Source organism: Cyanistes caeruleus, chromosome 9, assembly GCF_971803275.1.
Source record: "Cyanistes caeruleus chromosome 9, bCyaCae1.hap1.1, whole genome shotgun sequence".
In the NCBI taxonomy this organism is placed as follows: domain Eukaryota; kingdom Metazoa; phylum Chordata; class Aves; order Passeriformes; family Paridae; genus Cyanistes; species Cyanistes caeruleus.
Window position 1 is genome coordinate 22,452,427 of NC_141709.1, and position 65,095 is coordinate 22,517,521.

General features: G+C 39.1%; 1 long non-coding RNA gene across 1 annotated transcript; it reads right to left on the bottom strand.

The window, feature by feature from the left end:
• Positions 1 to 36,853: 36,853 nt before the first annotated feature.
• Positions 36,854 to 48,410, bottom strand: LOC111932926 (uncharacterized). The gene is made up of 3 exons (XR_002866421.2): positions 48,176 to 48,410; positions 38,908 to 38,990; positions 36,854 to 38,829 (listed from the first exon to the last, which is right to left on the bottom strand). It is a non-coding gene; the product is annotated as an uncharacterized LOC111932926 (long non-coding RNA).
• Positions 48,411 to 65,095: the final 16,685 nt, after the last annotated feature.

The window sequence follows — 65,095 nt, forward strand, 5'->3', positions numbered from 1 at the left end:
CTCGGGATCACGTCCAGGGAAGCAGCAGGGTTCTGGGGACCAGCATGGAACACCAAGGAGATGGGCTCCCGTTCATGAAACCATTTATTCAGCATGGGAACAAAGTCAGGGCCAGAGCAGAGAGCCCTGAACAGAGGCACAGCAGGGGCTTTGAGGGACAGAACCCCCTAGGGTCTCCACCTTTGAGGATGGAGTTCAGGGTCAGGGACCAGTAGAAACACACCAAGGGAGAACCCCCCAGGGACTCAAACCCAATCAGAACCCCTGGGCCACCCTTCACAAGGGGTTTGGGGTGGGGGAACTTCATCCAGAGCTCACATGCCCATCCCCCAACACAGGGGGTCAAAATTCACACACATGGCTTACAGCCATGCCTCTCCTTTCACAATGCTTATCTGAAACTAACCCTTTGCCTCCCTGAGGCACCTCACAACAGCTTCTTTTACATGATGGTGGTTTAAATTCTTGACAGGAAGTTCAGAGCCCACACCTCCAATGTGTTTGTGGTCTCATCAAGTATATCTTATCTTTATCAATAATTTTATTTTCTCAAGTCTTCAAGCTTAATGTTTATCTAGAGATTGTTGCAGAAGCTCTATTTTTGAAGTAGCAAGGATGTTCTTAGCCAGAGAGAGCAATCACAGACCCCTGTCTATTGACAAAATATATCTGTGGAGTTGCTTGTTGCTGCTGTCTGACCTTCCACTGTAACAGTCACACCCCTTAGGGCACTCTTGAGAAGTCAATGATCAATATATCCATGCAATTAAAGGAGCAAGTATTGCTTTAGCCATTTCCTCCAGCCAACCTCTATTGCTTCAATCTTGTCTAGGGGATGACTTTCTACCTTGTACTAAAATACACACCAACACCAGTGTTGGACCCTTTGGCCAATTCACCAACACAATTTTCTTGAGAAGCCTTTGATCAAATACCAAGCATTATAGAAACCAGACTGGAAAAACATTCTGGGGGGAGAAGAAAAAAAAAAAAATGCAGGAAAATGCTTTTGTTTCTTTCTTGTTTGGGTTCTTGGTTTGGGTTTGGTTTTTCTATTGGTAGTGCTTACAATTCAGATTTCTGCCATGGAGCTCCAAGCAGTCTTCTCAACAGTGTGATTTGCCACAGAAACCCGTGGACTGAGACAGGGTTTGTGTGCTTGCTGTATAACAGTGATAGCCTCATGGAATCCTCACACTACCCAGATACTGCATTGTTCGATTTAACAAGCAGCTTTTCTTCCTTTTGTTGTCTCTGTGCTGAATGCGCTTGCTTCTTCATGTACTTTATGCTGCTGTTCTAGAAGGTTATGACTTAATTAAATGTCTCTTCCTTTTTTTGTTAAGGTTTTATTTCAGGATTTTTTAAAGAAAAAATAAAATAAATAAAGGCAGTCAACTGCTTGCCTCTGATTCACTTTCATCCCTCTCATTTACAATCTGAGGAAAAATGAGTACACTGGATACCTCCTAGTGAGTGGCTGACAACTAAAGATGAGCAAAAACTAATACTTTGTTATTATCTAGCCTAGAGAAAAGTTTACAGGATAACCAGCTATTGACCTTTTCAAGTAAACATATTTAAGAATTCAGTGGTTGTGGGGAGCTTAGACAAGACACAGCATGAACCCTTCAGAAAAAATGTCCAAATGCTTGTACTTGAAGTTTAAGTGTATCACTGAAACAATTCTTCGTTTTTACAGTTGTCTAACATTTCAGACAAAAGCAATGGAGCTGAGGTTCCATTTTCACATTATATATATTATAAACCAGCTGTACAGTTTGAACATTTCTCAAATGCCAAAGAGTCCACTTTAAACACTACCCTTCACTCCCTAAACTTGCAGAAATGCTGCTGCAGTGCTATCTGAAAGTATACACTAGTGAGGAAATTATGATCTCTTTGAGGTATAATACCAATAGACATCACCAGTCCCCTCCCATTCACTCTGTATTTCTTTCTTTTCTTTCTTTCTCTCTCTAGATCTTCTTTTGCTCTTCTAAATTCTCTTTGCCATCTACTTTTCTTTTTCTTTATCTCCCTTTCTCTTATTTATTCCTTTTCTTAAGGGAAGAGCCTTTCCGAATTAACTCATTTAAATTAAGTTTCCATTAAATTGACTATAGACAGGATTAAAGTAGGGTTGGGGTTTATTACCAAGGGAAAAAGAAAAGAAAAAAAGAAGCATGTATTTATTGATTTCTGCCCATTTGCTATGGTGAATTCTTTTGGCACACGTTGATTTGGAGAGAGCAAGGAATTTTCTGCCATGAGTAATCAGAACAGATGAGATTTTCAAGGTTGCTGCTTCCCTTAACTCTTCAGGAAAAAAAAAAATAAGGTTGAAAATTCACACAAATCTCATTAACTGCAAATATCTTTGTTTTAAATCAACTTCTACCAGTTGCCTTGAATTTTCATAGCCTTCTACTCAAGTTGTAAATGTACATCCAAACTGAGGACATCTACAATTTTTTCTTTCTCTCTAGAACGTTGCACTTTAATTGTTCTCTCGACATCCTGAGGACAATGGCACACAATGAGATGTTCTATGTCTGATTGCATTACTTTACATGTTTTGGTACTCCTTATTCCTACAGGCTGGGGTTTGGTTATTTGGGTGTCTTTTATTTTAAAGATAAACAAGCTACCTTGTTTATTTTTGTGCTAGCTACACTGTAGTGTATCATTCCTAGTTAATGTTTGCAAGCTGAAGCATACATGTGTCACAAATCCTGACAGTAAATAATTGAAGTATTTAAATAAACGTGTGTTTGTATGGTAGTTTTGTGGTTGTACAAATTTGTAGAGCAAGATCTTGTACTGATCTATAATTATAACTGCCACTGACTAGCATGATCCTTACTGAGTCAGATTAATTTACACATTAAGCAGCCATCTGTAGAAATTTTCATAGTACCTTGTTTGCAATGCCAGGGCTCACATGGGGATTTAAAATCCAACTTGGCCTCTAGGGATTTTTTTTAGCACTGCTATTGGATACATTTGCTGTGAACATGTTTTTCTAGGCACTGACACCTTGTACCCTTTGTCACTGTTTTATATCAGCAGAGGCTTTTTAATATTTTGCATATATAATAACATAGAAATTGGTAATGTAAGAACAGTATTTTATATATACATATATGTATATTTATATTTTTTAAAGTCCTTGACTCTGTGTTAAAAATCTTTGCAATACTTCTGAACCAGAACAGATTTGCCATCATCTGTAGTCATAAAAGATAAAAACACAACATATTTTGGCTACAGTACGAAACATATTGCAAGCGTGTTGATGCTAATTCTCTAAAAAAGGGATAACAACTGCAATGTACTGTGTAAATGTCTTCTTATGCATGGGTGTTTTGTAAGTAAGCACAACTTGTGTGCTATAAAGGGGATACAGCAAAACTTATTTTACCTGATACAAAAATAAACTGTAAGAAGTATAAATACAGTTTGTAAACCCAGTTTTCAAAGATGAACACCGCATTTTTCGGGTATATTCAATCAAACGGGTGAATAAAAAAAGAGCTGCTGAGTTAGAGAATCACAGAATCATAGAATATGCTGTGTTGGAAGGATCTCAATGGGGCCATTGTGCCCAACTCCTGGCCTTGCACAGGACAGCCCCAGGAGTCTCACCCTGTGCCTGAGAGCATTGTCCAAACCCAGCCTGACTCAGGCTGGTGCTGCTCCAGTGCCCAGCCACCCTCTGGGTGAAGAAACTTCTGATATCCAACCTAAACCTCCCAACTCAGCTTCAGGCCATTCCCTCAGGTCCTGTCACTGTCACCACAGAGCAGAGATCGGTGCCTGCCGCTCCCCTTCCCCTCCCGAGGAAGTTGTGACTGCAGTGAGCTCTGCCCTCAGTCTCCTCCAGGCTGAACAGACCCAGGGCCCTCAGCCCCTCCTCACACAGCTTCCCCTCAAGGCCCTTCAACATCCTCGTGCCCTCCTCTGGACACTCAAATAGTTTAATGTCTTTCTTACATTATAGCACCCAAACTGCACCCAGCGCTCAAGGTGAGGCTGCCCCAGAGCAGAGCGGGACAATCCCCTCCCTTTCCCAGCTGGGCATGCTGTTCCTGATGTCCCCAGGACACTGCTGTCCCTGCTGGCTGCCAGGGCACTGCTGGCTCAACTTGCCATCAGCCAGGACCCCAGGTTCCTTCCCACAGCTGCTCTCCAGCCTCTCATTCCTATGTCTATACAGGCTTGCTCAGGTGCTGAATCTGGCACTTGTCCTTGTTAAAATTCATATGGTTGGTGATTGCCCCTCTCTAATTTGTTGAGGTGTCTCTGCAGGGGCCTCCCTTCCTTTGAGAGAGTCAACTCCTCTTCCCAATTTAGTGTCATAGGCAAACTTACTTATTATTACTTTGAGTCCTGCATTCAAATCATTAATGAAGCTGCTGCCATGGTTATTCAGCTGTGTACTGGATATTTTGTCCAGAAAGATTCTGTGAAAAATGGTGTCAAAAACTTTTCTGAAGTCCCAAATTACAAAGTCCAAGATTACAACTACTGTAATTTCTATCATTAACATGGCTTGTAATGGTGACCAAGTAAATTCATTGCTCTATTATGCTTTTTCTTTCTCACTTTTGCCTGTTTTACCTGTTTGGATGACCAGTGTTTTCAGACAGTAAAAAGTCTTTCAGTTCTGCTAAAGCATCTACCACCAAGGGGGTTCAACCCACAGGGGGGCTCTGAGCGTTATTGTAGCACTAGTAAAAATAACTGTACTGAAACAGCAAAAGCACAATCATCTGCCAAATTCAGTCACAAAAATGGGCTCTCTAATATGGAGAGAGCATTCTACTATGCAATAAAATATTCATGATACAGAGACCAAGAAAGTCATGGATATTCATGGAATAGATCCAACAATAATAGATTAAGTCATTTTCCATGACTTAGAACAGGGCTTTTAAACAGAGGTAGAATGATTTAGGGTAAACCTGCAATACTTAAGAGGTCTATTCATGGCAAAACTGAATCCAGTATGCCCACTTTCTGACTCAACAGTATATGAAAAATGGTAACAGGAGTCTATCCAAGCTAATTGAATCTGATTTACAAATAAACTGGAACAAATCAGGGCAACTTGTACACACATGCACACACAGGAGAGCTTAATGCCAGTGAATAATCGTCTAGTTTTGTTGGTATTTCCAAAAAATATCAGCTAATCACAGGCCCAAGGATGGTAACAGAGGTCCCAGCTACTACAATGAGTAGGAAGATCAGACCAAAACAGCCAGAGGCATTTTCCCAACCACTGGTGGTCAGATGCAAGATTTTAGGAAAAAGAACTACCCCTCCACTAAGGCTTTCTTCATTGTTATTAATGGGTTTTGGTCTTTCTGAGTCTCCCATCCAACAAGCTTAAGGGAACCAGCAGGGATTGTCCTTAAAATAATTCACATCCCTTTCTGAATTAATTTTAATCTTGCTGTCTCCAACAGCCTGTCTTAGTGAGATTCACAATTACAAGGCATGCAAAAAAGTACTGTCCTTATTGATTTATTTTGTTTGTTCTTATTTAAATAGAGAAATTGAATATTATTTCCTACTCATAGTCTCACCATATATTGTTGTATGGACACCTCAGTCATATTTCACAGGGAAAATTCTAAGACTAATTTTTATAATTTTCTCCTCATACTGAGATCAACCCAGTCCTTCAATAATTCTTTTCTTTACCCAAGCAATCTTCCATTCCACACGTTCTTTATGCACACAGCATGGCCAAAATGGCACACAGTATTTGAGAGGAGTAAGACCTGTAAAAATGCCATGACCGTCTTTTCTGGCTTGTAGCCTTCCAATTCCTAACCTTCCAATAATTCTTAACATAATGGGTTTTTTTTCAGAGTGCTCATGGGTACAGCTTTGAAATTTTTGAAGGACCATCCACAACGCTGTCCACTTCAGGTACTTTTATTCCTACATGAATTCAATGCTTTGCTGGTTGTCAGTTTTCAGTACATTTCCTGAATTATCAGGAAAACATTTTTTGCATCACAATTCATTCAGCTTTCCAGATCATGTAAAAATTTGTTGAATAACTCATGTTCCAGTATCAGTCCCTAGAGGATCCACTTAGAAAACTCTCTCTGTTATTAAAAACACCCCTGCACCTCACTTCCCTGCTTTGAACCAGAATATGAAAACATTCCTTTCCATTCCATAGCACCTTATTTTCTTTGGGAAGCTCTTGTGAGAGAACAGTTGTGAAGAGAATAAGCAGGCCATTCCTTTTCTTACTGATTCTCAATTAATTCTGCCTGGTAACACAAAGCAGGACTTCTTCTATTGGCCATCCTAGACCTACTAACTCTGTGTTATTTGCTTTGGCACAAAAATCAGATATAGCTAACAAATCTGTAGTTGTACAAGTCACACCTGGAACCTGGATACTGACAAGAGCACTGATTTAAGCAGAAAGTTTGGTACCACAGTCTACTGAGCAGTTATTTCATATTTGTAGCCCTTTAAAACTCAGAAAGAACATCTGGAAATGTGCTATCATTTGCTTCAATGGTTTTTTCTTAAAATTCTTCTTCACATGCTTCCCTCCCTCTGAGGCTCAACCTCTCCTAACTTTTCTTTATTACCCCATTTCCTAGGGTTCCATTTTTATTTCAGTCTTGTATAAAGTCTGATACACATTCCATAAAATTTTATTTGTATTAATATTAATCATGACAATATTTAGATTTTGTTACCTATTGCCTTCTTCATCTGGCAGTTGCATTCACTTTTGATTTCTAAGAAATTCTACTATGAAGAAACTCCTTTCCTCTACAGTTTTACCAGGTAAATATTATCAAGATTTGTTTCAATCTTATTTTTTTTTCTTTTTAGTGGTGTGTATTTTACTGTCAGCCCCTTCATGCTGAAAACTATAAAATAAGGTTGGTGAACAAAAAAAGCACCTTGCAATACAGCTTATTTTGAGAATTATGGCCTATTAATGTCATGAAACCTTCAGAACTCTGTTTGATAATTATAAATTGAAACCACTGAAGCACTTTACCAGGGAGCACGGATATTTTGGGCACTGCAGACTCTCTGCCTCCCATAGAGTTCCCTGCAAACCTTAGCATTCTAAGGCTGTTACCAAATTTATTTTTTTTTTCTTGAACTAATCCTACTCAAAAATCACACCAGGATCTTTGAGGAAAATCTCCCTTTTAGATGGAACAGGATATTTTTTTGAATTTTCTTCTCATCAAGACTGATATCAAGGCTTACAGTGGGTGTGCTAGGATCATATAAATTTTTTTTCAATGTTTAATTTATTCCAAGGCATTTGGCTATATTACTCTTTTGTTGGATGAGATGATGGCTGTGCATGTTAAATATGGTGGTACTTTAGAAACAGACTGGGTCTAAGCAAAGAGGCTGCAGTTTCTTTGGGATGCAGGTGTGCATCCCCAAGAATCTAAGGATAAAATATACTAATTATTATAACAAAAATTGATTAGATTATTAGAAAATTAGTATAGTATAGTATAGTATAGTATAGTATAGTATAGTATAGTATATTTTCCTTGAAACCTATTAGAAAATATCTCCTTTGGAAATAAAAGTCTAACATGACAATTTAGCCAGGCCATAGGAAATGGTAAGTAGATAAAAGATAAAAAAATTCAGTGTGAAATTCTGTCCATGGTAACCAGAACAATTGGCTGGCAAAGGAGAGCTTTGTTTCAATTCAAGAAATTTGTGACAAAAGCTCAGAGATTATATAAAAATTCTAATTAAAATCTACTTTTCTGCCCAAGTTCATGAGTTAAGACAGAATATAAGGGAGCACATGCAAGATTATCTTCTCTTCAAGGGAAGGGCTATGAAGCAAGACTACAACAGCCATATGAATAGGGAACATTGGAAACAACATAGTTGTTTCTGACAAGACCACTCACCTCAACAGTCAGTGTGGTATCCCAGTATATGTAATTCTAAATAACTTGGGAAGGTGAAACCCTCTCGTGATATGTGCACAAATAAGTTTAACACACAGAACTGTACTTTGTCATTACAAGTCTGACAATTGCCATCACACTTTGAACATAATTTCCAAAACTTCTACACTAATTCCAGTTACAGTAATAATATCACTGCAGGGTATTCCTACTGTGTGATCACTCTATTCTCCACTGCTGGTCAGCTATCCCCTCTGTGATGATTTCAAAATATTCATATACATGCTCTAGTCATGTATTTCTGCACTTTAACAAGAGAATGTTAATAAAAATGTGCATAGCAACACGAAAACCTTAATAGCTGCCTGGAGAGTTAAGGAACACATTTCCAAATGTACATTACCCTTTGCTTAGGTTGCTTTCCTAAAATACAACTTGTCACACAAGATTCAGAGGAGCCATAATTTCCAAGACTTTCTTCTAGCATATGGAATAACTATCCACACAGTTCCCAGGCCAAAGCTATCAATGGTTTAGTCTCCAATTTCTCAGAAGAAATAGATTGTGGCAGGATCAAGCAATTGACCCAGGAACTAAACAGGATTTAAGCTGGTCTAAAATTACAGCCCCCAAGGCCTTTACTCCAACTCACCTTATCTAAGAAATACCTTCAATTGTACTATGTGCTGTGTGCTGTGTGTGCTTAGGGCATTGCAGCAAAGCCTGCCTTCCAGAGGCAGCTGCTGTGCATCAGGGATGACAGCCAGCTTGGTGCCTCACTGCAAAGGCAGGGTAGACAGCACCTCTGCAGAGGCAGACCTGCAGGGCAAAGCCATAATGTGAGAGAGTTCAAGTGCTGCTTGACGTTCTGCTGAGGTTTTTGCATTTTGCTATTTTGCACCCAGCATCTTGGTTTTGCTGAGTATCCTTTCTTTCAATCTGATCTAAAGCCAGTCTCTGTTCACTGAGATCCTGAAAGACTCAGAGTCAGGTGTGCACAAGTCCGACCTCAAAAAAATAACTTAAATACAGAACAGCAGAATTTATAGTGTTGTATTTAAATTGAGCAGGGCCAAGAGCAAGGAAATATCGCAGATGCAGGTGAGTTATCCTCTATCTCGTGGAAAATTAGCAAGATCAGAAAGGTCACCTCTGGGCTCCTATGCCCAAATATCTTTCATGTGATAATATTTGAAACCATGATTATTAACCACCTCATGTGCCAACAACCATTACTTTTACTGGAAAGCTAAAATATAGAGAATATTTGAAGAGTGAAACTAGAAAAGGTGGTCCTAATCTCGGTCAATTGGGAAAGCAAACTAAAATTTGAAAATCTATGCAATCTGTAAACCAGATGGCTCAGAGGGGGATTTAATTGTAATATATAAAATCTAATATGCTGCAGACATAGTCAATCCAGGTTACTATTTTTCCCCTAAAACAAATATTGCAGTAAGAGGACATACTGTAAATTGAAATTACAGAAAGACTCTAAGACACAGGGAAGCAATTTTTTCCTTAACTAAGTATTCTGCAAGACAAATACACAAAAAAAACTCAACTGCAGACTTCTAGAAATAATCAAATGTTATTATAAGGGAAAGCTGGGTTAGAAAAGTATGCCTAAATTTGTCAGCTGTTTTGCATTAAATCCAAGTTTTTAAGCCATTATATTTTTTCATACTGTGCATGCACGTAAATAGGGAAGTTCAACTGTGTGACAGTTTGGAGATTCTATAAAGAATTGCAATAAAAAGAGAAAATATAAAAGGTTGTGTGAGAGAGATGATATTTATTTATTTTCTGTAATAAAATTTATTTGAGGAACCTAAGAATATGGTTACATGGAAATGCACAGGCAGCCTGTTCTCTAAGCTAGCTGGGAATGTGCCAGATACGGTCCAGCACTGTGTAACCATCCAGTGTGCTTGAGGTAAGAAGTTCTGCTGCAAGATCTGTCTGCATCCATCTTTAAAGATATGCCCTAAGTGAAAAAATAATAAAAAAAATTCAGTTTGCATATACTGTGAAAAATTCCTAGAGCTTGGCAGCTAAACTCTCCAAGGATTCCTCAGCATCAAACAAGTACTATTCTTGGGCTGAGCAGGATTCACTACAATTTTCTCTGCATCTGTAGCAGTAAAATACACCTGTGGGGAGCCTGTGTTCTGCAGCCTGTGCTGGTGAAGGGGCAGCTGGGAGGGTTCCAAACCCAGCACTGTGGGGCACGCAGAGCCCGGCGCTGCGCCGAGTGCGCTCGGTGAGGAGGGAGGAAAGGCCATGGAAACCCCATGGGGAAGATGCTTGGCCAGACTGCCCAGATCCATGGGCCCCAGGTAGCTCATCCCAGACTCTTCAGCATTTCTCTGCCACCAGAAGCAGGCTCTGAAACTTCCCCACACCTGCAGGCTTTCTTCCCCTTGCCCCCAGCTGTGGAATTATCCTGCTCAACATATCTGTTCTTGCTTGGGAATGGACACTACTGCAGGGGATCCTTTCAGCACCTGCCTGGCCTCCCTGGAGCTCCCATGGCCCAGGACCCATCTGAGACCCCTGGGATCATCTGTCCCTGCCCCAGCTGTGCCCCCCAGCCATGGGCCCACACCCCTGGGAGATGCCAGCTGCCCAGGGCTGCAGCTGCCCCTCCTGCCCCGGCTGGGCCATGGGAGCAGCTCAGGGACCCCTGTGAGCACAGCCCCCATGGCTGCTCTGTGCATGAGCAGGGTTTGAGTCTAAACCCCTTGCAGCAGGGACTGAGCAAGGCTTTGCATTGTTACTAAAGGGAGCTGCAGCTTTTCAGCATTTTCTGGTGTTCCTGGTGCACCTTTCCATTGAGGTGTGCACCCAGGTCATCCCTGCTCATGAACTGCCCTGTAAATCCTTCAGCCAGTCCCCAGCAGAGAGCTTGGCTCAGCACAGAGCATCTGACATCACCACCAAGACCACAGGCACTACAGCCCCAGACTTTCACCCAGCCTGCAGCCAGCATTGTAGTGAAGGAGCACAGCCATTGCTGCAGTGTTCAACTTTCTTTCTGCTTACTTTGTATAAAAAACATTAATAGAAAATAAATAATTCATTTTCAAGTATTTTTATCTATTAATGCAATTTCTGAGAATCACAGTCATTACCAGAAAGGAAAGAAAAAAAATACCAAACATTAAAGATTGTAAATCCTTTGTAACATCATCCATCCACTACTGTTTATGAAGATGAGGCTCCATTGAAATAATAAACTTATTTAAAGAAGAAGAGATCAGACAGTTGTTTCTTCTTCAAAACTTTATAGAAAGGAAATGTTTTTTCAACTATTTAAATGATGGCAATTTATTGTTAACAAATGGTAAGTAGAAATTTAGCAGAAGTTTCCATTTAATTATTTGTTTTAAATATCTCATGGGCTGTTGCCTGAGAAACAGCATGCATGGAAAAGCATTCAAGAAGAACCTGGAAGAGATGTGCAAAAAACTAAAATTTTTCTTGTGCTTTAGGCAGAAAGGATTGAGAAACACTGTTTTCAAGTCCATTTGTAGACATCACCAAAAATTTTAAAATTCTATTCAAGAAACAGTCTGCAATAATAACAGTGATACTTTTAAAGAGTCACAAACTGGAACATGGACACATGTGAGGTGTAAAGGGATTCAAACCAATCCTGTCAGACCTATAGTCAAAGTACCTTTTTTCCCAGTCCCACTGAATTTTTTTTAGCTATGGAAAATGTCAAGCACTGTTTGCCATTAGCAGAAAGGGAATTTGACTGAGTCCATGTGCACAGGTGTTTAACTTTTTCCTTAGGTAACCACATGACCACTCTCCTGGCCACCAGTGGGATGAATCTATGGGGATAGGTCTTGGCTGTCCTACAAGTGCAAACACACAGGTGTGATGTGCCACATGGATGTGCACAGCAATCCAAATTTAGCTAGCCTGGATTCCTCTACCTGTGTTCCCTACTAGCTGCTTTGAGGCTTTCAGGGGCACCAAGTGGGAAATATCATATTAAGGAGTCTATGTGGAATCAAACCCATCCAAATCCAGGACAAAGTCTCATCATTACTGTAGAAGTGCAGCTCAGGAAATTCCGTCTAGCTGTTCATTTTATTCAGCTATTTTCATCATTTCTGTGCGCTGTTTCATCCTCCAAATTTCCAATAATGTGTATCAATCACAAAGGCAGCATGGTAAATCACAGCAATGTAGCACAGATCAAACCTTCAAACTCCAGCACATTCATTAGAAATCTGGAGAGTATGTTATGCTGGTAAAGCCAGTAAGGTGGTGCTACTTGCAGCAACGTGGCTAATCAATGCACACACATCTTTTCCTGCAAGTTTGCTCAAAGTGATCAACAACAGTGATACAGGGAGCTAGAAAGCAAAACTGAAAAGTAGTGGGTATCAGCTACCAACCAGTCAAACATAAGGACAGCAGGGTACAGAAAATTCTTGGCTAAAAGACGCTTTCTTCATGGGGGATTTTAGCTGCTCATAAATCTGTTGGGAAACAGATATATCCAAGCATGCTGTGTCAAAGAGAGAATTTCATCATTTGCAAAAAAAGGCAAAACTGCCCTAGATCTAATTCTTACTGTGAGGATGGATTTGCCTGAGGATATGAAAATAAAGGAATGCGCTGGAGCCAAATTCCATAATCTTTTTAAATTAAGTATGGCAAATGATGGATCCATTGTAGAATACAAAGACAAATGGGAAAATTTATATTCAGACATCTAACCTAAGTTCTTGGTCATTTCAAAGTCCATATCAATGTTGTCATTGACTCCAGGGAATCCAGAATTTGATTTCTGATTAATAAAATGCATTGAAGATGCAGATGAGGGATAATTAAATCTCCCTCTTTTCTACAGCTTTTAATCAAAGAATCAACCAATGTGTCTTCATAAGAAAAGAACCTGAAGTTTGGTACAACATAAAAATTCTACTGAAATTAGAAGTTAACTAGATTAGATTACTCTGTAACAACAGAGGAAAAGTTGTAAAATAAAAGTATAATAAAAAATGTTTAGGGACTGTGAGAACAAAAAAAAGATTTAAAGTGTTCCTAAAATTTCTAGTGAGAAAGAAAGTCCTTTCAATAGAAAAGGAAGATTATGTTAATAACAATTCAGAATTGTAACAATATGAACTATTATTTAAAAATATACCCTTAACAATAATAAAAATGAAAAAGAATGGAAGACAGTAAAGATAAATGTGAACAATTAACAAAAAGGGCTTCTTATTAATTGACTTTTACAAAAGAGCAGATAAGAGCAGGTTTCAGATTTGAACACAGCTGAGTCAGCCCTTCTTATTGTCCTCTGATATTAAGAGAGTCTACAAACATGTTTTGTATCATTGACAAATATTTGCTGAAAAGCTACTGGAAGAAAGGAGGAAGTTTGTCTACAAGGAAATTGCAGGAAGCCTAGCAATTACCTTCTATTTAGATTAATCACTGAAGTTCTTGTCCTGGAAGTCGTGACTCAATTTAGTTATTCAGAGGGCCTTCTGAGGGCCAAGCCTACCAAAAAAACCCAAACCAAACCAAACCAATAAAAACAACAAAATTAAACAGTAAAGAAATAAATAAACCTCTTTTCCAGGCACAAACATTTAAGAGAATGACTGGAAAGAGTCAAACTCGCCAGGGCATTTGATGTATTTTAGAATTGCTAGGTATCTCAGTGTGTTAAATTTAGGCTCGAATAGATGATCAGAAGGATTCAGTTGTAAAAAAGAGCAAAAACAGGAAGGAAAGTAGCCAGTTAAACACACTTCAAAAAAAAAAACAGCTGTAATACCACCATTTACACCATAATGGTGTAAATCTGAAATCTCTCTGCTGTCTTTATGTCTGTAAAAAACTTTGGTCCCAGCCTTTTTTGACAGCAACTGCTATCTTTGTTTTCTAACAGCCTCTCTTTTCTTATGACTTTAGGTATTAACAGCCAGGAATCAATTAATCTGCAGAGCAGTGATTTCACTTGATGAACATTAACAATGTATCACCACTTCTTTACCTGGATGAGTTTCTGACACGGGAAATTTAATGACCCCTCACCTGGCTTTCTTATCCACCTTTTGTCTCAGTTTAAAATGTAATGAAAAGTGCACAAAACGTTCTCTCACTTTTACAAAGGAGGAGGTTCCTCAGCTCAGCAGGATCAGATACCCCTGTCACAAGAATGAACAGGAATGGCAGCAGCTCCCAGCCTTTAGGAAAGCCACCACAGGTTCCAAAGGAAGCTCTGTGCTTTCTGTACCCTGCTCAACCTTCTCCCCAAGGCCTTACCAGGAATGTAAGTGTGTGCCATGGGAAGAGACAGGTATTGATGTATTTATTAATATATATTATGGACACCTACCCTCTGTCTCCTGCATTCCTCCAGCCCAGTCTCTTCCACTAATCTCACCTTTGGGAGCACCTGCTACAGTCTCACTGAACACTGAGCAAAAAGAAACACCTTTTCAAGCTGTGCTTTGGAATCCTGAGGTCTGCAAACACAGTGAGCAATTCCGACAAATCCGTAGTCCTCTTCAAAGTTCATGCAATCAAATTGTAATTCCATGTAGCCTGTGCCTGTATTAACTTGGACTGATATTGCAAAATAGGTGCCATAAAAACACAAATGCTCAGTGTGTATGTAGATATGGTGATGCACAGAAAGAATTCTGATAAATAGCACTGGGACATAAGTAGGACTTTTCCAGAAATAATCTACAATATGAGAAAATGAAGGCTACAGAGTCGTTGTGATATTAAATATGAAAGACCTTACAGCATCCAGTATAAGGGATTTATTAGCAGTTCCTAACTTTATGGTAAATGATGCATAAATGATGGCAAAGGTGTACAAGAGAACTGTATAAAGACCCTTGCAGAGTGAGTAAATTGGTTGAGTGCCAGCTTTTCTAAGGGTGAATGGTTCCACTGACTTGTTTAGGGCATATCATGCAATGATGGATGTAAAATTACAACATTTTAGAATGGCAACAGTTCAAGGGAAGATTCCAAATTTATGAGGGACAACACTTTTATTCTAATAAGCCAAACACATGGCCTCAGCCTCTCCCTGAAGGAGAATAATTTTTTGTTCCAAGGCAGGAGAGGTGGAACAAAGCACCTTGTATGCACAGGAACTCGATTTTACTGCATAAGGCTGAATTTATATAAGACAGACTTATTTTCTGGGTTTTTTTTCATAGCTATACCTGTGCATATTTAAGGCAATCATGTCTGCACGTAATAATGTCCTTTTGGAATGAGACCAGCATTCCAGTAAGCTTTCTGCAAAATTCACAGGGTTTTTTTGCACCATAGTCCATTGCCATTTCCACAGGGCTTTTATAATATACATAAGGAAAATGTCAATTCAAATTCAAAGACGGAGAATACCTTTTTTGATGCAGCATCCTGTATATCATGTACTAGCTGGAGGTGTTCTCTGCTGCCTGACAGGGAGCAATGACATGACAAGCAGGGAGAAAAGGAGCTTTTAACCAGTTTAATGTGCAGAGAGTTGGCACTCACTGAAAAGTCATTTGCCTGTTTGCTATTTTTTTTAAGTATGTCTCTTTCCTTTGACTTGTCATTACTCCTGTAATATACAATTTTGTTTTCTGTTTGTAATTTTCTGCTGCGGTGATTTCAAAGGCTCAATAATCTTTTTCTATCTTACTAGGAAAAGGATAAGAAAATATGTATCTTAATAGTTTGCTTATTTCAAAACCTAGATGAGGTCCCATTTAGCATACCTTTCATTGCTAGACTTTTCTTACTGTTGCCTTGTATCACAGTGCTTGTGCTCTAGGCTTTTCATACTTCCTGGAAGTCATTCGGGCAAAAGGCGTTTTTCATAAAAGAAAATAGTCAAGGTTTGTTCTAAATGGTATTTTGTTAAGCACTGTTCTGTGAGAGGAAAAAAAAAAAAAAATAGAAGTCAGAAAGTCATTGCCCTTTTCTTCTGGGAGAGAAAATTAGTCTATTAAATGTGAGGCACCACACAATTCTACTTGGAGCTAAATAACATATTTTGAACTGTTATCAGGCACATTAAATAGCATTAAAGACAAAATTTAAGAATCATTGAGTTTCTACCATGCAGTTTACTTTTCAAGTTAAGCTTTCAAATATTGAAAGTTCACAGTCAGTGCCTTGATCAAAAATGATAAATGAACTACTGAATTAGAAGAAGATGCTGCTATTATTTTAACCAGTAAACTAACTCGGGGTTAATCTGGGTGCTATTTAGCCTATTGAAAAGTGTTTTGAGTGAACATATGGTTTCTATTGTGAAATCAAGGCACAGTTTTAACTATGAATATAGATAATTACCCTTTGGACTTTAAACATTTATATGTGTCACGTTATGTTGGAGCATTTTTCATGGTCAATAGGTTGAAAGGTTACAGAGTCGAAAATGTAAATTGAGTGTGTTTGAGTAAAGCAATCCAGTGCAATGATAGTACAATTCACTACTGCTCTCTCTTGGAAAGAGGCAGCAATAACACTCAGCAAGCAGGAGCGATGTAACAGGCTATTTATTTAAATACAGATTGTTATGGTAAAAGATTTTAATATGAGAATTACAGGAATTCAACCGTAGCATATATTGCTAGAAAATCCCTGGTTACCGAAGCTTAATTTGATATATACACAGGGGATGTTTGGGGGCCTAATTACAATGCCAACAATAAAACTTTTAAATAAACCCTGCGTGCACGTACAAACGCGTGTGAGTGCACACGCCTTGGAGCCAGGGGCATGGCTATAACCCTCTCTTGATTTAGTCATGAAAACATGTTTAGTTTTACTCCCTGAGTGTAGCCCTTGGCAACATCCCCTTCCAAGGAGCCAGATGTTATGTCTGCACTGAGGATGGTGCAGGCTGTGCTGCTCCCCACCTCCAGCACACAGCCCCTTCAGCCCAGCACAGCAATCCAGCAGGGCTCTAACACCTCTGGGTAAATCATTCATAGGGAGGGAAAGTCCAAGTGCTTCTGGTCAGGGCCCAGGGAGGCATTAGATGACAAAGAGTTGCTACAAGGACTTCCGAAAAACTCACAAATAAAATGTTGATTGTTAAGATTTCTCTCATGTAAATGTTAATTTTTTATATATATTTTAAATATAAATTTCTCTGAATTGTATTAGATTTTAAAAAACATTACAGACTTTCTTCTGGCACACTAAAGAAAAATGAAATCCCTTTTTTCCCTGCCCACATATGCTTTATGGGCCATTTATTGAGCCATTTTAATTACAGCACAATTCTATTCCTGCTATTTCCCATTTTCAGAAACACGCACACACAAAGAAACATTTTTTAGTAATTTCTAGAAGCATATATATTCAAAATATCCTTTCCTCACTCTTTACACCATTGCACTGCACCAAAATATTCTTCATCTATTCCTTTTATTGGCAGCCTGTTTTGTAGTACTTTCCAACATTGTTTTCTCACTTCTGAAGAACTACTTCTTTCCTTTCTTCCCTACCATGGTACGTGATCACTCCTTCTCATTTTCTGTGTGGGAAGCAAAAAGTGAGGTTATTGCTACCATGAAATAATGGCTCCTCAGTAATGGCAATTAGCAAAAAATTAATTGCTCTGTGAAAAATCACTAATACCTATATTTTGAGTTGTTATCTTGAAGTAAAATAAAATTTTCATTTTTTATTTTCATAGATTTTGGAAGGTAGGGAATTTTTCTCCATTGGAAAAGACTGGGTTTAAAGTCTGCTCAGTCCTGGGTGGTCCTATAATAGTTGTTGCTTTGGCATCTTACAGACTAGCTGGACTTCAAATAAACCAAAGCTGCTGAGTGACAAATGGATGATGCTATTTAAAAGATGAATTCCCGTGAATCCATGTGCAGGTTATGAAACGCAGTTTCTGAAGTGTTTTGGATCAGTTCAGGTAGCAAGCATTTTTATTTTGGATGAATTGGGATTTAACATGGTATTCTCTTCCAGTTTTCCTGACAGCAAAATTGAGTGTCATTGGCCTAGTTTAACTGTGTCAGTGTCACAGAACTGCCATTTGCTGTTAAAAATGTTAAGGTGAAAAATTATTGAGTAGCTTTCCCAACTATTACCATTACTGCTCTTCACTGTTTGTGCTACAGTAATATAAAGAGGCACAAGCTGAGAGAAAAGCTCTATTTTGCTAGACATTGCAAAAATATATAATAGGAGATCTTTCCCAAGAGAGTTGAGAGTATCTGTAGAGAAGGTAAGATTGAGGATGGGGAGCAGAAGGAATTGAAAGGTGGAGCAGAAAGCGGCAGAGCAAGAAATGGAAAATTTTATTTTATTCTGCTTTATTTTTAAACCTCAGTTTGTTGTTCCCTCAAAATCAGCCTTTTTGCTACTTTTAAAAATGCATTATGTTTATTGTCTGTCTGTGTGTCACTTTGTCTTTTCTGTGTCACTCCTTTTATTCTTTTACTTTCTCCCTTCTCAATTGCATCATATGAAAATGTTTTTTCTAAAACACTTAGTTGTACCATCACATTTAATCTATTCTCCTTAGGTTTTTACATCAATTCTTGGGCCAGTATATATATCTCCCCTCTAAGGAAGTCTGTCTTTGTTGTTCCACTCCTATATAAAGTGTTTAGTTTTACCCGCTGTTTGGATCTTTATTATTTTTGTGCTGATGGGACTTTCAGATTCCTTGATTAGAGATGTGCAAACTCTTGGGGAAAAAGAAAAAAAAGGCCCCTGAAGATTATATAACCTATTGGTAGGGAAAACAAATCACCACACTTTTCTTTTAATGGGGTGTTCTGGTTTTCCCCATCACATGGGGAAAAGAAAGAAAGGAGCTATCAGTGCTCTGCAGAAGCTGTGCCTTCCACTGGCTCTCATTGGAGAAGAGCCTGGAAAGAGATGGCAATTGCATTTTGTCTCTGCACTTTGAATGGATTTCTGGTGAATACTGCAATTATGCAGAAACAACTGCTGCATGGAAATATACTTTCAAATACATAAAGAAAACTTTCTGGTTGTGAATTTTCAAGATGCTGAAATGACCAGTCTATTTTAGATAACATCATAATAGAAAATCTCCCAGAAGCTGGCCCTGGACTGTCTGTCACTGTTTGTGTCTCTGTGTGACACCTTAAGCTGCAGCTGAAAAATACTGAAAATGGGACCACTACAGGTTTTTAATGTCAAACCCCTCTTCCTCCCACTGGAAAGACCTAATTTTTTGCCATGCAAATATTCATTCCTATTTCTCTCCTAATAAGCTTATCTTCCTGATAGTTTGACTAAGCTCATGTTGTATTCAAAACTCAAAGTTTCCTAATTAAAGTCCAATTCCAGTATTCCTCCTTAGATATTCAGTGCTTCTGCATACTGTGAAGAAAGATATTTTTAGAAAATATGGGCCACTTAATTCCCGTTAAGTTTTCTGTAACAGATGGTATAGTTATTTGATTTATGCATTCACCTTCACGTGGCCCTGCTGACTGCCAGGTTTTTTTAAACCTCTGAAATTCTTTTTTGTTATGCGCTGAAACTTCACCCTTTCCCCTGCATGAAATATTAGTTTTACTTAGAAAATCTAACTGCGTGCAATTTTCATGTTACTGAAATTGTGCACGGTCTGGTGATTAATTGTATTGTCTTGATCACAGCCTCAGCCTGATGTTCAGGGCTCATTACAGCAGGAGGAATTCAGCAGAACACGAATCTTAACCAGGTGTGGCTTATTAAAGTGGCAGTGCCCAATTTAAAGACCATAAAGGATTTGTATCAAAATTGATGCTTTTAGCTACATTCCCCTCTCAGGATCCTGGAGCTGTAATACAAAAAAAGGACACTGTAGCTTGCTTATGAAAATCACTCACATCCATCATGTGAAAAGGCAGCTCAGATCTGTTCCTCCCTTGAGTGGGAAGAGTTGCACTATACTTTTAGGACAGCACACTCATACCAAACACCTTCAAAACTTTCCCTTAGTTAGAGTTCCAAATGTACAGTTTGCGTTATGTAGTGAATTGTGCATTTCTCATCTGTCAGAAAAACATTTTCCTTTCCTCTGAAGAAGACCTTAAAGCATCAAGACAAGCGCTGAGGGGAGGTAAACCTTGTAGGAAGTGACCAACAGCATTTATCTGGAATTCAACCCACACTTCATCATTTTATTCTGTATTTTAGGCAGTCTAGACTGCTGTGGAGAAAAAGAATGAGGGGATGGGGCAAGGGAGAGGGAGAGGAGAAAACTTTATTATTGGGTGAGCAAATCTTCAACCCAAGTGTGGGTGCTGGTCCCTCACAGTTGACATGAGCAAGCTGGTGATAAGCTGCCAGGTGGCCAGCAAGGCTCATTACCTACCAGAGAAATCAGACAGCTTGCTGTTTTTTCATATCTTGGGAAGCTTTCAGGACAGAGATTTAAGTGGGGTTGCTATCCCTCTCATGAGCGTTGGATGAGCTATGTGAATTGGGTGTGCTGTAGCTGCTACTGTTTGTGAGCCTGACACTCCCTCAGAAATGTGAGTTAAACTTTACTCTTCTACACAGATAAAAAAAAATCTGCATAAATTTGAAATTTTAGTTTGTTGCTGTTTCCTTGTGCTCTGTTGATGTCAGGTGAAAGTATCAAATGCAGCCATGCATTCATCAGTTGTAGTGTTCAGAGCAGCTGCTCCTCCCAGGGCCATGCTGCTTTCTGCTTCCTTAAACCTAACAGGTATTTTCCTACCAAAAAGAATGGGTCTGGGCCTGTTGCAAGTGTTGCAAAAGAAAAAGACTTCTGGGACACTGTTTGTGACTATAAAGTACTTCAGCTGGTGACTTCATATGCATCTTCTGATAATAAATGCCTCTGAAGTGCTTGTGAGCAGAACACAGTCTGGAACCTGCAAAACTTTAGTGTATATATTCTGTGTTTAAAGACACTGACTAAAAAAATTATTCCTTTCCTTCTTACTAGGGAACGCCAAGTGTGCTGGTTTAGAATGGGACAGAGTTAACTTTCTCCATAACATCTAGTGTGGGGCTCTGTTTGAGATTTATGTTGGAAACAGTGTTGATAACACAACACTGCATTATGTTAGGGATGTTTCAGTAATAGCTGAGCAGGGCTTGCACTTGTCAAGGCCTTTTGTTCTCCTCACCACCCACCAGTGAATGGGCTGGGGGTGCACAAGGAACTGGAGAAGATACAACCAGGACCCCAACTGACAACAAGGATATTCATAATTATTCCGATATATTCAGCATATAAAGGTGGGGGAAATAGGAGGAAGGGGCTGGCACATTCAGACTGATGGTATTTTTGTGTTTTCAAGTAACCACGCATGATGAGGCCCTGCTTTCTTGGGGATGGAAGAACCCCTGCCTCTATGGGAAGTGCTGACTGAATAACTTTTTTTGTTTTGCTAATGCAAGTGGCTTTTGCTTTCCCTATTAAATTGTTTTCATATCATCCCACAAGTTTTCTCTTTTACCCTTCTGATTCTCCCTCCATCTCAGCAAGGGGCAGGGGGTGGTGTGCAAGGTGCTCTGTGGTGCTTAGTCACCAGCTGAGGTTAAACCATGACATAAGGAAAGAAGCAAAACCTCTTTGAAATGTGATTGAGGCTTAATCCTCAACAAATCCAGAACTTTACACAAGGTGATGCATTCCCTTTTTTGTATTCTGTGTGCTTTAGCACTAGACCTAAATGAGCTGCAGACCAGCAAAGAGGACCACGGTGTTCCATGGCCATGAGAAGAGCAATGTGATATGCATTCACTAGTCAGTGAAAGGAAGATGATGATGATGATGAGAAGGAACTAGTTACATAAAAGCTATTGCAAATGTAGGTTATCACCTCAATGTTGCTTTACTTTCAGAAGGATTGCACTGGAATTCTCCTTAATACTTAAAAGTTATGGGTGCATTTTTTTTGAAGGTGGTTCATTCCTCAGGTCACATATGAGACAAATGCTTTGATCCATTAATTACATGTGTCTGACCAAGAATTTTGGCAGCAGATGCTGCTGCTCTGAAAAGGAGTAAGCTGTTCTGCAGAAAATCAGCCTTGCCAATAGTTGTTGTCAAGGAAAGCTCAAATAAGGAAGAGGGAGAAGGACAACGCCTGTTGAGAACAGTGAGATTCTGACGTGGGCTGGTGAGAAAGGGAATTCCCAGACAGCAAACACTGAAACAAAGGGAAGGTGCATGTCCTGGCAGGCTTTAAATACAGGAGAGTACAATTGAAAGCTCAAACAGCTTCAGTGGAAGCGGGGCCTAAGGAATTAGTCAGCCAGTCCAAAGCAGATCCCAGAGGAAAAGCAGCACTGTTTCAAAGTGTAAGAGCATTATCTCAGTGGGCAAGAAGGGAAGTGCTGGCAAGATTGTATGGTGAGCTGCCCTAAGGTGCAGCAATGCCCTGCACACATGCATTACACTGCTGAGCTCCCATATGGAGTTGGTAACAGTACAGTAAGATTACCCATCTTGCTCTCAAGCCTATAATTCCAAAATTTTGTATGGGATGTTCCTTTTACTGCCTCCTAGTGAGTGTGGAAATCTAGACTATGGCTGGTGTTGTAGTATATGTTTCTTTAAGGAGGTGCTCTATAGAGATATCTTAGAATTAGCATGAGCATTGTGAGACATAGAGGTTGCCATGGTAAGTACACATTTTTTAATTGAATAGCAGACTAATAGGCACATAAAACCTCCATAACTTCTTGGCACATAAATTACCTCTCCTGGGGCTGTAGGCAATTAAACATACCTCTTTGCTGAAATTCTTTCCAAGCCTTTTTCTCTGTTTTTGTTTAGATCGAAGCCTCTCATTTCTTTCCCTGTTTCCCTCAACAATGCTTCTTGTTTTTCTTTTGTCCTTTTTAGATTACTCTATCTGTCTCTCTCTCCAGCCTTCTCTTGAATGTCATATGCTTCATGGAGCAGGGAAATAAAGAGGATATTGAGCTATAAAAGTGGGCTGGTTGGTTGAATTTTTTTAATTATTCTTATTTTTAAAAGCATAATTTGGTATATTTCATATTTTTTGAATTCTCTGAGTTCTTTGCAGTGTGAGGCTTACACAATATTACTCATTTGGACAAATATCTAGAAGTGTCCATTAAATACCAAAAGGTATGTTCAAGTCAAAGAAATGCATTAATATGTTACAATATGTTTTAATAATCTTTATGAAGCTCTTCTAAAGGCACACGCTCTCCTCAGAACACAAGTTTTGGACATTTTGAAACTTCAGAAAACTGTAAATCTTGTTTGGGTTTTTTTTTTTGTATTATTTGAACTGTTCTGACTTGGACTTGCTAGCCCAGGGATCTTTTGATGTTATTCTCTTTTCTGACAATAATTTCCTCTTTGGGCATGGTTTATTTGGCTCTTACAGTGCTGTAATAAATACATCATTTGCCTATGTGCATTGTTTCAAAAGTAGGCACAGTCTCTAATCTCTTTAGTGATACAGTAACTCACGAGCTGAGCCACTGCCTTCTCACTCCAGTTTTTAAAGATTTTTTTTTCCTTTTTTCCGGTTACACAGTTGTTATAGAGCAGCAGATAGAGAGAAGGCTATTTGTACTTGCTCATACCTCAGTTATTTTTGGAACCCATATTGACAAATTTTCAAGTGGCATTGTATTTCATAAAGAGCACTGCCCTGGAACCGCTGTGGCTTGAACAATAAGAAAATCCAGGACTCCGGGAGGCCAACGCAACAGGATATCCATAAGCAACAACGCCTACTTATCAACAAGGGGTGAGCTTAACAGACTTGTTCCTGGCTGTGACAAACAGTGAGCAGAATTCCTAGTGAGCCAGAGAGCAGCAAATAAATGCACAAGATAACTCCAAAGAAATATTGGGCGCGGCTGACTTGGTCTGTTCCTTTGCACAAATCAAGAGCAGTTTAAAACAATAATGACTGATGGTTTTCCACAAACATTCTGACTTTTATCCTATTGCAGTACAGAGTTCATCCACCTTTGTTTTTTTGCTTTCATTTTGGTGTTCATTTTTTATGATGTTCATTTTTTATGATGAAAGTGGTCTTGTCTTGAAGGAATAGATGAGTAGTCTTTGGTTTTTTTTGGTTGGTTTTTTTGTCTGTCTTTCCCCTGAGCAGTTCAAAGATACCTCTAACAGCTTGGAACAAAAGGAAATTACTGTACAGATCAAGGGATTACAGAGCAATGTTTTTACAGATTTAAAATAAAATATAAACAGATGTTGGGAGATGAATGGCACAGAGACAGTTGTTGCCAATTCATTAATAATACCAACACAAATACACTCTGTTTATTATGTTTTTAACCCATATTTGTCAATAGGGAAAACATTCATAGTATGAACTTGTAAAAATAATGAATGTATACCAGACAAGCTCAGTGTGGAGACTTGAGAATACCAGCATGACTAGTATTTGCCATCTGTGTATGTGTAATCAATATTTTCTTACACTGTAATGAGAAATAGCTCATTTATATCCTTGCTCCTTTGGCCCAGACAATTAGTCACTCTTTGTGGCCACGTAGGTTTGCCTGCAATTGCAAGGGAGCAGGGAATATCTCAGTCACATGTCCAAGTGCAGCCTGCCTCTAGCTGGAAGGAATTTGCACAAAGTCTGTTTCCTCAGATGTGACAGAAACACAGACATCACTGGCCCTCCCAGGGCATGGGAAGCTTTGAGGCACAGCCCAGACACTCTGCTCTTCAAACTATTAGCTCAGCTCTTCTCCTTGCTACTTTCACTTCCAGTAGTTTACAGGGTGCCCAAGTGTCCCTCCCCACCACCATTCCACCCTGACAGCCTCAGTGGCCTGAGCAGCCCAGTGCTCCGCGCTCCCTGTGGCTGCAGCGGCCAGAGAAGCGCTCCTCTGGAGTCTGAAGGAGCTTGAACAGTCTTGTCAGCGGCACCACAGCTGTGCCATTCAATGGGAAGTTGGGCAGCTTCTACTAAAATTTAACCATAGCAGAATTTCTTTGATGTAGTCTATCCACCACATGACAATTTTTTATTTTTTTTGGGGGGGGGGGGGGTTGGGGGGGTTTTTTGTTGGTTTTTTTTTTTAATGAAAGCATGGCAGTGTGGTCCAGCTTGAGTTCTTTGAGGTTCTAAGAGCAAAGAGAAGGGACCTGAGTCACAGAGGAATTGCTTTCTCATCCCTTCCTAAGGGCATTGTCATTGTGTAATAACTTGTAGCTAAACAAGTTCCTGTAGGACTCTGAATATAGAACAGAGATTTTGTAATGGAATGATAAATTACATCAGACCCTAATCTCACAGCTCTGTAACAGCTCTCTCACATGGAAAACACTTAATTTGTATGTTTATAGCAGTTTATAGTTTATTTGCAGGCTATAAACTGCAGGAATTATGTTCTCAGATAGATGAGAATTTGATTTTTTTTGGCCATGAAGGTCTTTCTATTGCTCTGTATTTGTAAGGTATGTAACAAAAAGATAAACTACAATCTCAGAGTGATAAGTACAGTAGATATCAATCCACACTGCAGAGTTTTTTCTCTTTGAAAAATAGCTTTCTATAATTGAATAGACTTATATGAAGCTGTCTGTAAAATTTCTAAATTGTCCTGTCTGTATGCTAGAGAATTATAGCTTTTAGTTTTGGACAATCAGTTCTGAAGATTTTTCTCAGATTTCATTGGCTAAAGTTGAAATTGTACAAGTCTTAAGTTTTTCGTAAGCAAAGGTTTGGGCTGATGTTAATTGTCTGCTGTTCTTTTCCTGGAATGCTATTAAATCAGTTCACATACTTTCTAAGTAATATCCCAAGTGTCAGTGTTCTTGTTTCTTGAAGGGACATTTACCATGATATTTAAGGTTTCCAGCAATATGTGAAACTTTCATAGGATACACTGAGGTTTTTGCTTGTTTTGAACATTTTGTTAATATTAAGACCATCTTCCTGAGGAAGCCTTGATGGGCTTTAAATACTTGTCACTGGCTATCAGATCCCTCCATTGTTGGCAGCAACCAGCACAAGAGTGGTACATGCTATTCATGCAGGTTTCCTTGGTGGAGAGTAGCAATGAAAATTTAATATATTCAGATCGAGCTGACTTGTTCAGAACTGCTGATAGGGTGGTGTGTACTTATGTATGATGCACATCCACAAGGCATGCAGTGCAGATTATCATCAAGGAAACTGATGTCCATGCTGAGCTTCCCAAAGGGATGTAAAAAGGAACATTAGCAGCTTAAATATGAACGAAATCTTACTGCACCAATTAAGAACCAAGATATTTGCATCCACCAAAGGAAGCAATATCTAGAAACCAAAGTACAATGGTCATCTCTGTTTAGAATGAGATAATACAGATGGGAAGTGTAGAAAGAAGTAGTTAATTCTTGGCAAGCTGGATGATGCATTTATTTTATTTATTTACAAAGTATTCCAGGTTTTATACTGCTACTACTCATGCTCTTAACAGTTCCTTTTCTCTAAGTAATTCTCTTGTCCCCAGTGCAAGAGAGGACAGTAAACAGAGCTTGAGCACTTCATCAAAATTCCCTTTCTATCACCGCTCAGCACTTCACTTAAATAAGCCACATTAATGTGCCATGGGAGACTTAAAAAGCAGTTTTCTCCCCTTGCCCCCAGGTGTTTCTTCTGCTATAAAATAATTTAGCCATGTTTTATCAGCAACATTAATAGTAAATGCTTACTCAGTAATCCTTCCTGGGAGCATATATTTAGTATATCTGCCAGCATGCAATTATGACTCTGATGGAAGGGATTCTTACCCTGATAAGATATCTGAGAAAATCAAAGTGTTCTTCTTTCTCTTACAGTGGCCTAAATCCCTCCATATCTATTAAAATGGATAAACTTAAAGTAAATATGTTCATGGACATATGTGCATGGGATAACCTCTTCCATTTACAGTACTCATCCAAGTGCCTTGGTTTTGCAATGTTTATCTAAGATTTATTAAATGGAGCTGATTGATGGAAAATACAGAACATAACCAGAAACCTACATCCCCCATAAATGATTTATCTTGGATACCAATACAGTCCCTTCAGACTTCTCTTCTGGAAGCCTAAGCTGCTCAGAGTTTAATGAATGCTGCTTAGACCAAAGTTGTGTGACTGCTTCTTCTGCTGTGCCTGCAGTGAAAGTTGTAACCAATTTTCTTACCTGGCAAGTACCTGAAGAACACATCTGAACTGCATGAATACATCTAGTTTTCCATTATAATCTAAGAAAAATAGTTTGCAAAGACAGTTTCATTTGGCTGCTATCTATATGTTTTTCTACCTCCTCTAGTGAACTTTTGCTTCAGATACTGGAGCATAAGCACTTAAACAACGACAACAAATATAATATATATATCTCCTCTCAGTTTTCTGGGTGTTTTCTCATATTCAGTACTTAAATGTTGGTTTGTATGCTGGATTTCTCTAGGCAGTTTTTGGAAGTTTATCTCTTTAGAATAATTGATTGTGAAGTGTCTCTGTTGCATAACCACACCAAAGGACGTGTTTGTGCCATCTCCTGCCTTTGCCACTGATTCGTTCTGAAGTGTGTGAATAGAAGTTGCTGCTCAGGAGTGTGGCAGTTCCTAACACTGGATATAAGATGATGTATGAAAATTTGGGGGATTTTCCCCTAGTGACTGTACCCTACATGTGATCTCTTCTGAAACCAGACCTGCTGCTGTGCCAAAAGAGGCAATTAGTATTTCTCCATGGTGGAAAACTGGTGGCAATTATCCTTCCCAAAGAACCTCTTGTACCAAGTCTAGGTTGTGAATGTCTTGCAGGCAGCAGAACAATCCTCTTGGGCCTTGTGCACTGAGGTTGTGCCAGGCTGGCTTTTGGGCAGCTATTTACCAGTTGCCCTAACAGCTACAGACCTCTTTTATTCCCCTCATAGCATGTATTTCCAGGCACTTTAAACCTCTTTAAACTCATCTCACTCCCACTATTTGTCAAATTATCTAGGGAAAGTAATGGGGGTGGATTTGGTTTCACTTTTCTGACCCTCTAGATGCTTTGGGTTTTTAAGAAGTCTGAAAATATCATGTTCACCACCATCATAACCAGTGTCTTTATGTAATATGACTTCTAGTCTGTCAGTTTCTCATAAAGTGACAAATATGACAAATACTTGCTCTAAGTATTTTAATATAATTAATTTAAGCACAGTAAGATAATGCAGTTTCATAACAAATTATGTTTATTGATAGAGCATGAAAATTTGTAGCATTTAATGCAAAATGACAAGCCTTGTCACATAGTCACTGATTAATATTTTTAACGAGGTTTATTTTTTCTGAAATATTCACTGCTCAAATAGAACACACAATCTTCTGATGCTGATAGTTGGTCTATTTTAAAGCAACTTTTATTCCAAATAAACACATAGATTTTTGATGTATTTTACAGAGCTGGGTCCTGCTCTCTAATGCACTCTTTGCCATCATTTTTAAGAGCTCAGTGCACTGAACTCTGGCAGTGCGCTATAGTGGCCATATTTCCTCTCAGGGGCATAGGTTTTGTGTTGTCCTTGTCCTTTCTCTGCATATACAGATAACACCTAATACAAGAAAAGTACTAACATGGGCCTCAGGGGAATGCAAAATGCAACATATATACCAAGGGCAGCTGTAAGGCTGCTCAGAGGAAGGTGTGGGTGGCAGCCACACATGTTGAGGCGATCCCAGGTGCCCACTCCAAAAAAAGAAAATAACTCACCATCTTCTCTCCCCTGAAGGATTACATTATATCTCTGCTACATTATAAGAGAAAGTAATTAACTTCCAGTACCTGTGAGGGTACCTTTCTCGAGGCTACTTAACCAATTTGACTGTTCTGATTCTGTGTTATCCAAGCAAATTTAAGACCCACTACGCAACACCAAGCACATGATGTGCTCACACAGTGCCACAGTCTGAGAAGGGTGAGGCTGGCTACAAATTGTGACATGTAAGACAACTTAAATTGCACAAATTAGTCAACAGCTGCTCTAAGGAGTCTTGATTGTACACCTGGGTCTGTGTATTTGCACTTCTCCACAACTTCCAGGATTAAGACAGATCCTCACTCTGCAATGACACCTTTAATGGCATAGTTATAGGCGATGTCTCTGACTGTGGTCCTTGTGAATTTGGTGCATGAGCCCCTCAGGCTCCAGTCCCTCTTAAGCACAAGATAATCCTTTTCCTTGTGACAGGTTTCTCATTTCAGTTGCTTTCAGCATAACAACCCAGAGTTTCTTCCTTGCCATCTTCTGGATCAATAACTTTAAAATAATATTGCTCTTCCCATCTGAACACCAGTTTGAAACTGTGATTCAGTTTCAAATGCAGGATGAATACTGAGGACAAAGAAGGGGTACAGAGAGGCCTAATTTTCATCAGATTAATTCACTGAAATTGTAACCTGGACTTCTCTTGCTATAACTTAAAAATGCAGCCAAATGTATGGTGTGACCTTTAATGTACATCTTGTACATCTTGATATTTAAAAAGGCAAAGAAGAAGGAAAACTTTTTCTCTGAAAATTTATAGAAGCCTATTTTTTGATCTCCCACTCAGCCTTCTCTTTTTGGAGTGATTTCCTCATTCTGGGACATTTTAGAGATTCACTTAAAAATAAATTTAAAAAAAAATAATCCAGAAAGATTGTCTAACCTCCTAGCCAGTTTTTACCACCATGCACACAAGATGCTGTGCACTTTAAAATGGAAAACTGATCTTCTGACACTCAGAAGCACTTTCAGAGGTGACATTCTTGTGGCAAAGGTCATCTGCTGTTTTGCAAAACAGGTTAGTACATGGGGAATTTTTTGTGAGATTGTAAAACAGAGCACATCAGCAAAGCTCTCTAAAACACATCAAGGAATATTAACTTTTCAGTCAAGCAAGAAGGATAACAGGTTTCCATGTTCTGGCACAGCTGATGAGAGTCAGTGTCCATCAGCAGTGATGCTGTGCATAAACATTTGCCCTACACAACCAAAAGCTTTCCCTAGGGAATTTTCCCCAAAATAGCACCGTATTTCACAATTTGTTTGATTTCATACTCTGTCCAAGACAAAACATGTTACTGCAGTGAGTTATAACTTCAGTACCTACATTTTTATCATGAGCTATGGATTACTTTTAGTGGGATCTGGAGAGTAGTAAACTAAATGTGGGTCAAATGCACTTATCTGTGATAATGCACCACTTGTGTTTATAATGTGTGTATATATATTTTATACAGTATATATATATATGTTGTTTCCTGTTGTCTACAGAAGAATCCTATGGACTGGTTGCAGCCCCTTAGCAATCAACTCCTTCCCAGTCAGGCAGAATCAAAGAGGGATGAGGAGTGACAGTAGAAGGCTCCTTTGGAATTATGTTCTACTAAGCACCTCTCAGCCTTAAAGATGAAATTCAGTAACACTCAATCTTTTTTCTTGCTCAAAAAGTCAATGTAATCCCACTTTTTATTTTACCGGTTTACAGGTCTCCGTTATGATTTTTCTCTGTCATGGTAATTTTAATTTTCCCACTAGTCTTTTTCCATTTTTGCAATCCATGCAAATTCTACTGTTATAAAAATGCCATCACAGGTTAATGCATGCCTCATGTCAACATTGACCATGAGGTCTGTGGTATTTGGAATGTAGTGGTAAGTACAGCCATATAGAAGAATGTTTTGGAGGAGAGAATGTTTTAATTAAAACAAAACTACATTTCCTTTTTTAAAAGTTTTAGGACGGGAAAGAAAAATCTTTACTTCCCAGCCTCAAAAATGCTTTCATTTATTGAGCATTTTGTTGCATTCTCTTGGGGTTTACCCTTCAAGTTTTAATTTAGAAACTATTTTAAGCAATAAAAATAAGATTTTGAAAGGAATATTTCGAATAAACATACTTGTAAAGAGTGTCCTCCTGAAAAAAATTGTCCAGTCCATGTGCAATTCATTCTCCAAGCCCCATCCAATTGGCCTTGAGTGCTTCCAAGGATGGAGCACCCACACCTTCTATGGGCAACCCTTTCCAGTGCCTCACCACCCTCACATTGAAGAATTGCTTCCTAAGATCTAATCTAAACCAAATCTCAATTTGAAGCCATTCCCCTTTGTCCTGTCACTACAAGCTCTTGTGAAAAGTCCCTCTCCAGCTTTCTTACAGGCCCAGTTTAGGTGTCCCCAGAGCCTTCTCAAAACTGAACAATCCCAACTATCTCAACCTCTCCTTGGAGGAATCCCTTTAATCATCTTCATGGTCTCCTCTGGACTCTTTCCAACAGGTCCATGTCCTTCCTGCTCTGGCAACCCCAGAGTGGGATGTAGCATTCCTGGGGTGGCCTCAGGAGAGGGGAGCAGAGGGAGTGGAGCTTGGTTACATCAGCTGAGCCACTGGCCCTTGTCCTGAACCCATAAGGTTTAGCTGTGATCTTTGCAGGGCTCTCCTCTGATAGATCTATTGATGAGAGACTGAGACAGACAGCGTGGTAAAAGCTGTGTTATGTGGCCGTGTCTTTATTGAGACATCTGGCAGAAAGCTGTCCAGAGATGAGAGATGGAGTTAGCCACAGTGATGCATCAAAATGTGTTGAATCATGGTGTCTAACCCTCACGTCTTCAATGTCTGTGTCCTGCACTGCCCTATCTGACAGCTCTCTGCTCCTGTTACAGGGATGAGGTGTAAAGCTGAACCCACCAAACCTCTGCAAGTGACTAGAATCCAGCCAAAAAATCAGCTGGTGGGGCTGTCATTCAGTGTGGAAAAAACACCCAAATTATTTTGTACAGTCCAATGAATGACAGATAAAGTATGATTCCTTCTGGGGTATTCCATGTCTTTTTAACACACAGGCTAGGAAAAGCTGGTTCTGTTGGCGGTGCCTGGGGAAGCAGGGCTGTGCCCACCACTGCTGTGCCCATCACTGCTGTGCCCATCACTGCTGCACTGCCTGTCCCTGAGGCTGCTCAGGGCTGGCTGCTTGGGAGGGTAGCTGACAAGAGCCAAAATGCAGGAATGTTTCAGATGCATCTTTACTCTTGCAGTGACTCTGTATAAGATGTACCTGCGGGCAGAAGGGTGGCATGCAGCCAGGTATGTCAGCATTAATCCCATTAGGGATTTCTCTGTATCAAAGTTCCTCAGGTGTGACAGGTTTACATGTACTCTGCATCACCAAAGAGATCAGTATCTGTCCTAAAAAGCCCATTGCTGTTAGAAAAGCCAAATAGTTACTGCAAAGTGATGTTGCATTAATTAAAAGAATATAATTGCCTGTTCCTAAAATGTATCTTTCGGTTTTAGCTTATTTCAGATTAACTGGTTTAGCTCAATACTCTTCAGACCATTAGAGGAAAGAAGCAAATTACAGCAACAGAGTGTAACCAAATATAATTCTCCAAATTACTCTTATTACATGCAGTTGGGCCACAGGTTAGTGGAGAGAGAGAGGGATGAGTTTACAATTGGCAAAGTTTATAGAAATGTGGAATCCCTCATGTGCACAAGGAAAAAAAAAAAAAAATGAAACATATGGTTTTAATTACAAGTCTTCCAGATAGTAAATTATAGTAAGATGTGACATTCAGGGGAAAATTCTGACTGCTAATACAGCTGAAATGCAGGCCATGCCAGTGCACCGCATCTTGTTACAGGAGATATAACTTGATATATCTGTAGCCCAGAATCCTGTAACTGATTTTATTTGGTCCTGTTTTCTCATAAATGAAGGGGGTCAAGATTAGTGATGGTTGAACCTCCAATAGTTTAGGAGTTTGAATCAGCAAAGCTTAATCCTAAAATTTCTTACTGCTTACTTGAACCCTTTGATGTATTTTTCCTTCTTTCCATTTCTGTGCAGTGCCCTCCACAAAGCTGAGGCTTTGTCCTTTCTTTCTACTCATCCAGACTAATCCTCCCATCAACCAATTTTATTGTTTCCAGGTTCTTACAGAAAGCATTATATGCCCACCTGCATTCCCAAATCAGGGTGTGTGCCCCATTCGCTTCTCCAGCTTATACCACTTTTCTTTCTTTTTGTCTGTTGTATGGTGGCTTCAAGCACTCTGGTCTGGACTTCCCAGCTGTATTCCTGGCAATTCCTGAGCAAAGAAAGGGCTAAAGTTGATCAAGAGTATGGTGCATGGAAAGGAACTACCTCTATAAACCATTATTTTGGGTGGAAAACATTGGTCGAAAGGATAAAGTTGGAAAACTGAAGAGGAAACTCAGATAAGAGACATAAAGTAATGGATGTGTAAGGGAATGAGAAAGGGAAATGTCTGAGGTACAGACAGTGAAATGGCAGCCAAGAAAAGAGGATTTTATTATATGAACTAGAAAGTGATCAATTATCCTGTGTATCATGCAGATCATGTTGAACAAACACCTTTGTGAGTTTGATTCAAAAATACTAATAAATATTAGCAGCTCTGGTAAAAAAAAAAGCAATTTGCATTGTAGACCCTGCAGGAAAAATTGTATTTTGTCAGAGCATAGAGTATAAATCTGAGATTCTCAAACTACAAGATTCCTAATTTACACTGTGACCACAATTCTGTACACAAAGTGCAGATGGTATATTATTAGTTTAATAGTATATAAAGTTTACCTTAGCTGTTGCCCAGGACAAAGGCTGTCTGTCTGTAATGCTGACACAACTGCATTAGGTCATCTCTACCACAATGTGGTACAACCACACATTTTGGGAAGGGTTCATCAGAGCTTGAGAGCTTTGCTTGCTTGCTTGCCTTTCCTTTTGCTGTTACACCAGAGAAGCTGAGACTTTGACCAGTGTGGTATGACAAGTATTTGTTATCACGTTTCATTGCCCTGCAATGATAGTTCAAATAAAACCCAGATTTTGCATGCTCAGCCCATCCAGGCTGAACATTTCCATCTGTGACGTCCTTCCACCACAGTCAGTGTGGTGCATTAGGAGAGAGTTCATGTCCATAAGAGTCAGACTTTTGCAAGGGAGTCTTATATTTTGAGTTAAGGGTGTCTGTCATTCCCCAAATGAATAACCTAGTCTAAAATCACACCACAGCAACCCACTGCTCAAAGCTAACCCAAACATGAGCAAACTTCATTCAGTCCAAACATTTGAGACAGGAACCCAAGTTCTTTCGTTTTTATTTTTATTTTCTCATCACAAACAAGGAATGATTGCTACATGACAGGTAGTCCCAATAGCAGACACACAATAAGAAATATTAAAGAAAAGTTTTGATTGTCTGTCAGTACGTCCCCTTAGGAAAAACTGACACAAAATAGCTGACACTGGTCCTGGCTCCACACACTTATGCCATTTGATTTGATGTGAAGGGTGTGAAGCACAGCAAGTTGCAGCTGGCAGATGTTATTGCAATATTGAAATATTTCACAGAGTAAAGGCACATACAGTCATGCTCTTCCTAAGAGTTTCTGTGTGCTTTCAGTTCAGCCTCATGGCTGTGAATACAGATACTGAAGTGCTCTCTGCATTTAATTGACAAGACCTGTGAAGTGATACAGCATGTTATTTTCCTTAACACTGCTCAGGTAAGCTGACAGTGGAAGTATAATAAGTATAAACTAGTTTTAGACCATATAGGCCACACCTGCAGATGTATGCATCTAAATTTCATGAGAGAATGTTTGTGGAAGTTTTTGGAGCAGGCTGTGGGGGGGTTTCTGCATGCAGACAGTTGTTCAGTATTTCGTTTTTGGATATAAACAGAAACAATGAAGCCAAATAGCGCTGAAGTTAAACAAACCCTGAGATGATTTAACCAGTGGTTCTTAGAATATCTTACTTGAACTTAAATCACTTTTGTCACTCAGAGCCAGCTGCGTCATGGCCTAGCTACAGAGAATTTATCTGAAGATAAGTCAAGCATTGTGGCCTTCAAAGGTCAGCCTTTTAATGGAGATTATTCTGTTCTGCTGTTTAAAAATAGAAATTAAATAGGGTTACAATTAACATCCAGACGTTAATCAAATGCAGTTCTCTTAGCATTCATGCAGTGTTTGTTTTGGTAAGCTACTTGCCAAATCTGAAAGCCAGAAAACCTGTGAGAGAAAAGAGAGGAACAAAGAATCTAGAGACTTTGTCCCATAAAAAGGTAACTTATATTTTTTATTTTAAGAGCCTATGGGACAGGAAGACTGTTGGTGCTTGTGGATAAGTGTATGAGGAGGAATTAGAAGGAAGCTACCTATTTGCAACATTCTGAAGTCTCAAAGTTTTGAATTTTTCCCAAACTTGGGGTATGTGAAGTAACAGAATAGCTGAAGTGGGTTTTTCTGGCTTAGGCAGGATCAAGAAAATATCCAAGCATCAGAGTGTGCACTCACACATACACACAGTGCCCCCTGATTTGGTATAAAGGTGTAGCTGGAAACCCTGGAGAAGGGGTGAGAGCTGCTGGGCTGCAGAGGAAACTCTCTGTTGGCCCCCAGCAGATTGCAGCAGCACCAGGAGGCCCCAAGGCAGGGGGCAATGGTCCTTCCACACCAGCTGCTGCTACAATAAAAAGTTTTCTTTCACCCTCGGAAAGGAGGAATGTTGAAATTTTAATGTTTAGGTTCCTTACAAAACTTCAAGAAATAAAAATTTGAAACACTTGCTATCAACTCTTGTTACATTAAAACAAGTGGAAATACTAGCTCAGCAAGTTGTCTCAATCATGATCCATCTGGAATTTACAAGAAATCGATGTACAGCTGTGAATAGTTTCAAATGTATCAAATTATCATTTTCTGGTGGAAAAACTGTTTCACTGGAAAAACTTCTGTAAGCTTCAGTACAGAAATCCCTGGACAATTATACAGTCCAATAGCTCAGCAAGAGTATCTCTCCTGCCATTTTATATTCTTTTGATGAAAGCTTCTACCTCCTATGGTTTTTGCAATGCACTCTTCTACTTTTTCAGTGTATCCAGTCAATAGAAGTCTTCTTTCCAAACACAAGAGAATACTCCAAAATAAGAAACCTATGGGTATCTGTTTCAGTTGTGCATGAAGTTGCTTTGGGCTAATGCCTTTCTTTGCATTATCCCATGGGAAGGCAAGATTTAAGGCCAAATGTTTATGTATTGCATGGGAAGGCGCTTGTAGGGAGAGTGCAGATTCACTCCCTGCCTCACTGCACAGAACAGACTCCCCTCACACAGCTGAGTGACCACAAATAACCAGTGCCACTGAGATTCAATATACATTATCATATTTTTGAGTCATTTGCTATTAGACTGTAAAAAGGGGGAAAATAACTTGAATAAATCAAAGGTAACAGACTGTCTTAGAATGTAGGAGGGGAGAAAAACCCACTCAATTGAATGGGTAAATAGATCATTATGAAATACTACCTAGCATTTGGAGTTTTCATGCATGTGAAGTGTTTATTGATGCTTAGGTTTTACAGTGAATTAATACCTTAATCACAATGTTACTTGTAGATGTTTGTCTATTGGTTTGCCAAGCTCCTTTCTTGGTAGCACTTGCTGCCTTTCTCATGAAAATGATTCTTTTACTGTCAGTAAGAAACAAAAAGTAGTTAATTATTTTAATATTTAATTGTTCTGCTGACTTTTCTGTATGTCTGTAGAGGAATGGTAGGTTTTTAAATGTAACAGTTTTGTTGGATTTTCTCCTCCAAATAGTCTTTAAATGTGTATTAATTTATATGATTTTTTTTTTTTTTTAGAAAAAGTGGCTGTTCTGCTGAACATGAAAATTTATTTTAGAAATGGCTCCTTCTGGGAAAAAAAAACCCAAAAAAAACAAAACTGGCAGAAATAGAGAAAAGTTCAAATATCGGAAGCTCCTTTCATGGGCTGACAGAAAAAAGCACCATCAAAGAGGGTACATTTATCCTGTGGACATCATAAGCTCTTATGTTTAGGACTGCATAATTCTGGAGAGGGGCTTTAATTACATTCTTTACCTTCATTCTTCTTTTTTTTTTTTTGTTACAGGTCAGTTTCTGTAGATAAGTAGCTGAAATTCAGGGAGACTTTCTGCAGCCCCTCTGTGATGTGGAAGACCTTGCTCCAAGCAATTGCGTGCAGGAGAGATTCGTACGGAGTAGAGCTCCCTCCCTGCAAGGAAGGAGGCTCACTTGCAAGGTCCAGCTTCTTTAGGAGAGGTCAAGGGTCAGGTTCAAAAAATCAGATCTGCTGATCTGGAAAGCCAGGGAGCCTCAGGATGATTATTCTGACCTGAGAGGAACAGGCAACCTGGGCACCATTTCATAGTCTCAGAGAACTGGGAGCAACTGCAAAGCTCTGGGACCCGTGGGCAGTATAACTCTCACCAACCTCTGAGGAGGCTGAAAAGAGAAGACTCAAATCCCTACCAGTAAATAAAGACCTGCTGAAGAGGAGATCAGTCTGGCTTTGGGTTATGGGGTATACTGCAGGGAAGTAGAGACAGCATGGATTTCTCAGGGGCTTCCTCTTAGCTGTAATGTAGGATGGAAGAAGCTATTCAGTGTATATCACTTGACAGTTTGTCAGGACCATTTTTCATGTAATAGTGCTATTTATCAAGAGGAAAGATGGCAAGTGCTTTGGGACTGGGGGTGAATTCAGGGGGGTGATGTGTCTAAGATGCCAAGTCCTGTGAAGGTACAGATCAGCAGTTAGACCAGAACCAAAAACCTCAAGGCTGTTACTGCAAGTAGGGGAAAGCATAAAACAATTGGCTTGAAGGGTAAGTACCAGTCCCAAATTAAGCTACAGGGCAAAGTCTTTCAAATGGTAGCAACTGCAGAGAAATACCTCCTGGAGGTCAGGCACTGTATGTGAGAGGAGTCTGATATCCCCAGAGGTAAGAAGCCTCGATGTGGTTGAAGAGGGAACTACATTTCCTCAAATTAATTGCCTTTTCAAAGATGGGTCAGCTTCTTATTGTCTGCTCAGAAGGCATGAAAAGGTTTCAACAGGCATGAGAAATTTAAAATGTTGTCTTCATTCTTCACAAAAGCGTGTACATTTGGTTCCCCAGCACTCAGATGAATAAAGCACTTGCTACATACACGTGCTGTGATTTGCTATTTTGTCTGATAACCTTCACTCTGAACACTTTTATGCCAGTCTTGACATGCTACTAGACATCAGAAAATTATAAGGACCATATAAGTTTAGTACACTTGAAGTGAAAAATGTAGTGAATAATGCAATATGTGTTATCTTACCTTTGCAGTGGAGAATTACAACAAAAACCTAATTTTTATGCTTGGATTCATGGCATCTGTACATATATGCACTGTTGGTTCCACAAATACTAACCTGGCTTGTGCTTCAAGATGTAAAACAGACACTACAGTTTCATTGACAGTCATGCAAGACATGCTGGAGAATGAGTTAAAGAAGAAGCCATCGCAGCTGATTCCACATTCCCACTTCCCATTCCTCTATCTTTCCCAGATGCCACCTAATTGGTTTTGAATTGTCCTATTTAACCTTAACAAGCTGCCAGTGTTGATTGTGCAGGTTCACTGCACTGCTTGGTGCTTCTCAGTTCAGGAGGGTGCAGATAGGGTAGGAGTGGGGGGCAGAGAAAAGATTAAAAAAAACAAATGAAAAACCCAAATTAAAAGACCTCTGCCATATGAAGTGAGCATTTGTGTTCTTGTAAAGTGTTCTTTAGAAAATAGTTATAACAAACTCTGAGAGAAATAAATCTTCCTGATAAGAGAAACCACTATGACTTGATATTAACACCCAGTACATGTGTAATAGGCTACTAGGAATTTATTTATATTTCCAGTCATTTAAGCTGGGTTATCCTGTGGGTTTCAGTTCAGTTTCTTTTGGATTTGCTCTTGCAATAATGTCTTGCAACAGAAATCTGTGTTTGAAGCACCAGGAAGGCTCCTTCTGTGTCTCCTGTCTTGGAGACTGTGTGCTTGGATTGGTTCTCCAGATGATCTGTGGAGTAGATATTTCTGTCAGCTCACCTCCTATATCTAGTGAAAAGATCATGAGTAGAGAGAAATAGTTTCTGACCTTATCATTTTCACACCACTGTCTGACCATTAATCTTCACCTCCAAGTTACTTATGGTATGCTATTCCTCCACACGTGCTGACCTGTGGACAGAGGAAGCCAAACTCTACTTTAAAATCAGAAAGTCAAGACCATATGCTAAATAGAATATTAAGCACAAGTCAGGATGAATCTGCCATTCCAACACCTTTATGTTTTCGCTCCCAGTGGACATCTCTCTCCTGGATTTATGCATTGCAATAATTCTTTTGAGGTGTTTTGAGTGATCTCTGGATGGCTCAGCTGTCCCTCCTCTCCTTTCCAAAACACCTTGTCAAACTACCTTGTTTTTGTTACAGCTGTGGCTGGAGAAATCTTCTCCAGAACATTTCATGTTGTCTAATTTTCACTTCTGGAAAATCATCTCTGGGTTAGCTAACCATACTCCACTTGAAACTAAAAAGAATAAATTAGTATTTCTAAGATAAAAATTATCTTCTCTTGAGGGTAAGTTAGGTCAGATTTAAGACAGTTATTGAACTGCTAATTTCTGTGCTTTGACTATAATGAGCTCTCAGTAAGCATTTCAGACATAGAAAGTTATGTTTTATAGTGAGATAACATTTAGCCATTCTACTAATTTTTATCTGTCAGGGATAAATAAATCTTCTATCAGATCCCTTGTATAGACAAAGTTTACAGTCTTACAAGCCCTGCAAAAAGCTCAGCCTCTTCTCATCTGGTTTATCTCCTGCAGTTTTTCTGTTAGCCACCTCTTTTTCACCTTTTTTTTTTTTTTTGCTTTTGAACATATTCATGTTTTATAAGTGTCAGCAATGAAAAAAAAAAAAATTAAAAAGTGTGTGTGTGAAATAAAATGGTCTAGAGGAAAGTCAAGAGGGAAGTATTTGTAAATAGACAGTGACCTGGCAGCTCTGGAGTCAAGAGGTTCAGTCTGAAAGACAAGAAAGGGCATGTCCATAAGTACAGAAAGTAGGGACCTGAAAGGGAAAAGAGGGGCATCTTCTTGACAGCAAATAAAAGAACAAAGTGATAGAGCTACTTTAATTTTTTTTTTTGCCTTATACATTTACAAGGCTTGGGTTGAGCTAAGAAATGCAATTTCTTCCTTAGCATTTCTGTCCTTCATTCAGCAAATATTTTCTCTGGCTGCCTTGTGTTTGCTTCTCTCTTGAGCAATCAGAAACTCTGCCATCAGTTCTGGAAACAGTATCAGACACTTTCCTAACCCATCAGCTGAGATTTAGGTCAGAAGTTTTGAGGATCTCAGATTCAGAGGGTGGTTAACATTCAGTCCACTCTGACTTTACCACTACTTTTGTAGGTAATCATTTGTAATTTGCCTTTGTGCAGAGGAGAGGGGCTTTCATTATGAAAACAACTGATGAAAACGTGTCCATTTAACCTGAGCAATCTGACACCGTTACACGTCAGCTGGGCTCTGTTGAGGGTGTGATATTGATGTCTGTAACACAGCAAGAAAAAACATCATCAGAGTGACTTGATGGGTTTGGTTGTTGAAATAGATACACTTGATTTATGATATGGTTGTCTAAATCTCATGTGATGCTGCTGCCAAGCTCAAATCCCTCTTGGAAACTCATCTGCTATGAAAGTGAGAATACTCTGAGCAACCTGAGGGTCACACACCAGGGCTCACTCTTCAGAGCCCACACACACCTGTAAGCACTGGTGCATTCTCTGTGCAGGGAGCCGACTGAGAAACCTTCTCTAGGAAAGAGATGCAAAATGTCACCAAATGTTTAAAGAAATGTAAGAGTGATCCCAGGAAAAGCAGCATCTCAAATGTAAATCCAGTGTGTAGGTGTGAAACTAGTATCACCTAACAGTTTTGCCTCCACATCATTCAGCTTTGGGACTGAATGACACAGTTTTTGTCCTAGCATGTCACAGCAAATACATTCAGAGGCAGAAAGGAGAATTGGGACTGAAGTGCAGTGAATGCAAAGAAGTCACCAGGGATTTTTTTAATTTAAATTGTTTTCTTCTGTAATTCAGGGGAACTGCATTTCTCTGAGTAAAAAGGGATTCTACAGATTTATTTTTTTTTATTAGTAAGAAAATTAATGCATTGTTTAAAACTAATTAGTCCAATAGATCAAAACTGAGGGGAAAAAAAATGACAAAAACCCAGTAACATTTGGTTTTCATCAAGCTGACACAGCTGTCAGTTTGAGCTACCACACTATCTTACATAAATTAAATTGCAATATTTTAATGTTACCATTTTTTGTATATTGGTTTTTGGTGTGTCATCCTGAAAAAGGAAAATGGAATAATAAGCCATTTGTGTGCTAATGATGTACACAGCACTGCAATGACACAGATTCATACTGAAACAACCCCGTTTTGCTTAGCTTAATTGATTCTTAGCATTTTGATGCTGGAATGTGATATTTGGTTTCTTGGGGAAAAAAAAACAAAAACCCAAAAACATTATTTCCAAATTTCTGGTTTCTGTTTTAAACATAAATAGGCTGTAAGAAGGAAAACAACTTCTCATCCTGATTCAGGGAGAAAAGTCAGAAATTTCCCATGAGCCTGAAATTCTGATCTTTATTAATATTTGTCTTTGAGCAGCATGAGTTAAGATCCTCTTCTTTCCAGATAATACAGTGGGTAAATATTGGCATTGCTTTTACTTAGAGGAGTCCGTGTTAAGTGATTGGAGTTTCTGCTGTTTGGTTTTTCTCAGTGTTGCGTGGTGGGGACGGTACTCTGGCATAAACGAGGATACTTGACATTTCTAACCCTTTTAACTGTGAAGGACTGAATCACATTGTAAAGGGTTATTACTCTGGAGGAGATAAGATTGTAGTATGCCTTTTTATTGGCTACCTAGACTCTATGTCCTGTAGACTGTACATTGTAGAATATACTTCTTATCCCACTACCTCTAAGCTGCTGCTAAATCCAGCCTGAAACCTTTTATACTGTTAAAAAAAAAAAAGCCAGGAAGTCTGAAGAAGAGGAACTGATAACCATCTCAAATATTGCTAAAAGTGAACATATATTAATATTTTAAATAATTGAATATATTTCAAGTTCTGAAGAATTAAAATTAGTTTTAAAGGTTTTATAGATCAAATTAATTTCTTGACTAGAACTAGAAATGTCCCTTTCAGGATAAGAAGCCACTGGAAAATCTCCTTGATACTTTTCTAATTCTCCTGAATACTTTTCTTATTCTTCTCTTTTACTAAAAAAGATTTATCTCTTATTTAAAATCACTACACACATTTCATATAGAAAACCAACTTCAAAAGTGTGGAGCTTTCTTCTTACCAGCAGTTATTAAAGCTCTCCAAATGTTTAGTCTTCTGCAAAACTGCAAAGAACTTCTTAGGTTTTTGACAGATTCAGGGATCTTATTTAACCAAGAAATTCACCTTCAGCCTCAAAAGACCTACCTGCTCATGGCAAGGTGGATTTTGGTTTAACTGTCTGCCTTCCCTGAGGCAGGAATATAATCCCTTTATATTTGTGTGTAAACTAGGAATCTTTTAAGGTTCTGTAAATATCTAAATGAGGACCATTAACTTATTTCCCTGAAATTATGTCATAACAGAAAGCTCTTACAAATGGAAAATGTAAGGATTTCCCTAATGATCATTAAAGAGCAAAGGATGTAGGATTTGCTGCCCTCATTGCAGCCAGATCCAAGAGCAGCTGGCACTCACTGCTCACCCACAGACAGCCTGGGCAAACACTGGGGAATAAATACAGGTGGCTTTGAGAGACGTGGGCTTGTAGCCCTGCTGCAGACACAGCACCTCTGAAAATCAGTTCAGGCTTGTGCTGTCTTCTGTTCTCTCTCTTTCTGAGATTTATTTCAGCTGAATGGCTGCCAGTGCTCTCAATATTACTGGCTCTTGGAGCCTGAGTTTCTTTAGCAAACCAACTCTGTCTGACTCTGTCTTCAGTATGTTTTGAAGTTGTTTTGGCTGAGGGAGGAGCTGGTGATGGCAGAAAAAGCCCCTTTTTCTCCAAACCATTGCTAGGCTTTACATTTTCTAATGCTGGAAACAGATCAGAAAAGAGGAGGGGAGGCAAGCTCTCCAAAGCTTTTCAGTAAGACTGCTCTGCTCCCACCCTCAGGACAGGCTATCTGTGAAGATCCCACATCTGAGATGCAGCAGCTTCTCAACACGTGCCAGCAGAATCTGCAGAGTCCTGGCAGAAGCATGCTAATGTCTTTGGGGTAGTTACTTTATGTTCATTTAAAATGCAATTAAACAGAACAAATACTGTGAGGAAATGGACAAGATTTTACATTTACATACAAAAATTAGGGGGAAGATCTTTTCATCACATTATAAATTTTATATAAACATTTTGGAAGGGAAATAATATGTGGCAATAATATAGACCGATATAATGAAATAACTAAAATGACAGTATTGTTGTCCATGGGGTCAAAAATTGTTCCCAGGAAAGATTTAATAATTTATGGAAGTGTTTGTCCCTGTAATTAAATGTTGGAATTGGGAGCCACATCCTGCCTGGTTGTTTTAAGTTCTGCAAAAAATTAATGCTAATCACTAGAAATAGAAACTTGTATGAAAAAGATAACTTTAGAAGGTTATTTTATTTTTGCCTAAAAACGCTCCTTTGCTCTGATTTATAAGAGGGTGAGCCCTATTCTCAGACAAAATGCAGGATGCAGGCAAGGGGAACCATGGGATTTGTCTTGGAAAGGGAGTTGGAAATGAGCAGCCAGTCTATGATTTTGTACATGTAATGCAGTTGTACTATATGGTAATAAGATATTTCAACATATTTCTTAACAAGTTTATGGTCTGTATTGCTAGACACTGTCAGCTGGAGCACACCTGCTCACCCATTGATAAACATGACAAAGTTCCTGCTTAGGTGCTCTTGAGCTTGAACAAGGAATTTTCTGTATAAGGTCACAGAACTAAAATTCTAATAAAGCAGTTATGTTGAATACTACTTTTCTACAAGCATCTTCTGAGCCAGTGTGGCTTGTACAGCTCTTTGAATACACCAGGAGTTCAATTCTAATCCAGAGTAAAGGGATGAATTCCCATTTCAATGAATGCAAAAGTGGAAGTTTAGCTTTTGGCAGGCTACCTCCTGTATTTTTTCTGACTAACGTTAATGAGTTTGATATTATCATAATGTAACCATAGCATTTCATTTTTAATCTGAATAATTAAAAAAAAAATAAAAAGCTGGAGGCAGGGGGAAAATGGGGGAAGGGGAAAATTACTTGAAATGCAATCTGCCCTGTTTTCAACTCATAGGCAATACTAATATTTCTTGGCAAGGAGAATGAACTGAATTTATTTGTGCTGCTGAATGTAAGTGGGAGAGAGCACAGGTAAGTGGGAGAAAAACACGAATTCCCAGTTGCCCTTGAACAACTGGCCAGGACGTTCAGCCCTATCATTCCTTATGCCCCATAAATCCACACAAACATAGGCACAGGGGAAGGCTCTTTCTCTAAATAGCCAAGAAATATTTCTAGCAAGAGAGGCTGGAAACACTGTGTGCCTGTGGGAGCAATGAGGCAATGCTAGAGGACCAGATCCCTCCTGCTGCCCCTGGCTCTGGAAGGCCATGAGGTTGAATGTGACACTGTGGGGGTCACACTTCCCCAGATAATATCTGCCCAGACCCCCGACACGCTCGCGCCCCCAGCGAGCCTGGAAAAAGTCCCATCCTTCCTCATTACCACCACAGAAACACACCATTACAAGTGCCACAACTGGGCACTATTAAAACGTTCCTTTTTGTCCAGTGATGCAGCTGTGGGGTCATCATACAAAAGCAATCCATTATTTTGATTAGTGTAACACTTAAAGGCCGGCTCGCACATTAACTATTTTAATTGTCAACTACAACAGCACTGTGGTGTAACATTAAAGGTGCTCTGAAGTTTGCTGCTTGCTGACAGTGCATGACAGTTCTGCAGACCATAACACTTTCCCAAATGCTCTGAGGCAGGCAATATATATTTTATTTTTTAGCCTGTGTAGTCTGAATTAACATGAGTTTGTCTGAGAGAAGTCCAGATGGCTAGATTGTTATTAGTCACCCACACACACTGTTCTCTTGTAGAATAAAAAGTTCTGAAAAAATAAGGATGAGGTTCTTTTGTGTTCAAGTCTTTTATTGGTTTGTTTTTAAAATCAAATTACATCAATTTCTTGATAAATATGTTATCTTTCTTTAATTTGAATGAGATATCAGGGAAGCTACTCTAGATTTATTCAGTAGAGGACCTTTCCCCTTCCTCATAAATGGTCATATGTCTGCTCTCCTCAGCTGTCTTTAGATGTTTTTTGAATAAGATCTATATTTGATATTCCCTTAACCCTTAAAGGTTAAAGTGAATTTGCCAAGGAGACTCTTGTTTGTTTTCCTGCCCTCAGGCAATGGTCTGCCTCTGACACCTTGATCATCTTCCTGCATCACCACCAGGGACAACATGAAGTGGCCTTGTTTTCTTAAAGCATGGAATAAATACCAATGGTGGATTTTTCTCTCTGAATCCCACCAGTGTCCTCTGAGACAGCCTTCTTCCCTCAGGTCTACTTCATCCTTTTTTTTTTTTTTTCTTTTTAAGTCTATAGTCAGATTTTTTTTTGGTTTTTTTTGGTTTTTTTTTTAGTTTTAAACATCATTATGAGGTCAAACAGGCCAGAGCTGCTGGCTGCCCCTGCAGTCAAATCTTCTGCCATCACATATCCTATAAACTCTTTTTCCTTTGATGCCAGTATTTGAATTCAGAGTTTATTTTGTAGTTTTTTTAGTGTTGATGAGATTATGGAAGAGATTTTTCAAAGGCATAAACAAGACTTATATACTCAAGTCCCTTTGTCTTTCAGCAGGACTAGCTGGTGCCAGAAGCATTTTGTGCCCTTGACAATCTTCCCGTTTCTCAAACAAAGATGGCACAAATAAAAGGTTCCTTCATTTTAAAGGCATTTGTAGAGATCATAAACTGAGGCTTAGATAGATAAACAATTTAAATCGTGTCTGCTGTGTGGTGCAGCTCTGCCCCAGAGTGCAGTGTGTACAGACCCAGAGCACGGCGGATGGGGCAGCAGCCGGGTTTAACAGAGCTGCCAGAGCCACAGGGAGGGGAACTGGGCTGGGACTGGGGGAACCAGTGAGGGACTGGGAGGAGGGAGGTGCCCAGTGTGAGGAAATGGAATATTTATGGAGAAACCAGATGGAGTAAGGATCTCTATCCCTACCTTGCCTCTCTCCTAATTTGGGGAGTTCTCTCGCTGCAATGCCGCATGACACAAAATCTGGCATTTGTGGTGACTGCTGAAGGAGGAAACTGCTAATAATATCAGGCTTCCAGGAGATGAAAAAGCAATTGGATATGAGCTGCTTTCTCCACCTCTCACCTCCACAGATCCAACTACTTAACTGTATACTATTCGTTAAGTAAAATCCCACTGCTGAATTCTGTTTACCTGGTAAAGAGACTTTTTTGTCACTGCTCCAATTAATCAGTGTTTCCTGTGCACATGGAAAGAATCTCTAGGATCTGATTCATCTAGTGAGTCCCCTGCTGTTGCAGATAATAGCAGGGTGTGGGTGGGCATGGTTGAATAATACGCCTTTAAATTCCTTGTAGGTTATAAGCTCTTGAGGCATAATGACTTTCTGGGCACTCTGTCATATGTCACAATGTCACATCATATAATATAAATATGACTCATGTAATCCAGTTTGATACATTGCCATTAGAATATCCTGAAGGGCTTTGTATGCAGTGAAATTATCCACTCAAAGTGTTTTCCCCCAGCATTTCACTGTTTCAGGCAGTAATATTTGCAGGAATGCGACCGATCCTTCCCATTTACCCTCAGACAGGGGAATCTCAAGGGCCTTTTCAGTCTCTTGACATGGCAGAGCATGGCACACTCACAAAACCTACTGAAAATGGTGTAAAATGGCAAGTTTTGACCCTCAGGAAGAGAAAAATATGGATATTTTAAGAGAGAGAACCTCTTAAATCCCTCTGGTAAACAGCAGGAGATGCAGTCTGTCAGTGTCTCAAAATCTCTGAAATCTGCTGAACCATTTGGCACTGCCTTATAGTTGAAAATGTTTTTTCCTCATATGATAATAGGAAAAGGAGAGATTTTGTGGGGTTTCTTTGGTTTTGTTTTGTGTTTGCTTTTATTTATTTTGTATGTAACATCAAGGAGATGCCTCAGCGCAGTAAAGAACTGTCCCAAACAGATATTTTTTTTTCTACATTTGCTTGCCAGGTAGTCACAGCAGTGATTTGGCATTCTAGCTAACAGGAGGTAAACACAGAAATAAGGAAGCACTTCAGCAAGCAGGCCACTGCTATCTCTTAAAAGAAGTGTCTAAAATAAATTAAAAAAAAAATAAATATTCTGTAAACCTCTGGAACAATAGATCATTATTTTCTCTCCCGCTTTGGTGGGGGTGGAGTTGCTGAGATGGAGCCGATTACCCCAGCTGCAGGGCAGTGTGGCACTGCACAAACAGCAGAGCACAGGCTGTGCTTTCCAAGGAGAGCCTTTGGATTGTTTGGAGTCCACCAGGAAGTCAACTCTGCCCTGGTTTCCGATGCGATTCAATAGGTTATTTTCCAAAGATGTCTGGAGCCAGAATAAAACCCGTCTAACAGAGCCATCAAGAATATTCCCATGATTATAAAACCACAGGGGGACAACTTGTTTTGGGAGGTGTACTGACAACGAACAACAAAACACTGTATGCATTATCAAGCAGATATTGTGTTCTTGAATAAAAGACTGATAATGCCTGGGCACACAGGGCTGCTTTCTGCTCACAGCTATAAACAGACTGCTCCTACTGACTTCTGACAGCTGCGTGCAACTTGGAAGAGAAACTCAAAGTTTTTCCTCTGAGGTGTATTTTATTTATTATTAATTCTCTCTGGGTCCTCCACATTTCAAAACTCACTTCTGCAGTGCACTCACTTCTTTGATCTGGGCTGTAGCCTCATGCACCTCCAAGAAGGAGGGTAGAGCATGAAGAGCTTTGGCTTCTGAACTGTTAATTGAGCTAGTCACAGGAGAGACAATGCTACTTGTCCTTTTGGCACTGGTTTTCCTCTTCCTACACACTCCCCCTAAAATGGTGACTCAAGCTAGTGAGGCACCACTGCCCTCTGCCCTGCCCCTTCTCACAGATGCCTTTGGCACACAAGGCAGTCACAGCCTCCCTTCCCACTTGCTCTGCTGCCCTGTAAATTCATACTAACCTCAGAATATCCGGGATGCATGTGACCATGCTTTTCTTCTTTCCCCTGTTGTTTACTTCTTTTGCCTGTGATGCTTCCAGGTATGTGTTATTGCAGTCTAAAGGGCCATGCAGATACATGTTCGTACATGCAGCCCTTGTCTGGAGTGAACTTTTGCTACAGTCATTGTCACAGAGGCACTTGGATGTGCACAGATCCATCTGACTCAAGTGTCACAGTCAGAGTCCCTTTTACTTTGTTCCCCTACTTAGCACCAAGAGATGCTTGTTAAGGGCTCCTCCTTTGGGCTGAGGCTGAGTCCAAGTATGTAACACATTTCCTTTGTGGAGGTATTAATGTATCCTGAAATCCTACTCCTTTCCCTTTGGGCACAAAAGGACTTAACAACTGCAGATTCTTCTGTGCTTGATGGCTGAGAGACAGAGTGATACAGGAACACTTAAGAACAGTATTCAGTGTCATTTTGTAATGATGCTGAATGGGCAGAACAAGGGTGTTCAATTCATCTAGTCATTTGGAGACAGTCTTCCTTGCAGTGGGATGGACCAGGATTGCTTAAGTAGCTGGAATATTAATTAGTGTCCATGAAATAACTTGAGAAAATATTGGTAACAACTGAAACTATTCGAAATTTCAAGTCTTGTCAAGGACATGTGCACAACTCTCACTCTGAGTGGTGGTTATGGAAAAAAAAAATCAAGAGCACTCATGTCCTTTATTGTGTATGATGCTGAGCATAGAGCAAAGTAAAAATCCTGCACCAGCTAAGGCAAATTATGTAATTCTGATAGACTTGCTGGAGATACTGTACTCACTGTTTAATATTTTCCCATCTAATATCCTTTTTTACCAAATACCTTCGCAGCAAGATGTTAGACTGTCAGTTTTTAATTGGGAGAATGGGTTCTGCACTAGTATCAGTTCCAAGAAGCACAGATAGGAGTTTAAGAACTTGTCTGCTGCTTCTGCCAAGTACTTCTTTCAGAGAGGAGAAAGATGTTTCGTCTCTCACTGAAAGCAGTAGGAATCAGAGCAGCTCTCCTGAAATCACCTTCCTGTCTGATGCAATGATCAGCAGAAGAGCAAGAGTGGCTTTTGAAAAGACTGCTGGCATATGGGCAACACAAATGAAGCTGCACATTGTGACACCCCTAAAGAAAGAGGCAAGAGGTTCAATGGTTGCTTTATGAATCTCACAGCTGGATCACTAAGGTAGGAAACATAAGCAGGCTATCATGTCACTCTTACAGGAGTGGAGAAAAGATGCTCCTCTCACAAGCTGAGATGCTGCAGTACTTTTCCTAATCAATGCAGGTCATATACAGTATTTCTGAGCTCCAGCTTTAAAAAATGAAACCACAAAAATGCAGTGTGCTGCAGTATGTGTGAGTTTGTGTTTGGATTACAAAAGAATTTTGGATGAGTTTTTTTCTGCTAGCATACTACCTTGCTGCTGTGCAGCTAGACTGACTTGGAAGAGTTTAAAGGGGAAAAGAAAAAAAATGAAAAAAATTTAAAAAAATTTAAAAAAAAATAAAAATAAGAGTTTAAAGATTAATAAGCATGGCAAAACCTTCCATAACTAGACAACAGTTTCAGGCCTTGGTTCTCACATGTCTTTTCCGATTCTTTTCTCTAATCCTATTTCACTGCAGATGGATGTGGGGTGGAACAACAGTGTGTGACGTGAGGACAGAGACTATCAGTAGAAATTAGTTAAACTTTCAGTGTTCTCACAGAGCAACCCTTTCCATTATCCAACAGAAGACTCCCTTGCTGTTTTTTCCCATGGCAGGATGATGAGCATTACCAGCTGCACTGTTCTAAGTGATAGAGATACACAGCTCTAGAAGAGAAATATTACTATATTCTTTCAGGAGATTTCAGACTAAGCAGTGTTTTCCAAGTAATATCTCTCAGTAAAGCCTTTGGATTTCGTGTTACTTGAGAACAGAAAAGACTCCTCTTTCCCTTTATGACTGGTATGTATGGGCTTGCACACAAACACGCTTCTCTCTCTTACACTTGTCAAGCAGTAATATACTCCACAATTAAAATGCTTCACTCTCAAATTACTGAATGACACTTCAATAGTCTTCCAATATCTCTATTTTCATTCAGAAGAGCAGTGATGCCTTATGAACTTGCAAAGAAATAAAGGAAAAAGTTAGCATTTTTGATTTTTTATTATGAAGGAGAGAGTGGTTTACTAAAATTCAGATGTGCTTTTTTTCCCCCCATGAAAATACAAAACTTGTAAAATGGAAAAAATATTTTAAACATTGTCTTAAACTATTCCTTGTGACATGTCATTCAGAGTTTTGTATTTGAGAGCTTTGCTTTTATTAAAAAAATATTAAAAGCCCCATTGAAGAGTCATAATACTAGTACTCAGCTTTTGTCTCTGAATGCTAAAATCAAGTCTTTTCAGGATTTAGCAAACATCCACCTTCAAAGAAATCAGTCTCTTTGAATTCAATTTAGACTACAGTAAATGCACAGGGCTAATGCATATGGAAGGCTGTGCTTCTCCACATCTAAAATTGTATAATATGTAAAGGCCCAGAGGCTTTTATGTTGGCCAATATTTTTGAAATATTCAATTGCCAATCAAAAATGTCAAAGAAATCATGTCCTAAAGAGATGTAAATCTTTGTAGTCAGTTAAACTCAAGATACTGAGTGGGAGGCAGAATTTCTGGACCTGGGCAGAGTTTAGGTATATATCCATGTTGGAAATAGGTACACTCAAGTGCTCAAACAGAGAAATAAGAATAAAAATACAGTTCAAATGTTAAATAAAAGGCAATGGTGTTAACTTCTCTGACTGACCTTAAAATTCCGTGAGAAGAATATATAAAGTCTCCTAATGCAGGGAATGGTTGCACAGGGAGATGAGAGGGAGATTAATGATGATGTGGAAGGGTGAATGAGTTCAACAAATGCCAAACAGTGATTTTTAGTTGTATTTATTATTCTACAGAACATGCTTTCTAGAATTCCTGAGGATTAATGAATTTGCCACATTGATGCAAACTGAGTCTGTTCTACCAGAATACTATTACTTGGGTAGCTTTTGTTGGGCTTTTTGTTGTTTGGGTTTCTTTTATTCAGGGTGGTTTAGCCAGACCCTAAGATGGACTCATTCAGAGGAGTTCTGGGTGGATTGGTAGAAAAATACGTTTGACTATATATTATGATGACATTTTTTGTGTTGGGCAATATATGCAGCATATGTTATGGCATATGCACTGAAATGCTCGTGCAGGAGAGAGAAAAGAGAGATGATTTCCTGAGGAAGGCGGGGATGAAAGTTATGTTTTCTGCAGAAGTTGTGGAAACAAATCTTACTTGGGAATGGTGCCCAGGAGAAGGTGGGATAGGGAGCAGGGTTGCAGGATGTTCAATTTCCCAAAGGCCCCATGGCAGTGCAAGGGGATTCCTGAGCAGCCTGGGCAATATTTGCAACCTCTTTCATAAGCTGCCCATTTAACAAAAGATTGTTTTACATAGGGATTTTTACCAGCTCTTTTCATGCAACTTATATACACCTATTAGATTAGGTTCAAGTTTCACTTGCATTCATGCTGTATCCAGACAACATGGATAAACTCTCCAGGCCTACATGCTGCTCTGCACATTAATTAAGATCCATGGAGGCCTAACACAGCATGCTGCTTGCCTGGCTCCTGCTTCCTTTCTCAGCATCACCATGGAGCCATAAAGGAAAGCACAACTGTTAGAAGGTACCTTTTGCTAATTGAGGGTGAGGTGTCCCAGCCACAAAGGAAGGATGCTACAGTGTAGAGGCTCTGTCTCCAGAGCTAGATTATTGAGTAGAGCATTAGTCCCTGGGTTGTTATCTTTTCTTAAACTTTGAAATCCCTCACTCATTCAAGAAACTCAAAGTGTAAGGAACATGCTCCATGTTTCAGCAAATGTACAAGAGGTTCAGGGAACTGGCTAGCACATTAAACAGTTACCCTGTGGCCTGCACTGTAAATGAAGAGGAATAACAGCGGTTATTGAAAGTTGTTCTGCTTTGTCACAGAGCTACTGGAGCTGCCTGAGCAGCATTGCTAGCTTTTTGGAAACCCTAGAGGAGAATATGACCTAGGAAAAATCATACCTTTGTAGTCTAATTGTTCCCATGCTTTAACAAAAAAAAAAAAAAAAAAAAAAAAAAGGGAAAAAGTGATCAGGGTAGCAATATTGTACAATGTGGCTATGTTTTAAAGTTACTCAGAAAGTCCATATATTGTTACATTGCTTTCAGACACAATAAAAGGCCAGTTATTAATCCTGGCAATTATCCAGCCTTATCACTGCTATCCACACAGGCTGACTGAGGCTGGACTTCTAGATGATATTGTTTTCATTACAGTGACCAAAGTGAAATTTAATTAGAGATGCATCTCTCAAATGGACGATTGAAAAATTTAAGGATTAGGAAATTAATCCTAACACTTAATTACAATAAGATATATTGCCATTCTGGATGGGAGATTTTTGATAGTCTGTGTAGCTCTTCTGTCAATTCACTCTTTAGTGGCTGTAAAGCATGATTATGGGGATGGGGGGAAATGCTGCTCATGACATTATAAAGCATATCCTTCCTGTCAGCTCCGAGCATGGAACAGGAATATCTAATCAAAAGGGTTTGCACTGGATCATATCAGTTCCTGACTGCAAACTCTAAATCCACATTGTAGGAGCAAGACAAAATGATCTACAGGTAACAGAAATGGAAAAAATGAATTGATAGGGAGATCAGACTGTGACTAAATGGAAGCAGGGAGGCTGAAAGGCAGCATTTTAATAAGGAAGGCTTTTGTACGGTTTTCAGGTACAATTGGGCAGATTTGTATGAAGCAAAATTTCATCCTGGAGACCATTTAAATTTCATTGATAAGAATGTACTTCATTGCTTCATTTAGAAACTTCCACTGTGTCTTTTTCCCCCTTATTACTTTGTGTAAAAATAAGAACCATCTGTAGGAAAAAAAAAAATAAAAACCCACAGAACTTGTTTGTGTGACTGCTTTGCTGTTGTTGTTTAGATTTCTAGGAAACAGATGCATGTTTCTCATTTGAGGAAAGCATACATCTGTTCTGCCAAATTCTCTCCAGAAATTCTTAATTTTCCAGTTAGAGCTCATTCAACTACATTTGAAAATAAGAAACTTTCCCTCCATTATCTGTGTACATGCAAATATGTTACAAGGAAAGATGATCATTTTGACACAGTAAGGAATTGTTTTCTCAGCAAATCCATAAGTGTTTGCAAAATGCTACATAATAATTTAGGAGAAAAGAAAAAAGAGAAGGTAGCAACAAATTTACTTCTGTAATATATGAAAGAGTATTTGCACAGTTGGGGTTCTTACAGTCTCATATTGAAGAGTGGCATACAATTTAAGAAGGCTGAAACCAATAAGATTGTGTAGAAATTCATGTGCAAGGTCTAATAAAAATGTAATTCTGTCTACAAATTACTTAAACCATTGAGTGGAATTCTATAGTAGGAGTATTATTCTCTTTCATGATTTAAATATTTTGTAAGGAGGTTATCATTCTCTTACATTTACAAGTCTTCTCCAGAAGGAGAGCAGGGGAAATAATTTCAAGTGTTCTAAATGTAGTTCTACTTTTGGATCTACTACAAAATATTACATTGTATATTTTTCCGTTGTTTTTTTCATTATATATTTTTCATTGTTTTGAAAAGAAACAAGAACTACAACATAACTAGTAATAACACATGACTCATGTTCATATGTGCCCATTTCAGAGTTTGGATTAAAATATCTTGCATTAAGGTATCTTCCTCTGCCTAGGGGATTTGTATCTTCAGCTTAGAAATAGAAGATGAAAAAATGCATAATCAGAAGTCAAATCCCAGTGCAGAAGGAATCTATGAGTACATCAAGTAGAGCAAACCTATTAACTTGTTCACCTTCAGGGAGAAGATCCTACAGTAGGTGATGCATTTTGGAAATAAACTCGAAGCAGGTGGACAGAGCAGCAGGAGGGCAGTATCAGGCTAATACAGCAGGAGGGCAACACCAGCCAGTTAGAAAAAAGGGAATCATATGGACTGTGGGGAGCTGAATATTAGAATTGCCAAACTGACTCTTTCCTACTGCAGGTCTTAAATAAATTAGACCTGCACAGAAATATGGGCAATGATATCTCCCCACATGGCACAAATAACAATGGAAATGAAAGCTGCCTACGTGTGCTCCAGTAAAGCTCTGGTGGGATGTTGCTTCAGTCCTCTTTAAGCTTGTCACTGTAAGTGAAGCCTGTGGCCAGATGTAAATGGGCCCACAGGTATTTCTTAATGTAGCTGGTACTGTCTACATAGCAGTGAATTTTTTTCAGTGCAGCAAATACGGCTCCTTCTGCTTTATATTCCTCTCTAAACCCAGTACTGATGCCATCAGGTGGTGGTGTGGGACCGGTAGGAGATGAGAGCTCAGCAGGGAGGTCACGGCTTCCTGAAGGAATGACAGGAAGGGAGAGACATCTCTGAATTTACTAAAGAGTGAGAAAGCTGTGCTAAGCTCCTGCTGCAGCCTGTCCAGTTGAGGCACCCTGCAGCCTCCAGACATCCTTTCCCAGGACACAACAGGGACTCTGTTTTCCTTTGAGCAGTGGATATAAACAGCTGCCTCGAGTTAAAAGTGAGTCTCCAAGTGGCAACGCAGGGATGGAGAATTCTGTGTAGTGCCAGCCTAACCACTAACACTTCAGAAAGGGGTAGAAGGGGTGCCTTTGTTCAGACACTCTGCTAATGGACTTAAAATGGGCTTTGAGTGTAGTACCTGGGATACTGCTCGAAGCAGGGCTGATGCACTCATCCTCAACCTTTATCTGTCCAGAGCAGTCCCTGACCCCCTTGATTTGCCACACTAGCTAATGTGTGGCTGCTTGCACTGAAGTGCATCAGTTTGTTCATGTATCCACACCTCTGCTGCTCTGCTTCTGGAGGTCTGGGCTGTTGGCTGGTGTTCCTTGGGCAGGAGTTGGCAGTGGCTCTGCCTGGATGTTGCCCACCTGCTCGTCTGTCCAGAGATGGCTGATATTCTGCCTGCTGTCACTCTGGCTGTATCTTCTTTTTTGTCTGTGGCAGCTGGCCTGGTCGTGGGTTGATTTGTTGCATGCAGTGTTTTTTCTCCCCTGACTGCACACCTTAGGCTACAAATTATACTCTGAATTTTCCATCCCACAAGGGTGCAATGGAAAGCCAGTTGTGAATGCAGAAGAAATCTCCCGCTGACTTCAATGGGACACTAATCATATCCCAAATCACTGATGCTACAGGGTTCATCATGAAATTTAGCTCATTGCTCAAAATACTGCACGTCTGAGAATAGTTTCCAGAAAATTATATTCTTTTGGAAATGCCCCTGCTCTGTTATTGAGGCTTCATAGCATTTGTGCTTCTAGGCCTCACCTCTTCTTAAGAGCCACTCGAGAATATATCTTTAGCAATTTCAGTCTGAAGAAAATTCCTCCTCCTAAAGTGTCCTGGTCTGCATTTCATTCCATTTAACTAGTGGAAATGGTTTCTCACTGCTGAAGAAATTGTTCTTTCAAGGCAGACATCTTCCCTTTAGTCTCCTGAGAATGGAGCTGAATTTCTGAAAGAGCAAACTTCTCTGCTGTACCTTTTGTGTGTCACTGGAGTTTCCCTGGAGTTCCTCTCTGCCCTCCCAGTAGATTACTCAAATTAGTGAAACATTCAGCATTTATAACTCCATCCTCTTTCTTTCACTACTTCACAGAGAAGCTTGAGATAGTGGGAGAGCCTGCCCACGGCTGAGTCCCCACAAGCTGAGGTCCCGTAAGAGTATTTCATAGTTACAGGATTTGATTATGCAATGTTGTGCCATGGGTACCTTTGCAATGACCTTCTTGTGAAATTCCTTCCACTCTAATTAGTGGAGCATCAATATTTGTCTTCTAACCATGGATTTAACAGAGGTTTAACAGCTATAAATCATCATCTGAAAACTGACAAGCATTTTAGCGCAGAAACATGTTTCTAGAACTTAGGTGTGATGAGTTTGTCGGGATTAAGTTAGAGCAGGATGGCAATAGAGACATCAAACAGATTTAGGTAGGGTTTTTTTTCTATTTTGGTAAGGAAAAGAACTTATGAGCAAAGTTAATTTGTAATACTAACCTGAGAGCTTTTGGGATGTGTTCTGCTGAGGCAGAAATGACATGCCAGAATGGAGCCTCAGGACGGGTGTGTGTGTGTCCAGCCAAATAGGTTGGGTAGAACAGATTGTGATGCTGGTGTCATGTGCAGACCCCAGCTATTCCCACCTTGCAGCACCACAGACCACTCAGAAAGCAAAAACCCTTGCAAAAATGAGGTTATGATGTCATACTCTCAATTGTGAGGACATCACTTTCCATCAGTCTCTACTTTTAGACCACCTAAGGAATAAAATAACTTCCCTAACTAAAAAAGGAAGATCTCCTTTGCAAATTGTAATGAGGTTTAAGACTTTCAGCTGTTACAAGTAAAAAAATATATGGCAATTGAACATAACAAAGGTGATCTATGTTTAATCAATTTAATATTCATAAAAGCCATTCATGGATGCTCATTTTTAATCTTCCAGCAAAAAAATGACATGGGATTTTGGCTTCTGCTCCATGATCTGCTTTATTTCTTGGGGTACATACTGTATCTCAAGTTCATGAGTTTTGAAAGTTATCAAGGGGGTTGTGCTGATTGTCCTTCACGAGGTCTGGTTGCCAAAATGTACTGACTGTCTCAACATTAGTTTATTTCCTATCATGCTAAGGTTTAGTTTGGTTTTTTGGTTTTGGGTTTTTTTTGCTTGAGAGCTGGGGTTGCAGTTTTTTTGCACTGCAAAGTTTTGCTGGCATATTTATTAATTAAAAAGATGTGAAATGTGGTAGTGACTATAGTGTCTGGTAAAAGTCCCAAATTACATCCATTTTGGAAGGTAGGAATCACACTAAGAATTAAGCTTTTACAATTGGTCTATTGTGTAGCTGATCTGGAGAGTAAAGTTACCTAGAGAACTGACCTACAGTTGTCAATAATTACTGGGGGCTCTGCAGAGTATGTGACTGCTGTGGCACTCACACAGCTTGAAAATGTTACCTCAGGAGAAAAGGGTCAGCTCTGCCAGTTCTGAGACAATTTGCTGAGAATCCTGTGAGCAAAAGATCTGGTTCATCCATACCAGTCATGAGAAAATCTGGTGGTACATTCTTCAGATTAGACTAAGGAAATAGGATGAAGAAAAAGAAGTTAAAAACAGAATTTACTGAGTTAAGAAAACCAAAATAACACAACAGTTTAAGTTGAACCTATTCCTTTTCATAGAACTCCTAAAATGTAATGGGGACTGAGGGATAGAAAATCAAAGTCCCTTTCTTCAGCAACTGGTTGACTTTATCACTTGAAAAATATGCAAAGTTCAGTGTAATCAGGGTCAGGTTTAAAATAGTTAATGTGGGTGTGCTAGTAGAAAATCAAACTTTGTGAAATCGTTCTTTTTTAAAAGCAAACTGCCCCTGAAATATTGATTCAACACTTAGGGGAAAATATGGAATTCTGGAAAGCTGAACAAGTTCAAAGGCTGCTTTAACCAATGGAGTTAGGTATTCCCCTTGTTTTCTAGATATTCCCACAATGAAGAGTAAAAAAGAGAGGTGCACTACAACCACTGGTGAATGAGGAGGAAAATCAAAAGCAGGGCAAAAAGTCTCATACACAATTGATAAAAAATTTACCTGCTTCACCTGACACTTCACCATTGACTTCATATAATGTGGAAAACAATCATAACAGAAATAGTAATGTACACTTATCGGTAACAGAAAGCAGCACAAATGGAGTGCAAACAACATGAAAAGAGAAAGTCACCAGTCCAGTTAGTCAATAAAGATCCCAATTTTCAAGGACCATACTCAAATCCCTGTTATTCATCAGGCTCCCAATTTACAACAGATGATATTGTGCAGCTGGTGATTGATAATCCTTCCAGGCATAATGTTGGTTCTTCCTTGAACCATGAAGACTCGGCTTGTATGTGTTTGAGAACTCATAGATTGGCAAGCTCCACAGTTCACCGGCTGCCCAAATTACTTTCTATTGAAAAAAAATGCTTTTATTTGGAGGGAGGGGAGGAAGGAATTCATAATATTTCTCTGTTCTTTTATTTTCTTTTTTTCTTTTTTTTGTATTTTTAGACATGGAGGTAAATTTGCAACACGTTGAACATAAAAGTGAAAGCTATTAGAATCAATAATGTTGCTAGAACACAAACATCTGTCAGTCATGCAGACATCATCCTGTAAACCCATTTAACTATATCTAGTTTCCTTTCTGATTGTATTGGGGTAGCTTGTGGTATGACAAATGTGGTGATTTGAGTGACAGACATTCAACCTGAACAGAGCTATGCACATTTAGATTTGTTTACAGGGCCTCATCACTCCTGAAAGATGCAAATTTTAAAATTTTCTTTTATTGAGAAAAGAAATTCTGAGGAAAATGTTGTTACCTTGGAACACAGAATCAAAGTCATTGTAGGGCTCTGGCTTTCATAAAAATTTTACCAAGTTTTTAAATTGTCTAATAAAAAAAAAAACAAAAACCCATGAATAATTTAGATGGAGACTGCATTTTCTATATTAGAACCATACTATACCAATACAACAGAAGAGACAACACTTGAGACAGCTTAACTTAATCCTCTTCCTCACAGACTTTGATTACAATCTTCAAAACTACATAGAACCTCTATATTAAAGGCAGATTTTCCCCTATCTTCCTATTAAATTATTGTTAGGTTATTGGAATGCAACCTTAATAAGTTTAATCAATGAGATTTTAATTTTTGTATGTGGCACTAGCAATATAATGAAAATTGGATAATTATTTAAACTTTTAGATATAGACCACTGGTGACTTCTGCATTCCAAGATATTAAACCCTTTCTATGCTATTTTTTGTAATTTTGTTTTTTCATCAACTACAACAAATTAATTCCCAATTCTGACAGGTCTGTGAAAAACCAGGCAGTTTTGTTTGTGGTGGGGATATGACAATCCAAACAGTTACACCTTTAGTCCTGTTTGACCATATCTGTACTTTGTTTCCAGTGTACCAGATGTAACAGGTCACATATCCCTACAAACAAGGCTTTCTGCCCAGAGATCTGCAACACAGGTGAAATAGAGTCCTCTGCCAATAAAACCTGCTCTCTCTTTAATGATACCAATCTGTAAGTTGGCATTTTGCATTACGTGCTTATTTGTCAAGCAGTAAATTGATTTGTCCAAGAGAGAAGGAGAATAATGTGCAGCCTAATAATCCTGAACTACTGTAGTATATGACAGAAGGGCTTAGGTGCTTATTTTCCAAAGGCCACACTCTCATTTTAAATCGGCGCTCTTTGACCTGGAATAAAAAAGAAAGGGAAAGAAAGGTAATTTCTGCCTGATCAGTGTTTCCCTATCCTGGGCCCTCTAATCTGGTGTCCATCAGGTAGTCAGCCTGATCAGGTAACTTCTTTCAAAACTGCATCAATTTTCTCTTTCTTGCTTGTGGAGTTTTCCAGAGGCAGCCTGTGAAGAGCAGAGAGAGGAAGGCGAAGTGCAGGTGAATATCTTGGGAAGGATCCCTTGATGGAGTTTTTTACAAGGCAGGAGAGAAAGCTGTCTCCAATTAAAATGACTAGGAAAAAAAATTAACTAAATGAAAGCAATGTTTAATCAATTTTAACTGTTACTCTTAAATTAGAGATGCAATCTTTATATAGTGAGCCAAATTATGTCATCTTAAATATTTTCCCAGGATAGTGGACCAACAAATATTCATAACTACAGCTGGCTATACTTTCTGTGAGAATCACTGATTCTGTAATAACAATGCTTGTTTTCACAGAAACGAGAAAGCAAAGCACAGAAAAGCTTCTGTCTTGAACAGTTTGTTGTTTATTTTTTTTATTTTGAAGCCTATGTTACCTTAAATCAGGTACTAAATGACTAGTGTCTGATTTTCCCACAGTAATAATAAAGCAACCTCCCCCAGTGGCTTCCTTCTCCCCAGACCTCACTGATTTATGGCCAGTTCTGGAGCACCAGTTTCTGTCATGTCTATTGCTTGTTTTATTTCTTTTAAATTATTGTTGCAGTTGTGATAGAGCACAGAGTATCTTGTTGCAAACCCTATGGGCACTGGTTAAAAAAATAGAAGACTTCCCTTTCTTTATCAAGTTTAAAATTACTCCATCTGAAGGTAGGAATTGTGTGAGAAAAACTAAAGCTATTGCAAGAAATAACAGCATAATAGTGACAAAATTATGCTTCCCATCAGAGAGGTGGTCCAAAATGTGAAAATGTCATCAAGTATCTTGGGAAAGAGATTTTTTGAAATTACAGCCAGATCTACACTTCAGCCAACAGAACAGGCAAAATGAGATGTACTCTGACTCTTTATACAGAGAAAAATGGAGGTCTCTTAAATATTTGCTAGTCTAAGGTAGAAATTTGAAACTGCAGAATTAAACTGTTCCCATTCCTAATTTTATTACAGGCTTTGTTGGAGGAATGGCTAAATGTCTGCTCATTAGTCCTGATCTCAATCTTTATCTCTGGAGACTTTTATCATAATTAGTGTTAATTCTGTTAAATTAATTGAGAGGTTGTTATTTTCATCTCTGAATGGTGTGCATTTTTGATTGACTAGTCAGTGACAAGTCTCTTTTCATTTTCCACTATAAGAAGGCTATGAAAAAGAAAAGAAGTGGAATAGTTGGCCAATTAAGTTATACAATAATGACAAGGTCAGGGCAAAGAAAGTACATTGTGGTAGTTTACAAATTACTAAGGCATTTGAGTTTTTCATCTTCCTTACAGAAATTGTAATGAAAATAAAAAGTGACACATGAATCCATTAACATGACAGCACAATAAAAGGGAGGAGAAATAGTTTTAAGCACACAAGTATACATCAAAATAGTTTGAAGGGATCAGAGACAAACCCACAAGAGAATTCTGACTCTTTCCAAAATAAGACAATACACCACAGAATATATACATTCCCCATTCCCTCCTAAACCCATGTCTTTCCCAGTTGGTTTCCTGTATTTCAGGAATGTTTTTCCTTGCTTTATCTCTTCGATCTGCCCTACCTCTAAGACCTCTGAGTCATGCAAAGATGGTTCTATTCATTGAAGTCTTGATGTTGGTGTAATGAATGTGTTGCTTTGCCAAGAAAAGAGCAGCTCTCATAAAAAATGTGTGAAGCTGTGCCAGTAAAAAGTGACACATTTATAAATATGGAACAATGTAGTCGTATTAAACCTATGCCTGCAAACATCCTGCATATTACATCACTCTGGTTGAATTGCTTTACCCAATAGTCTTATGGAATTCATTTGCTGAAAAAGAAAGCTGGGCTCCTGTCTTAAAGTTCAGCAGAGATAAAAAACTTTGGAGGCTGAAAGTTTTACCACTAGCCATCTGCAGGATTTTTTGTGGCTAAGGTGTAAGTACACTGTGTTACAAAACATTCATGGAGGATTTGTTCTGTTTTACCTTTATAAAATACCTTTACAAAAATATTACTTCATCTGAACATGTCATCATATGATGTAAATGACCTCTTCAAACATCTGCAGTACTCTAGGCTTTCTGACAATAAAATTAGTATTGTCCATCATTTATCTTGCACAGTACCTGCTCAGGAAGCTCATGTGAATGGATGACAAAAATCTCCGTAATGTATTAAGTGCATGGTCAAAAAAGATAAAAGGTGGGCTTCATGCTGACTTTCCCTGAGAACTTTGCTTCGAGTGAAGGTGATCCCTAAGATACATAGGGAAGTTAAAAACTCTTTTAAAGTCTGCTGAATGGGAGAGATCCTTCTGAGTCTGCTGTGCTCTACCTGCACAGCTCACTCTGCACCTGGCCAGAACCTTCCTTTTAGACCCACCCTGCAATGTTCCCAGTGACTGTGGGTGGCACAGCACTGCCTACATCAAAGAAATCTCCAGCCATCCTGCTAAAATAGCTCTTCATTCTCTTGGCACTTGTGGCAGAGTACAAAGGAGACAGTCAGGGTCAAACTTCAATACTTCATTGCAGAATATCCTCCCACTGATGCTCAGTTTAGGCAGGTACAGCAGCTTTATCCAGGGACCTTAGACTATTTTGCAAATGTGGAGCGAAACAAACTGTCCTATTTGCAGATCGTGACTCCATCTGATACAAAGAGGGGCTGCCCGAGGCCAGGCCCCCAAAGGGATCTTATGTCTGCTTTTGCCAGGGAACCCCCATGGTCCTGCACAGAGCATTGTGAGCGCTCCAAACAGCTTCAGCAATACTCTAGACTAACAAAACCACTTTCCCAGCACCGCTACTCTCTTTGGATGCCTTATGTAAATGTAACAAATTAGCCTTGCTGCTACTGTTGCAATGTTTTAAAATAACAGAATGCACAGCTTTCTGCAGGCTGAGTCTGTAACACATCCCATCCAAGTTGACACATTAGGGTGTCAGGTTTCAGACTGTTCAGTTATCTCTTGTTCTTGTGATAGCAAATTTTGTGGGATTTTGACACCTTGTCTTTCAGTCTCTCTCTTACTCATCCTTTTGCCTTTTGGGAATGAAGAAGAAATTTTCCATCCTGTGTCTCTTTGCAGATCAGAGCAGATCTCTAAGTGATTCCCTCAAAACAGCTCATGAGCTCTCTGACAAAGAAAAAAATGAATTAATGTGGATTTTTTTTCCTGGCTTAATATTAAAAGGAAAAAAAAAAAATCTATTTATGTATCATCAGCAAAATTCATTGACTTTATCCAGATTTTGTGTGTCTTCACTGAACACAGTTGCTATCTCCAAATAGTATTTGATAAATCTGTTCTTTTATTAGACGGTATTATCTCTTAGAAAAGGATATTAATGTGCTGTCTTTGTCTCTCATTATGAATTTGTGAACCTGATAAGGGTAAAGATCATCAAACATCAGAGCTGCAATTTTTTTCTTTTTTTTTCTTCTTTTTCTGACCTAAGAAATATCTGTGAGGTTTTTAAAAATGCATGGTAAGCTCTGGCCTCTTAATCATAGAATAGTTGAGGTGGGCAAAGATGCCCCTCTGGAGATCATCTACTGCAAATACCTGCCCAAAGCAGGGTCAGTGAGAGCATGTTGCTCTGGGAAACATGTCAGGTGGATTTTAAATATCTGCACAGATGGAGACTCTTAACCTTCTCTGTTTAACCTGTTCCTACTTTTGATCATCTGCACAGGAAAAAATAATATTTTTTCTCATATTTGAATGGAATTTCCATCATTTCAGTTCATTTGTCCTGTGGGCACCATGAAGAAGGCTTGACTACATCTCCTTTACTCCCTCCCATCAGGTATTTTCACACGTTGGTGAGATCCCCTTGAGCCATTTGTTCTCCAGGCTGAAGAGTTCAAGTGTCGCTTTACATAGCGGATGCCCCAGTTCATCTGTCATCTTCATGGCTCCTTGTTAATATTCATTAATGTTAGGGACCTATGTGTCACCAAATTAGTGACCAGTTATGATCACATCCCAAACAAGCTCATGTCTCCTCTGGAGAGAAAGGACCATCCCCAGAGCTTTTTAGATTGCAGAAGATGGAATTTCTAAATTGGAATAGATACTTTTTTTCTGCTAACAACTTCCATGTAAATGCTATTCTTAGAAAACTGTGGTCTATAATCTGATAAATGAATTGATCTGTGTTTTCCTCAGAGTAAAGAGACCTGTGCCTCTTTAGGTAGTATTTTTATGAGTACCTTATTTGATTGTGCTTTAGAAGAACATAAATAATTTTTCCTCCAAACACTGAAAGAATAAGAGATGGATGGTAAAGTCAGCTTGCAGGGTTAAAATATGATCCAGTGTTCCTATCTAAATCATATACTGATGGCAATAATGATCTGTCAAAATATATATCCTCATAGTTCTTTTCCCCCCTACTCATTCAGATGTCAGGAACCTAGCACTGAAAGAGAAGGTATGAATAGGAGAGTAGGTGACAGAATCACTCACACAACCCAAGCTTTCTGACCCTTAGTCTTCCAGATGGACACTGTCCTCTTGTAAACATTCTCTGAGTTATTTTTTCATAAATAATGTTAGGTAGATGCTTACTGAATACTCAATTGTGTTTTCACAGCTACTGGACTGCAGTAAAGAATATTCTTTCTCCCAGGCAAGGATGATAAAGAATACAAAAAGGCAGCACATCTCAATTGTCTGTCACTGCTGGCTTCTTGAGCGTGAGCTGACACACACCATGGACTTTGAAGATACAATGATTGAATCTGTGCAGAGTGGAGAGAAAAGACATTTGAATTCCATAACCTAACATTGTCTTTAGCAGGGACTAATATAGCACATTAAAATTCACCATAGATGAGAATGCATGGTTGAATGTGTTGAAGCTTTCTTTCTCTAAAATAGCTTTTATGGGATTCTTTTTCATAATAACAGAATGGAGCATAAAACAATGTTGCAAGCCAGTGTCACTGTATGGTGTGAAGTATAATTGATGCACTGTGACAGAGAAGGCAAAAAGTTTGCCCAAGGATAAATTTCTCACTAAATTGACTAAAGGACAGCAAAAGCCATGGGGAAAAAAAAGCTGGAAATACTGTTTATGAGAAATATTTTATTTATATTCAAATATGCTGCCACTTTTGTGCTCTCACTAAGCCTACCACACACAATATTTGCAAAAAACATCTGTTTCTCCCATATTTTAGCTCAATATTCTTTATTTCTATTTTCTTGTCCCCCATCCAATCAGTAATTTTAATTATTTCCATTATCATGTACTCAGCTAAGAGTTTACTTTCAGTAGATTAGACTGAATCAGTTTG